This window comes from Nannobrachium achirus (assembly GCF_963921795.1).
Source record: "Nannobrachium achirus genome assembly, chromosome: 13".
In the NCBI taxonomy this organism is placed as follows: domain Eukaryota; kingdom Metazoa; phylum Chordata; class Actinopteri; order Myctophiformes; family Myctophidae; genus Nannobrachium; species Nannobrachium achirus.
This window is the reverse complement of record NC_137833.1, coordinates 8288970-8361058: the sequence shown is the minus strand read 5'-3', so window position 1 is coordinate 8361058 and position 72089 is coordinate 8288970. Positions and strand designations below refer to the sequence as shown.

Sequence of the window (72089 nt, the reverse complement as noted above, 5' to 3'; positions counted from 1 at the left end):
AAAGCCCCTTCGCTCCTCGGTGAGTCAAACCCAAAGGGGTGCAGACCTCCATTCAGAAACATCCCCACTTAGAAACATCGCCATTCAGAAAATAATACCCCCACTGAGGTTAGGGTTAGAGTTTAGGTTAGGGTTAGGTGACACCTCCATTTCTTCTGAATGGCAATGTTTCTGAATAATGGAGATGTGTAACCAAATCAAAGTGTTGTACCTTAATGTTCCTGGATACTGAACACCAACAGTCACAAGTTCAGGTTTTGTAGCAGGTTAGCAAAGGTGATCTCAGTCCACTCACAGTCTTCTCATCCCACGGAGCTAGCCTTACATTAAGACGCCCCAGTGGCTTCCGCATTCTGGCTTTAGGATGGCTGCAGGGAGCGTCTTAACGACTATACAGACAGGTCGGGGGCATGGTCGGCAAAACTGCAATTGCGACTCTACACATGCACAAAAATGCGAAATTTGAAACAAACTTTCAAATTTCAAGGTCTCCCCATAACTCTGACAGTGTACAAATGGAACCAAATGGACCTGTTAGGGTTCATTTGGTTCCATTTGTACACTGTCAGAGTTACAGACTTGTATGGGTCAATTTAGACCCCCATAAAGGAACCCACAGAGTCCCTTGAATCCACTTTGAGAACCACTGCTGTGAAGGACTGAACAGAGCCTTCTGAATATTAACCCCATAAATGCTGGTTTAAATCCATGTTAAACAGAAAACATTAATGTGCTTGAACAAAACAAAAAATAACTCTGAATTAATTAATAACACATAGGAGCTCCATGAATGGTGCATTGCATTTTCTTATTTGACAAAAACAAACAAATCATGCTTTAAAATGTCAACACTTTTAAAACAGCACTATGAATATGAATGCATTTATTGCGACCATAGGTTGCAGTTAACTATGAAAACCGGCACATCTTGTCCGCCTATCCGCATATCTCTGGAGGTCACGCCTGACACTGTGGTTCCCCCAACACATCACTGTGACATCACAGGTCTATGGGTTTGTCGCTCTGACATCATGCTCTGACATCACTGTGATGTCAGGGGAACCACTCTTAACAGAATGGGTTTGCCGCTCTGACATCACACTCTCTGGCTTCACTCACTGTGATGGCACACTAACAGAATCCCTTTTATGCCCATATATGTAGTTCCCTGATGTCATCAATATTAAGCCCATATCATCATACATCACTGGCCAGATGGCCAAGAATTGGCACAACCTCATGTCGCCCTGCAGGCGTCTTACTAGTACTAAGAAAGTAATCCAATTGTATGAGGCTATTTTATTTACATTATTATTTTACCAATTTTAAAACCATCATCTTAAAAAGAGCATTATCTGAACCCACTGATATTCCTGTGAACTTTTGTTTATCGTGTCTTTTCACTGACGACATGGCACAAATATGAATGGGCCACAAAGGTCACATAAATGAACTGTGGGGTCAGGTGGCATAGATCTGTGTTGTTTCATTGTTCACGTGTTAATCTTGTTGTCCACATGATAGAATCAATCACATGGGTCTCAATGACACTGCTGACTGGTTCACTGAGCATCCGTCCGTGAGCAGAAATGAAAACAAACTGGTCTTATTCATAAACCATAACACCATCAATAAGCAGGCATTATGTCCTCATTACAGACACAAGGCAATCAATTATAGAATCAGAGAATGACTGTCTCTGGCTCAGCTGTCCAACTGTCTGCAATGTTTCCCATTGATCTGTTTTTTGTTTCCAACCACAATACCAACATGTGACCAGTTGGTTTTTAATCTTTACTTTTTCGAAAGTTTAAAGTGATTCTCTCAACCTCTCCTTATAGGTGACAAATCAAATTATTTAATCGAATTGATAGTATTCAAATCATGTTCTTCTTGTTTAGATGCTACTTCATGGAATACATGTGGTCACTATTGTCAAAAAAAAGGATACAATATAGCACATACGATATGCCATCTGTGTAATCATTATAGAAAATATTGCCATATCAATTGATAAGGCAATATAATTGTATTTGCTCTCGGTGTAACATAACAAGGAGTCATAAATAAACATGCTTACGATGTAAAACTCCACCATCAATTGCTTTGTATCAGAGTAAACAGACATGTGTAAATCCTTGTAAAAGAGTTCATTCTGATGAGGGCGAGGTGGACAGAATGGACAAACCAAAGATTGCAATTATGAAGATTTATTTTCAATATAGTGTCAAAAATAATGTTCAAACTATATAATGTTTATGTAAAAGGATAAAGTTACATGTGATCAAAGGGTCTAGAGCTAAACAGACTCTAACAGACTCTCCAGCTGCATTGTGAGACCAGACTGAGTGAAATATTCGAACCTGGGCCTCTGCTTGGTGGCACCCACCATCTGTTCACTCTATACATTCACCCTACATCACTAGTGAAAATAAACCTAGAAATACTATTCCAAGATCATACAGATAATGATCAGCATCCACAGGGTAAGTATTATTCAGGCTTTTAGCAACAGATCTATTTTCAGGAAGTAGTAACATTATAGGCCTACAGTTTAAATCAAAAATACACTCTCCTCTGACGCGTGGTATGTTCCAATTGCATTCCCCACAATATAAAATGAGCACTGTGTGCACTCATGTGTGACATTTTTTGTTGTTGAAAATATTAACACATGAGTGGAGTGAAAATAGTGCAGTGAAAATACTCTAGTATTATCAGAACCTCACCAGGAAGAGGATATGGGTGTACAGTAAGTATGTGTGTTCATTTAGCAATAACAATGATGTGCTTTAAACTGTTGTTGGATTAACTCATTCCCTGCCAGGCCCGATAGTCCCGAGATTATTCCAATGTCTTTCCCCGCCAGGCCCGATAGTCCCGAGAATTAAAAAAAAAAAAAAAAAAATCAAAAAACATTTTTTTTCAAAAAAAAATTTTGACCCCAAAAAATGGAGTAGGCATGATAGCAATCGCGAAATTGCATGTTTAACCCCCATAGCAACCCCATCTTTCAAGCATGGCAGCCATTTTGGCAGCCATCTTTGTTAAACATATTGGCTGTTATCTCATGAATGCCTGAACGGATTTCCATTCGGATTTTTTTGTTTGAAAGCTGTGAGCAATGTGGACACACGTGGTGCATTATCTAGGCATGGGTGTGCATGATCCGTGCACACCCAATTACATGGAAGTCTATGGAGACGAATGGCAGGTGGGAGTACGGAGGTATGTTAAAATGGCGGTCAATGTGTTAATAAAGGTGTATGTTTCAACCATCTATTGTACCTGTGTCGATGGTGAAATGAATGGGTGAAATGAATGGGGGCTGCTCTCCATTCCGACATGCTGCCATTCCGACATTGACTTCTTATTGTCGGAGTGGCAGCACTTCCATGGAGGTTAGGGTTAGGGTTAGGGTTAGTGTCGGAATGGAAGCATGTCGGAATGGAGACGTGTAACCGGAATGAATGTGTAAAATGTAACCTGGGTCAAGGTGTGAATCCAAACTCCCTGATCACCCACATGGCTGCATTGTAGCAAACAGGTGTTTGGTGAGGCTGTAACAAAAGGTCATGGAGAATATGTTGCAATAGGGAACGGTGAATATGCTGCAGTATGAAATAATGTTAAATGAGTAGTATGTTAAGATGTATATGATAATTAAACATATAATAAAAGATGTATATGATGAACATAACATAATTAATATTGTGTAATCATGAGAACCAAAACATAATTGAGCATGTGAGGCTATAAAGGTGTGCCCCCAAAATATAGGCCACATTTAACTAATTAAATCGTCATATGAATAAATATAATTAATCTAACACATTTTTAATACTGTAAGAATAATATATAACAATCAGTAACAGTATGCTAACATTTAGTAAAGCATTCAACAAAGAATGATTAAAAAGTAACGGTACAGTATGTAGGCCTATTTTGATTCATTTGATCACTTGAACCTCAGCTAATTTTGAAGGAACATTCACCAAAAATAGCTGATCTACAAGCTTACATGCGCTGCATTTCATGCGTTACACCCATATAGGATAGATCAATAAAGAATCCTTAGTCCAGGAAATCATCTGACAGAAGCTAATCCACAACTCAGCAGCGAAAATATAAATCTCACCAAGCCAAATATATGGGAACAACAATTATGTGGGAACAACTGACAGGAGCACAAGTTGTCCTCCTGTCAGTTGTGAGAGCAGAGAGTGCAACACACAAACATACCTCTGTGGAATGAAAGTGCGCGGCGCCTGCATGTGATCATGGATTACTTTCATTGAGGTGAAAACTGAGGTGCTTTCATGAAACCGACTCATGGATAAACATATCCAGGTTAACTGGCTAAATTAATCTGGTGAGATTCATGGCTAAACCAAGATGAACTCATCCAGGATAGTTGATAAATCCGAGCTTAATCTGCGATCTATGTTTTTTGAAACAGGCCCCTGGTCACAGTGTTAGGACTTTTCTCCTGTATGAGTTCTCTGGTGAATTTTGAGATTGGAATGTGCAGTGAACCGTTTCCCACACTGGTCACAGTGGAAGGGCTGTTCACCTGTATGAGTTATCTGGTGACATTTGAGATTACTGCTCTGGCTGAACCTTTTCCCACACTGGTCACACTGGTAGGGTTTTTCTTCTGTATGAATTATCTGGTGACGTTTGAGATGACTGCTCTGGCTGAACCTTTTCCCACACTGGTCACAGCTGTACGGCTTTTCTCCTGTGTGAATTCTCTGGTGAGCTTTGAGACTACTGTCGCTGGTGAAACCTTTCCCGCACTGTTCACAATGGTAGGGTTTTTCTCCTGTATGAATTCTCTGGTGACTTTTGAGATGACTGCCCTGGCTGAACCTTGTCCCACACTGGTCACATTGGTAGGTCTTCTCTCCTGTGTGAATTCTTTGGTGACATTTGAGATGACATCTTTGGCTGAAGCTTGTCCCACACTGGTCACATTGGTAAGGTTTTTCTCCTGTATGAATTCTTTGGTGACATTTGAGATGACATCTATGGCTGAAGCTTGTCCCACACTGGTCACATTGGTAGGTCTTCTCTCCTGTGTGAGTTCTCAGGTGTTGTTTGAGATGGCTGTTTCTTCTGTAGACATGTTTCTTCAGTGGTAGTTTGGCAGCAAAGACATCTTAGAATGGAGAATGAGGAGAGAGGAGAAAACCATAACATGTATTGAAATAACATGCAAGCTGTGTTGTATTACCAACTAATGTTCTACATTTAGGGCGGCAACAGCAACTGGCAGGCTCAGATTGGCCATTGGAACATTTAGGGTGATTTGGCCTGCCTGGTGAGTGATTTTCCCCGCAACCAGTTGTGATTGAAATGAGTGAAATGAGGATCCTTATAATGCTTATCTTTGAGTATCTATGCTACTCAAACACACTAAGTAACACTGGGAATAAGACTTAACTTGCTGACATTCTGTCATCTGAGTTCAGCAGTACATTGGCAATTTTACAATCCTTATAACTAGGACCAGTACAGTATCTATCTGTGCTACTCAAACACACCAAAAACCAAAACCCCCGCTCTCTCTGTGTCTCTGTCTCTCTCACAAGCACAGGTGAAAAATACCCCATAAGCGGTAAAATATGGTCTAACAGTCCAGACCAGGCTAACTTCACAGCTAAATCTCCATGGTAACTAATGTGTCATTGCTTTGATGAAACAAAGTCATGGATAAACATATCCAGGTTAACTGGCTAAATTAATCTGGTGAGATGACTCAGCTTTCATGAAGCCGATTCATGGCTAAACCAAGATAAATTCATGGACAGGATAGTTAAAATCCCAGCTTAATCTGCTGGGTTTTGTGCTTCTCACCTGTGTGAATTCTCTGGTGAGTGTTGAGATGACCGCTTCGGCTGAACCGTTTCCCACACCGTTCACACTCGTAGGGTTTTTCCCCTGTATGAATTCTCTGGTGATGTTTGAGACTACTGCTATGTCTGAACCGTGTCCCACACTGGTCACAGTGGTAGAGCTTTTCTCCTGTATGAATTCTCTGGTGACTTTTGAGACTACAACTCTGGCTGAAACTTTTCCCACACTGGTCACACTGGTAGGGTTGTTCTCCTGTATGAATTCTTTGGTGAGATTTGAGACTAATTCTATGACTGAACTGTTTCCCACACTGGTCACAATGGTAGGGTTTCTCTCCTGTATGAATTCTTTGGTGAGATTTGAGACTAATTCTATGACTGAACTGTTTCCCACACTGGTCACAATGGTAGGGTTTTTCTCCTGTATGAATTCTCTGGTGACATTTGAGACTACAACTCTGGCTGAAACCTTTCCCACACTGGTCACACTGGTAGGGTTGTTCTCCTGTATGAATTCTTTGGTGAGATTTGAGACTAATTCTATGACTGAACCGTTTCCCACACCGTTCACACTCGTAGGGTTTTTCCCCTGTATGAATTCTCTGGTGATGTTTGAGACTACTGCTATGTCTGAACCGTGTCCCACACTGGTCACAGTGGTAGAGCTTTTCTCCTGTATGAATTCTCTGGTGTCTTTTGAGACTACAACTCTGGCTGAAACCTTTCCCACACTGGTCACACTGGTAGGGTTTCTCTCCTGTATGAATTCTTTGGTGAGATTTGAGACTAATTCTATGACTGAACTGTTTCCCACACTGGTCACATTGGTAGGGTGTCTCTCCTGTATGCATTCTCTGGTGACATTTGAGATGACTGTTCTGGCTGAAGCTTGTCCCACACTGGTCACATTGGTAGGGTTTCTCTCCTGTGTGAGTTCTCTGGTGATGTTTGAGATGGCTGTTTCTTCTGTAGACATGTTTCTTCAGTGGTAGTTTTGCAGCAAAGACATCTTGGAATGGAGAAGAGAAGAAAAACATAAAATGTATTGAAATAACATGCAAGCTGTGTTACCAACTGATAATGTTCTACATTTAGGGCAGCAACAGCAACTGGCAGGCTCAGATTGGCCATTAGCCCTCTTCACGACCTGGCGACCCAGCAAATTTCTCAGCATCGCCCGGGTGCTGACATCAATTTAGAAGGGGAAACGATACAGAAATAGCTGGACTTAAGGCCAACACATCATTATTTCGAACGGTAAAGTAAATTATAATGCTTTGTGCCTTTTACTATCATGTGTTCTTGATCATGCTAGCCGTATTTTATACTTTACTATTCGGAAATTGCATTAAATTTGCAATTTCTGTGTTAACTCTATAGGCTTATAGTAGGATTTTCCCCTTCAAAACGTGACTTCAGCACCCGGGGGATGCTGAGCGGGCGGGTCGTGAATAGGGCTAATTGGAACATTTAGGGTGATTTGGCCTGCCTGGTGAGTGATTTTCCCCGCAACCAGTTGTGATTGAAATGAGTGAAATGAGGATCCTTATAATGCTTATCTTTGAGTATCTATGCTACTCAAACACACTAACACTGGGAATAAGACTTAACTTGCTGACATTCTGTTCAGCAGGACATTGGCAATGATGACTGGAATGTTTTTTAAAACTGTTTAGTTGTGTTACGCCCAGGGCAGTACTGCCAGGGATATATAGGCTGCACTGCAAATGAGGCGGGGATCCTGTAAAGTTTAAAGGACCCCCATCTGAAAATATCTTATTCCAGGGATCCCATAAAAGAAGAGGAGAAGCCGGAGCATAACATACGGTTAATGTGGTAAAATACATGAACTGCCCCAAGGGCACTTAAGAGTTCCACTGCACTGTCTGTTTAGTCTGATGGCCAAGGTCACATTCCACCAACTCTGTATAGTAATGCGCCTCGTTCAACGCGCAATGCATGCACCTGTGTGTGTGTGTGTGTGTGTGTGTGTGTGTGTGTGTGTGTGTGTGTGTGTGTGTGTGTGTGTGTGTGTGTGTGTGTGTGCGTGCGCACACACACACACACACACACACACACACACACACACACACACACACACACACACACACACACACACACAGCTCTTATCTACATTGGAGCCCTCAGCTCTGGCCCCATCTTGCTTGGTTTCCTTGGCAACCCAAGTCATGGTGACATCAAATACTGTAACAATCGAGATTAACCTACTATCTATTTATTGTTTGACATACCAGAAGAAGACACCTAGTGCCTGGGAGGACAAGCACTTTACACCATATCCATACACAGGCTACAAATCAAAACTACTTCATTGATGAATACATATTCATATCAGTAGATCTCTGTAGAAGTAAAAATAGAGGTGGTTAATGTAGCCTATATATGTTTTGTAATGTAATGATTTTAATCTGCAAACTAACCTTTTCAAATAATTGTAGTGGTGCAAAAGTATAATATTTGCCTCTGAGTTGTAGGGGATAGAAGTAAAAGTGTTGAAAATCACAAACCCTCAAGTAAAGAAAAAATAGCTCAAAATTATACTCAAGTTACACAACATGAATAGGACACGTAGTTGGTTAATACCACTGAGCATTGGCGTTACTCCATAGAGTAACTGCAATATTTCTGTATTCATTGAAGATGAAAGCAAACTGTACAGTGACATAAAAACAGCTACAAACCTATTCTGTGTAACTTTATCACAGGCTGCTTCAGCACCGCTGCCTGGTAGATCTCTCGCTGTTCCTCCTCTGACACAGTTGAAAAGCTGGACGACATTTCTCTCTTAAAAACCTGAAATAGTTCATCTTCGGTCCATTTTGAGGGTCGATGTTCAATGCCCCGTTTTACCGTTGGGGATCTGACTTTACTAGCTGACATATTTGTATGGTCTTGAGTTCAGCAGGACGTTGGTAATGATGAGTTGATAAATAGTAGACCTATACTCCTCTTCTCCCCTTCCTGGATGAAAACTCCCAGATCCACACAGAACAGAACAGTGCTTACATAACCAGGACCCTCCCACTCTCCACCAGGCAGCAAGTAAAGGAAGCTCTGCTGGATATGAAGCCAACAATACCATCCATACCAATATAGATGGCCAAGACAGATGGAACCCACCCTAAAGGGCGAGGTCGCTTTTCGCTCTAAGGCGTCTTACTGGTATATATATCCTATATTACCAGTAAGACGCCTAAGGGCGAAAAGCAACCTCGCCTTATTAAAGGGGCGAGATCGTGCCATGTCTTGGCCATTTGACCACTGATGTATATCAGACCAGTTACCCATATATGGATACCCCTGGTACCCTTATATGAAGATCCATCACATATATGGGCTTAATATTGATGACATCAGGGATCTCCACATATGGGCGTAAAAGGGATTTGGTTCCCCTGGCATCACCGAGATCTCCATATCTCCATATATGGGCATACAAGGGATGTGGTTCCCCTGGCATCACAGGGATCTCCATATATGGGCATAAAATGGATTTGGTTCCCCTGACATCACAGTGATGTCAGAAAGTGATGTCAGAGTGTGAGAGTCAATCAACAAAAAAGACAAGCGTTACCCATACATACAGATACGGTCAAGTTGTGACGGTTCTGATACTAAACTGCGACTTATTATCGCAAAAATAGAACCTCTAGTCAAGTATAATGCATTCTATATTAAAATTGTCTAATGGGAAGGCGGATTGGACGTGCGGAACACGGCAACGTCACTCTGACTCAGACATAACCATAAACAATTCGGATATCGTAGGCTATATAGCCTACGGAGATCCGGTTGTCTAGGGCCAAAGATCCGACCCCTATGCCCATAATATACCAGTAAGACTCCCTAATCGGGAGATAAGCGACCGTTGGTCGCTTATCTCCACAAATAGGCCAAAAGTTTGTTTTACCAATTATCAAGACATACGGGCAGTTGACAGTTTGCCATGGTTACTCATTGAAGTTGAATCTCCATATATGGAGATAACCTACGCATCACACTAAGTCTGACCTCACCAGCCCATATTTGGGCATGAGCAACCTATGTCTCCATATATGGAGATATGATGACATCACACAGTCCTCAGCCGATGATGTGGCGTGATGTCATACAATACACAAACGAGCCCTACAGTATAAAGGGGCAATTCTTGCCAGGAAAGAAGCATTTCTTCGACTCAGACCTTATCGCCAGGGTCTCCGAGCCACCCCAACCCCTCAACTACCTGTCTTAGCTGGAATCGCCCCAGCTGAGGTCAGAAGGGAGGGAGCCATGCTGGCCCTTGCCCAGAAGGCAAAGAAGAGTGAATTCCACCTCCTCCACCAGACGGTCACAGAGAGACCGCAGCGTAAGCGCCTCAAATCCCGGCGCCCTTTTGCCACACATGCCCAGGAACTGCTCAGCAATACACCAGCTGACACCAGCAGAGCTTCCTGGGTCAAGGCAAAATGGAAGGAGCAATGGAGAGCAGCAGCACCATCCAGACTCCACCACTACATTGATGATCCGACCGATGTACCTGGCGAACACCTCCCCCGCGGGCAGTGGACAACCCTCAACCGCCTGAGGACAGGTGTGGGACGCTTCGGAGCGTCAATGCAGAGGTGGGGCCTTGTGGACAGCGCTCACTGTGACTGTGGAGACCCCTTACAGACTGTTGACCACATCCTGATCAGTTGCCCCAAACACCGGCCACCGAATGGCGACCTAGGCCTAAAGAACCTGGACAACGAGACACTGGAATGGCTTGCTACAACTGAGCTGAGGATCTAAAGACATACGCAAGAAGAAGAAGCCAGGGTTGGCTTATAGCAGCTGTCGGTAGGACCATATATGGATTCTGTTAGTGTGGATCTCCTAACAGGGCATCATCTGGGATACAATCCCTTTTATGCCCATATATGGAGATCCCTAACATAATCCCTTTCATGCCCATATATGGAGATCCCTAACATAATCCCTTTCATGCCCATATATGGAGATCCCTAACAGCATCCCTTTTATGCCCATATATGGAGATCACTAACAGCTAACAGAATCCCTTTTATGCCCATATATGGAGATCCCTAACAGAATCCCTTTTATGCCCCTTTTATGCCCATATATGGAGATCACTAACAGCTAACAGAATCCCTTTTATGCCCATATATGGAGATCCCTAACAGAATCCCTTTTATGCCCATATATGGAGATCCCTAACAGAATCCCTTTTATGCCCAGTTGGTTGCTAGGGTAAAAAAACATGGTTGCTATGGTAAACAGTTGGTTGCTAGGGTAAACAGTTGGTTGCTAGGGTAAAACCATGGTTGCTAAGGTGGTTGCTAACGTACACTAACAGACCAGCAACAACAGACTGTTGCCACAGCAACGTACACAAAGGTTTGTTTACACATGTGGTGTGATGTCATACTGAAGATATATGACATCACACCGTACACAAACAAAGGTGTGACGTGTGACGTGTGACGGACGGACGGACGGACGGATGGACGGACGGACGGACGGACGGCCGGTGGAGGTTTTCATAGTAAACTGCTCCCTGACGGTCGCAACTAGACTCTAGTAACTAGAGGGTCCTCTTTGTGGCAGATACACACACATACCACACACCACCAATCTGACTGATATGCCCATAAATGGAGAACTCTGTATTTGTCAGTCCATGTCCCTTTATGCCCATATATGGAGATCTCTTATGTCATCAGTATATGCTCATATATGGGCATGCAACCTGGATATCCATATATGGAGATGACAGCATCATCATCTGGATCTCCATATATGGAGCTGCTGACCAACACTGACATCATCAACTCTACATCACCCGGATCTCCAAATATGGTTATATAGCTGACTCATTCTGACATCACCAGGATGACTCCACCAGCTCAGAGGAAGGGTATAAAGAGACTGCACATCTCGTAGCACAGAATAAACCAACACACTTGAGGATCTCCAACAGGACGCACACCTTTGCAGGACTCTACCTTCAAGACCATCCATAGACCTTCAGTAGACGATTACCCTCAAGCACACTCAAACTCCAATTCCCATACGAACCAGGTTATCTGGCCTTACAACCCAAGATACCGCTTTAATAGCTTCCTTCAACCACCCTGAGAATCACACAGGTTTGATATCCCGGTCTAAGAGAAGAGGAGTTGGTCTACCGTTTATCAAGTCATCATTACCAACGTCCTACTGAACTCAAGACGATAAAATGTCAGCAAGTGAAGTCGGATCTCCAACGGAAAAAACTGGCATCGAATATCGATTGAGATTTGAGCCCACTTCGACCACAGATTCTCCATTCCAAGATGTCTCTCCTGCCAAACTACCGCTGAAGAAACATGTCTGCTGCAGCGGAAACAGTGATCTCAAACAACATCACCAAGGAATTCACACAGGAGAGAAAGCCTACCACTGTGATCAGTGTGGGAAAGGGTTCAGCCAAAGCTATAGTCTCAAATGTCACCAAAGAATACATACAGGCGAGAAGCCCTACCTCTGTGACCAGTGTGGGAAAAGGTTCAGCAACAACAGTAATCTCAAACAACATGATAGAGCTCATAGAGGTGAAAAGCCCTACCGATGTGACCAGTGTGGGAAAGGGTTCATCACAGACCCTCATCTAAAACATCACCAGAGGATTCATACAGGGGAAAAGCCCTACCGGTGTGACCAGTGTGGGAATCAGTTCAGACATGTCTATAGTTTGAATTGTCACCAGAGAACACACACAGGTGAGAAGTCCTACCACTGTGACCAGTGTGGGAAAGGATTTTGCACGAGCACTCATCTCAAACAACATGAAAGAACTCATACGGGACAAAAGCCCTACCACTGTGACCAGTGTGGGAAAGGTTTCCGCCAGAGCAGTCATCTCAAAAAACACGAGAAAACTCATTGATGAAAGAGGACCTATCAATGACATAATTATGTATCAATGACAACGGGAGATTTTGAGGGAAAAGCGTCTCTGTAAAGTCTCACCTCTAACAACACCACATCCTAAGTTACTTTGGGCAATGTAGTGGCACAAATCAATGCAACGCACACACACACACACACACACACACACACACACACACACACACACACACACACACACACACACACTGTATCTACTCACTATGACTCAGACATCATAACTCATACATAACAAAAAAACAAAGACAAAAAACAAAGAAAAAAAAGAACGCAACCCGCAAACTAAAGGAGCGTGATGAATATATTATATTTCTAAATACTGAATCTAAAATCTTAAAAACTGCGGGGTAGTCGACGTTAAAATGACCCCAATGTTTGGGGCGCCCGCTGGCCTGGTGGTCAAGGCGCATACTACATACTAGGCTATGATGCCTGCTGGCGTCGCCGGTTCGATTCCCGATCCGGTCGACCTTTGCCACATGTCATTCCCCATCTCTCTCCCCATTTCCTGTCAGTCTACTATCCTATCAAATAAAGGCATTAAAGCCCAAAAACAAATCTTAAAAAAAATAAAATTACCCCAATGTTTGAAAGTATAATAATTAAGTATGAGTGCAAAACATGCATAGCGTTTGTCAATTTGAATGACAGGCATAAATAATAGTGTTATTATGTACTGATGTGCTTGACTTACTTGTGACTGACATCATATCCAGGTGCCAGTGCGCTAGGGTGACCATACGTCCTCTTTTGCCCGGACATGTCCTCTTTTAGGGGGCTGTCCGGCCTGTCCGGGGGGGTTTTATAAATTCCTTCAAATGTCCGGGGTTTCGCGCATATCACAGTTAAAGCACGAGCATTTACAATGCACGTTCAATGGTTCGTTTGGAAACACACTGTGAGAGGCGAGTTTCCACCCCTAACCCCGGAACGTGTATTATTCATACTACTCTCTGCCTGCGCTGCGATCCCTCCCTCGCGTGTATCAAAACAGCGGCGCAGTTCGGCCAGTGGAGACGCCCCTCTCGTTCCCCACTGGCCGAACTGCGCCGCTGTTTTGATACACGCCCCTCCCTCAGCCTGTCTCGCTTTCAGATCAGAGGCAGAGCAGCTCGGCAGTCGGCAGCATCGCTCTGCTAACGCAATTAATGCTGTTTCACTGATGAAATGCACACAAAGTGCCAGTGACCAACAATGAGAAGCAGAGCGTTCTGCCAGCAAAGCTGGTACTCTTCTGTGTCTATTTAGGCATTTACAAATAAAAATTATTCTGCTTCAAGCCCATATCAACACTGCAAAGTAGTCTACAAGACAGTCTGTGCGAGGTGAGAGCTCTTCCGCTAACTAAATTGACAGAATCTTTTGTACAACCTTGTAAAGCAGAACGGCGGTTTGGGTTACCTCTCGTTACAAAGCTGAACGTTCATACAGGAGTCAAAAGGCATACTTTATCAGTGGATCTCATTCTCTAGCCTATAGATTTGTAAAGGGTCCAATTGGAACCCCCTCAAAAATGAATACATAACTAATAACATAATTGAGCTGTAAACTAGTACTATAAATTATTTTGGGAAAAAAAGAAAAGAAAAAAAGATATATATATGTGTGTGTGTGTGTGTGTGTGTGTGTGTGTGTGTGTGTGTGTGTGTGTGTGTGTGTGTGTGTGTGTGTGTGTGTGCGCGCGTGCGTGCGTGCGCGCGTGCGTGCGTGTGTGTGTGTGTCCTCTTTTTGGATTTTCAGAATATGGTCACCCTACAGTGCGCGCCAGTTCATTCATGTTTATCTATCAAACAGGGTCACATCCCCCAAGACTTCAAATTAACAAAAATAATCCCTCTGCACAAAAAAGCAGTAAACTAGACCCTGGCAACTACCGCCCAATTTCAATTCCATCTCTAAAGTAATGTACAAAAGTCTATGAACAGGTTGTTAGATATCCAGAAGAGAATAATTTCATGTATGAGTTCCAATCTGGTTTCAGGGAGTTCCATTCCACAGACACATGCCTCCTCTATTTGAAGGACTGCATCAAACGTGAGGTAGACTCTGGCAAATATTGTGGCAAGGTCATGCTGGACCTCCAGAAGGCATTTAAAATTGTAGATCACTCTATTCCAGGGATGTCAAACATACGGAGATGATTCAATCCGGCCCCAGGCTTGTAGAGCATACATTTCTGAGCATTTAGAAGAAAAAAAAAGTAAGTCTCTAGCCCATTCCTGTCAAGAGTTATGATTGTTTTAAGAATTAACCTAACTAATGCAGGCTAGGTTTCTCCCACCAGCTGGCAGTGATTGAGTTGATTGATTGGAATGTTAAGTGACCAGCTCTCTCTCTCTCTCTCTCTCTGAAGATGACAGCATTGCTAGGAATGGGGTGGGGGGTCTGGCCATGAATAATACCTGAACATACCTACAATATTCGAACTGTACTCAAAGATTACACATATTAGACATGGAAATTAATGTTGTTAAGAAAATAACTTATTTTAAAAATATAATAAGTTTCTATTATTCAGATATTTTCTGAATATGCCATTATTGTTCATTACTTTTATTCTTTTTATTATAAAATACAATACAAATAATTATTGTCCTGCATCAATAATATTTGTTTTAGCCATTTACAAATTATAGCAGAGACTATCAGGAATTGAATTATTCTATTATCAAATGGTTTATTCTTATTGGCACTTCTTAAAGGAGTAGTTCACCCCCAAATGGAGACTCATTCCTAAAACAGAAATTTGATTACAATAAATGCATGCCTATTGATTCCGGATCCGGAATCAATGGGGGAAGTGTACTATTATCACATTTTTGTCTTAGTAATGCGACAAATACAATAAAAATATATTATTGACCTCAAGTCTCCATGGTGTGAGTAATCAAAGAAAAAAAAAGTCATTTTGGGGATGAACTACTCCTTTAAACAAATAGCATCTCTCGTACCTAACTGCAACTGTAATACCAATAATGAAAGTAGCTTACTTAATAATGAACACAATTTGTAAAATGATATACTGCTATACTGCTAGCTAAAGCAGTGGCTGAGACGACAGGAAGAAAAACAGAGCGAACATGTGCGCGAGTGTGCATGCCATCCGATCCACGACTGGTTGTGGCCCTCATCAAGTCGCCTTTCATCCAATGCGGCCCTCACCCCAAAATGAGTTCGACACCCCTGCTCTATTCTGACAAATTAAATCGGTCTTGACAGCACAGCAGTGAGATGAATGCAATCTTACATGGTGGGGAGAGAACAGATGTGGAGGTCAACGGAACCCTGCCCCCCCCCCCCTCCCAGTAAACTGCAGTGTTCCACAAGGAACTCAAACGACATGTCATCTGCTTGTGGCTGCAATCTGTTCCTGTTCACTAATGACTCGTCTCTCCTAGTCTCAGGCAGTGAAAATTGCAGGTCCAAAAGGCCCTAAGCTATGAACTAAATAGGATCTGCACCTGGTTCCTTTTATGCCCAAGTTTGGAGATCCCTGTTGTCATCGGTATATGCCCATATTAGGGTTTTGCGCTTAATGCCACGATGACATGTTGAGGTTAGACAAGACACTCCATATTTGCGTTGAAAAAAATGCTATCTGCTGAAAGGGCATGCGAGGGGCGGATCTGCTGCCTGGTGGAGAGTGGGAGGGTCCAAGTAATGTAAGCAGAGTTTTTATCACGGAAGGGGAGAAGAGGAGTGGGTCTACAGTCTGCTATTTATCAAATCATCATTACCAACGTCCTGCTGAACTCAAGACCATAGAAAATATGTCAGCAAGTAAAGTCGGATCCCCAGCGGGGAAACCTGGCCTCGAATATCGACTCTCAAAATGGACCGAAGATGAACTATCTCAGGTTTTTAGGAGAGAAATGTCGTCCAGCTTTTCAACTGTGTCAGAGGAAGAACAGAGAGAGATCTACCGGGCAGCGGTGCTGAAGCAGCCTGTGATAAAGTTACACAGAATAGGTTTGTAGCTGTTTTTATGTCACTGTACAGTTTGCTTTCATCTTCAATGAATACAGAAATATAGTTACTCTATGGAGTAACGCCAATGCCCAGTGGTATTACTCATGTTCTGTAACTTGAGTATAATTTTGAGCTATTTTTACTTTACTCGAGGGTTTGCGATTTTCAACACTTTTACTTCTATCCCCTACAACTCAGAGGCAAATATTATACTTTTGCACCACTACAATTATTTGAAAAGGTTAGTTTGCAGATTAAAATCATTACATTACAAAACATATATAGGCTACATTAACCACCCCTATTCTTTTTACTTCTACAGAGATCTATACTGATATGAATATGTATTTATCAATGAAACATAGTTTTCATTTGTAGCCTATGTGTGGATATGGTGTAAAGTGCTTGTCCTCCCAGGCACTAAGTGTCTCCTTCTGGTTTGTCAAACAATAAATAGATAGTAGGTTAATCTCGATTGTTACAGTATTTGATGTCACCATGACTTGGGTTGCCAAGGAAACCAAGCAAGATGAGGCCAGAGCTGAGGGCTCCAATGTAGATAAGAGCTGTGTCTGTGTGTGTGTGTGTGTGTGTGTGTGTGTGTGTGTGTGTGTGTGTGTGTGTGTGTGTGTGTGTGTGTGTGCGAACAAATCTTCTCTCTCTCTCACTGACACCGACACACACACACACACACACACACACACACACACACACACACACACACACACACACACACACACACACACACACACACACACACACACACAGGTGCATGCTTTGCGTGTTGAACGAGGCACATTACTATATACAGAGTTGGTGGAATGTGACCTTGGCCATCAGACTAAACAGGACAGTGCAGTGGAACTCTTAAGTGCCCTTGGGGCAGTTCATGTATATTACCACATTAACCCTATGTTATGCTCCGGCTTCTCCTCTTCTTTTATGGGGTCCTTGGAATAAGATATTTTCCAGATGGGGGTCCTTTAAACTTTACAGGATCCCCTGCCTCATTTGCAGTGCAGCCTATATGTCCCTGGCAGTACTCCCCTGGGCGTAAAACAACTAAACAGTTAAAAAAAACATTCCAGTCATCATTGTCAATACGACAGAATGTCAGCAAGTTAAGTCTTATTCCCAGTGTTAGTGTGTTTGAGTAGCATAGATACTCAAAGATAAGCATTATAAGGATCCTCATTTCACTCATTTCAATCACAACTGGCTGCAGGGAAAATCACTCTTCAGGCAGGCCAAATCACCCTAAATGTTCCAATGGCCAATCTGTGGCTGGCAGTTGCTGTTGCTACCCTACATGTAGAACATTATCAGTTGGTAATACAACAAAGCTTGCATGTTATTTCAAAACGTTTTATGTTTTTCTTCTCTCTCCTCATTCTCCATTCTAAGATGTCTTTGCTGCCAAACTACCACTGAAGAAACATGTCTACAGAAGAAACAGCCGTCTCAAACATCACCAGACAATTCACACTGGAGAGAAGACGTACAAGTGTGACCAGTGTGGGACAAGCTTCAGCCATAGATGTCATCTCAAATGTCACCAAAGAATTCATACAGGAGAAAAACCCTACCAATGTGACCAGTGTGGGACAAGGTTCAGCCATAGCTGTAATCTCAAAAGTCACCAGAGAATTCACACAGGAGAAAAGCCCTACAGCTGTGACCAGTGTGGGAAAAGGTTCAGCCATAGCATTAGTCTCAAACATCACCAGAGAATACATAAAAGAGAGAGGCCATATCAGTGTGACCAGTGTGGGACAAGGTTCAGCAACAGCAGTCATCTCAAAAGTCACCAGAGAATTCATACAGGAGAAAAACCCTACCATTGTGAACAGTGCGGGAAAGGTTTCACCAGCGACAGTGGTCTCAAAGTTCACCAGAGAATTCACACTGGAGAAAAGCCCTACCAATGTGACGAGTGTGGGTCAAGGTTCAGCGTATGCAGTAGTCTCAAAAGTCACCAGAGAATTCACACAGGACAAAAGCCTTACCAGTGTGTCCAGTGTGGGGAACGGTTCAGCCAGAGCAGTGCTCTCAAATGTCACCAGAGAATTCACACAGGAGGAAAGCCCTACCATTGTGAACAGTGTGGGAAAGGGTTCACTGTCCGCAGTAATCTAAACATTCACCAGAGAATTCACACAGGAGAAAAGCCCTATCAGTGTGTCCATTGTGGGGAACGGTTCAGCCAGAGCAGTCATCTCAAACGTCACCAGAGAATTCATACAGGAGAAAAACCCTACTACTGTGACCAGTGTGGGAAAGGGTTCAGCCAGAGCATTCATCTCAAATGTCACCGGAGAATTCATACAGGAGAAAAACCCTACCAATGTGACCAGTGTGGATCAGGGTTCACCACAGACTCTAATCTCAAACTTCACCAGAGAACTCATACAGGAGAAAAGCCCCACCGGTGTGTCCATTGTGGGGAACGGTTCAGCTAGAGCAGTCATCTCAAACGTCACCGGAGAATTCATACAGGAGAAAAACCCTACCACTGTGACCAGTGTGGGAAAGGGTTCAGCCAGAGCATTCATCTCAAACAACATGAGAGAACCCATACAGGAGAAAAGCCCTACCGATGTGACCAGTGTGGAACAGGGTTCACCACAGACTCTCATCTCAAACTTCACCAGAGAATTCATACAGGAGAAAAGCCTTACCAGTGTGAACAGTGTGGGACACGTTTCCGTGATGGCCGTAGTCTCAAACTTCACCAGAGAACTCATACAGGAGAAAAGCCATACAACTGTGTCCAGTGTGGGAAAAGGTTCAGCCACAGCAGTAGTCTCAAATGTCACCAGAGAACCCATACAGGAGAAAAACCCTACAGCTGTGACCAGTGTGGGAAACGGTTCACTGCACATTCCAATCTCAGAATTCACCAGAGAACTCATAAAACATAGATCGCAGATTAAGCTCGGATTTATCAACTAACTATCCTGGATGAGTTTATCTTGGTGTAGCCATGGATCTCACCAGATTAATTTAGCCAGTTAACCTGCAGATATGTTTATCCATGAGTCGGTTTCATGAAAGCACCTCAGTTTTCACCTCAATAAAAGTGAAAACAGACGTATAGTTTGTGTGTACTGTTAACTCTCAGCTCTCACAATTGACAGGAGGACAACTTTGTTCGTTCCCACATATTTGGCTGCGGTAATCTGATCCCTGGTCAATCGCTCTATCAACTGCAATTAATTCTAGCAGCGCGATCTTATTTCACACACCCACTGCCAGCACACATCCACAGATCAACGATTTGATGAGCATTACTTTCAGCTTGTCTGGAAAAATGGTCGGGTCGGGAAAAATAAACGAATTAAAGACCAGTTAATTCCCCCAATAACAGGGGGGACATTCAGGACCGTCTGAGCCCCCTCTGGTGCCTACTGTGTGTGCCACATTAGTTACCATGGAACTTTAGTTGTGAAATTAGCCTGGTCCGGACTGTTTAGACCATATTTTACGCTTATAGGCGACTTATTTTGGCCCAGACCGAGTGGTGGAATATTTATACCGGCATGCCACAATCACTGGAAATTAAGCACAGGAATATCTATCAATGAGTCAGTGAGATTTATATTTTCGCTGCTGAGTTGTGGATTAGCTTCTGTCAGATGATTTCCTGGACTAAGGATTCTTTATTGATCTATCCTGAGGAGGATTATGCTTGTAACGCACCCGTTTTGAATGCATGTAAGCTTGTAGATTGGCTATTTTTGGTGAATGTTCCTCCAAAATTTGCTGGGGTTCAAGTGATCAAATGAATCAAAATAGCCCTACATACTCTTACTTTTTAATAATGCATTGTTTATAATAATTTATACTTTACTATATGTTAGCATACTGTTACTGATTGTTATATATTATTCTTACAGTATTAAGAATTTGTTATATTAATTATATTTATTCACATGACATTACATGACATTAATGTGGCCTATATTTTGGGGGCACTTTACCACTGACCTTTATAGCCTCACATGTTCAATTATGTTTTGGTTCTCATGATTACACAATATTAATTATGTTATGTTCATCATATACATCTTTTATGATATGTTTATCATATACATCTTAACATACTACTCATTTAACATTATTTCACACTGCAGCATATTCACCGTTCCTTTTTTGCAACACATTCTCCATGACCTTTTGTTACAGCCTCATGGTCAGCACCAAACACCTGTTTGCTAGAAATTGCTACAATGCAGCCATGAGGGTGATCAGGGAGTTTGGATTCGCACACCCAGGTTACATTTTACACATCCATTTCAACAATTCATTTCACAAATGACACAGGTACAATAGTTGGTTGAAACATACACCTTTATTAATCCACTCACAGTTTAAAGCACATCATTGGTATTGCTAAATCAAATGAACACCCATACTGTACACCCATACCCTCTTCCTGGTGAGGTTCTGAAAATACTGAGTATTTTCACTGCAGTCATGTGTGACTATTTTCAAAATACTCACACATGTGTGCAGACAGTGCTCTTTTTATACTGTGGGGAATGTAATTGGTGAAAAAAGATAGATGCACATCCATGACCCAAGTTGGGCAGGTGCTGAGCGACGAGTAGATACCAGAAAAAAGAAATAAAACGCTAGCACACTGAGGGCTCTACTGAAGAAGAGCAGTTTGCTCGAAACGTCACAACCTGTATTTGGTGCAATGAAAGCATTTTTTTCCGCATGTGAGCCCTCAGTGTGCTAGCGTTTTATTTCTTTTTCAGGGAATGTAATTGGAACATACCTATCAGGGAAATGGAACATACCGGTCAGGGGAATGTGCATTTGGATTGAAAAAGAAAAAAAAATCTAAAAAGAGATGTTGCTAGAAAACAGAATAATGCTTACCCTGTGGATGCTGATAATTATCTGTGTGATTTTGGAATAGTTTTTCTGGGTTTATTTTCACTAGTGATGTAGGCTTGAATGTATAGAGTGAACAGATGGCGGGTGCCACTAAGCAGAGGCCCAGGTTAGAATATTTCACTCACCAACACTCGAATTGGCAACAATCAATGTTTTTCATAAACCATCAAAGGATGAAACCTTATGTGGGTCATACAGACCGCTATCATTACTCAATGTAGACTTTAAAATAATTTCTAAAATGTTGTCGCTAAGACTGGAAACAGTAATAAGCTCACTGATTCATGAGGACCAAACTGGATTCATCCAACAAAGGCAAGGAGCAGATAACATTCGTAGACTCTTTCATATTATTGAACTATCTAAAAATGAAATAGAGCCCAGACTAGTAATGTCAATGGATGCAGAAAAAGCCTTTGATACCGTGGAATGGGACTTTTTATTTAGCACATTACAGTACATGAATTTCGGAGAAACATTTATTAACCATATAAAATTATTGTATAGAGCACCCAAAGCACAGATACTTACTAATGGGATTGTATCAAAACCCTTCCCTCTGGCGAGAGGAAGCAGACAAGGCTGCCCATTATCACCACTACTATTTGCTATCGCTATTGAACCATTGGCAGCTGCTATTAGAGCAAATTCAGAAATTAAAGGGATAAAATTTGGTATGGAGGAAAATAAAGTATCTCTTTATGCTGACGACTTATTACTGTTTATCTCCAAACCAGATCAGTCTCTCCCAGAATTATTTAAAATAATAGAAACATATAGTAACCTATCAGGATATAAACTTAACTACGAAAAAACTGAAGTAATGCCATTAAATAGTCACACTAACATCAACACCCATCAGTTGTTATCATCATTCAAATGGCAACCAAAAGAATTAAAATATTTAGGTATCTCGGTCACAAACGATTTGAATAAAGCATACCAATCTAATTACATTCCACTGCTGGAGAAGGTTAAGGGTGATCTACAGAAATGGAACAATCTACCCATATCATTGATAGGAAGAGTTAATATAATTAAAATGAATGTGCTACCGAAATTCATGTATCTGTTTCAATCAATTCCATTAAAATGTCCCTCCAAAATGTTCAAAGAAATACATAGAATAATTTCAAGGTTCTTATGGGCTGAGAAAAAAATAAGAGTGAAGATATCAACATTGCAAGCACCAACCTCAAAAGGAGGATTAAATGTACCCAATTTCAAAGTATACTATTTGGCATCACAGCTACGAGCCGTCTGGTCCTGGCTTCAAAGAGACAACACACACCCAGTGTGGGTAACTATTGAACAACAAATGGTTAAGCCATTGCCATTGAGCTCAATACCATTCATAGGCTCATTAAAGAATTTGTATAAGATCACAAAAAATCCAATTATTTGCCATACATTTGAGTGTTGGCAAGAAAGCCATAAACTTCTGGGACTAAGACCTGCTTTATATAAGCACACACCCTTGTGGAATAATCCTCTAGTCCCAGATAACATAAGATATGGTATTATTGCCAGCTGGAAGGAGAAAGGAGTCACAGAACTAGCAGATCTTTGTGATAAGGATATATTTGCTGATTTCACTTATATAAAAAACCAGTATCAGATACCCGGAACACATTTTTTTAAATTTTTGCAAATAAGGAGTTGGGTGAAAACTAATATAAATACGAAGTTTCCGATTATACAAGAAACCCCAATTGAAAAGACTATATGGAGTGCAAAAACACAAAAAGGTTTAATTTCAAAACTATACACCGCAATGAATTGTGAAATGAACCATAAATCAGAACAGCATAAACAGAAATGGGAAAATGATATTGGACATGTGTACACTTTGAAAGAATGGGAAGATCTCTCAGAGAGCTCACAAAAAACCCTGGTTAACACTAAACACAGACTCATACAATATAAGATACTCCACCGGGTGTACTATACCCCTCAGAGGATGCATCGATTTAGCCCCAATACACCACCTACATGTCCAAGATGTCGCTCAGAGAGTGGGGACCTTATACACATGTTCTGGAAATGCACACACTTGAATAACTTTTGGAATAATATTTATAAATATACATCAGAAATACTACAAAAAGAAATTCGTCCAGACCCCCGAATATCCGTACTGGGAGATGTAGAGATGCTCAAGGAATTGTGTAAAGACGAGAGGAAATCGATACTCTTAATTATGACTGCAGCAAAAAGATGTATACTAACCAAGTGGAAAGATAAACAACCCCCTACACTTAAACAATGGTGGAGAGAATTATTGTCATACTCCACCTCAGAAAAAATCATGTATAACATAAAAGGGAAACCAATGAAATATGATAGGATATGGGGAAAAATCATTAACAATATAAGAAATATTGAGGGGAAGATATCACATACTTAAAAAAAACTGTGGGAGAGAAATTAAAAGAATTGAAATTGAAAAAAAAAAAAAAAAAAAAAAAAAGATAAAAAAAAAAAGGAACAAAAAAGAATACATACACATAGTACATGTGAGTATCGATTGCCTCTCAATACTATTATTTTCAATACTATTATTTTTGTTAATGTTATTGTTGTTGTTATTATTATTATTATTTTCTTTTCTTTTATTTTTTTTTTCTTGTTATTATTGAAATGGTTTTGTCCTTCCCCTGTGGGAATACTTTTAGTAAGCCTAATGGAAAATGAAGGAAAAGAGAGAGAAAAAAAAAAAAGAAAAGAGAGAAGAATAAATAAATTATGTAACCATAACTTAAGAATCAAGACAGAGAGAGGAATGTGTTTGCATGGGTGGGTAGGGAACTGGGGATAGGAAATGTTTTTATGGTATTGTATGTTGTATGTTGGAAAATCAAATAAAAAGTTTATTAAAAAAAAAAAAAAAAAGAATATTTCACTCAGTCTTGTCTCAGACATGAGAGAACATGGTCACAATGCTATACTGGAGAGTCTGTTAGAGTCTGTTTAGCTCTAGACCCTTTGATCACATGTAACGTTATCCTTTTACATTTTATGAATAACATATTTTGAAACACTATTTTGAACATTATTTTTGACACTATATTGAACATAAATCTGCGTAATTGCAATCTTTGGTTTGTCCATTCTGTCCACCTCGTCCCTCATCAGAATTAACTCTTTTAAAGGGATTTACACATGTCTGTTTACTGTGATACAAAGCAATTGATGGTGGAGTTTTGCATCGTGATCATGTTTAATTATGACTCCTTGTTACGCTATACTGAGAGCAAATCCAATTTGTATCAACTTAGCAGTCCATATGGCCATATTTTACTGATTACACCAATAGCATATCCAATATTGCTGTAAATTTAGGGTGGATTTTCAACAGTATCTGTACAGTTTTTTCACAAAATTGTAAAATACTGTTTAATTGTTGTCCCTTTCCTGTTAAGTAACAGTGTATGCTGTCATTAAAGTAACAGGAGTATAAATGGTAATTTAGCAGTACAATAGGCCTACTGTTAAAATAGTCAACCCTTTCCAGTAAATTAACAGTTTATTGATTGATTGATTGATTGAAGACTTTATTAGAAGTTTGCATAGGAAAAGGTACAGTTTCATGACGGTACAGTTCACTGGTACAAGGTCTACTAAAAGGAGATCGATGAAAAGACTAAGCTTATTTCCACAGGAAACCATTTAAGTATCTCATAACATTGAATGACAGACGAATAGAACACAGCACTATGCAGTAGTTATGTAAGGAAAAATAAATAAATATATGCCGTTATTTTCACCTGTGCAAAGCATGCTGGGACAGCATGCAAGGGACAGCATACAAAGCATGCTGGGTAAAGCATTTCCAGGGGAAATGTTAAGCTTTTGGGAGCTAGAAATGCTAAATGTGTCATATCCACGTGTCTGCCAAGGCAAGCTGACTGACATAATGTCAGAATTTGATTTGTCAGTATTTGTGCGTCAACTGTAATCTGAAGTGCTAGGGCGCTAGGTTAGGGTTGAGCTCCATCACACTTCTTACAAATTGAAAGCAGAATACAGAACTTTAATTAGTGAGTCCTACCATACTTTTCTAAATTCTATAAATATTAGTCCATAATATGATTCTATACAGGTTTTAGCCTAAACTAATCATCAAAATGCCCACTGTTGGCAATGGAGTGCTATCTTTGGAATGGCACTAATGACACATCTCTCCTAGTCTCAGGCAGTGAAAATTGCAGGTCCAAAAGGCCCTAAGCTATGGACAAAAATAGGATCTGCACCTGGTTCCTTTTATGCCCAAGTTTGGAGATCCCTGTTGTCATCTGTATATGCCCATATTAGGGTTTTGCGCTAGTTAATGCCACGATGACATGTTGAGGTTAGGCAAGACACTCCATATTTGGACGTTGAAAAAAATGCTATCTGCTGAAAGGGCAGTGAGGGGCGGATCTGCTGCCTGGTGGAGAGTGGGAGGGTCCTGGTTATGTAAGCGGAGCTTTTTTCACGGAAGGGGAGAAGAGGAGTAGGTCTACATTCTGCTATTTATCAAATCATCATTACCAACGTCCTGCTGAACTCAAGACCATAAAAAATATGTCAGCAAGTAAAGTCGGATCCCCAGCGGGAAAACCTGGCCTCGAATATCGACTCTCAAAATGGACCGAAGATGAACTATCTCAGGTTTTTAAGAGAGAAATGTCGTCCAGCTTTTCAGCTGTGTCAGAGGAGGAACAGAGAGAGATCTACCAGGCAGCGGTGCTGAAGCAGCCTGTGATAAAGTTACACAGAATAGGTTTGTAGCTGTTTTTATGTCACTGTACAGTTTGTTTTCATCTTCAATGAATACAGAATTATTGTAGTTACTCTATGGAGTAACGCCAACGCCCAGTGGTATTACTCATGTTCTGTAACTTGAGTATAATTTTGAGCTATTTTTACTTTACTCGAGGGTTTGTGATTTTCAACACTTTTACTTCTATCCCCTACAACTCAGAGGCAAATATTATACTTTTGCACCACTACAATTATTTGAAAAGGTTAGTTTGCAGATTAAAATCATTACATTACAAAACATATATAGGCTACATTAACCACCCCTATTTTTTTTACTTCTACAGAGATCTATATGAATATGTATTTATCAATGAAACATAGTTTTCATTTGTAGCCTATGTGTGGATATGGTGTAAAGTGCTTGTCCTCCCAGGCACTAAGTGTCTCCTTCTGGTATGTCAAACAATAAATAGATAGTAGGTTAATCTCGATTGTTACAGTATTTGATGTCACCATGACTTGGGTTGCCAAGGAAACCAAGCTAGATGAGGCCAGAGCTGAGGGCTGTGTGTGTGTGTGTGTGTGCGAACAAATCTTCTCTCTCTCTCTCTCTCACTGACACCGACACCCACACCGACACCCACACCCACCCACCCACACACACACACACACACACACACACACACAGGTGCATGCTTTGCGCGTTGAACGAGGCGCATTACTATACAGACCTTGGCTATCAGACTAAACAGGACAGTGCAGTGGAACTCTTAAGTGCCCTTGGGGCAGTTCATGTATTTTACCACATTAACCGTATGTTATGCTTCGGCTTCTCCTCTTCTTTTATGGGGTCCCTGGAATAAAATATTTTCAGATGGGGTTCCTTTAAACTTTACAGGATCTCCTGCCTCATTTGCAGTGCAGCCTATATATCCCTGGCAGTACTCCCCTGGGCGTAACACAACTAAACAGTTTTAAAAAACATTCCAGTCATCATTGTCAATGTCCTGCTGAACTCAAGACGACAGAATGTCAGCAAGTTAAGTCTTATTCCCAGTGTTAGTGTGTTTGAGTAGCATAGATACTCAAAGATATTATAAGGATCCTCATTTCACTCATTTCAATCACAACTGGCTGCAGGGAAAATCACTCTTCAGGCAGGCCAAATCACCCTAAATGTTCCAATGGCCAATCTGTGGCTGGCAGTTGCTGTTGCTGCCCTAAATGTATAACATTATCAGGTGGTAATACAACAAAGCTTGCATGTTATTTCAAAACGTTTTATGTTTTTCTTCTCTCTCTTCATTCTCCATTCTAAGATGTCTTTGCTGCCAAACTACCACTGAAGAAACATGTCTACAGAAGAAACAGCCATCTCAAACATCACCAGAGAACTCACACAGGAGAGAAACCCTACCAGTGTGACCAGTGTGGGACAAGCTTCAGCCATAGATGTCATCTCAAATGTCACCAGAGAATTCATACAGGAGAAAGACCCTACCAATGTGACCAGTGTGGGACAAGGTTCAGCCAGAGCAGTGGTCTAAAATATCACCAAAGAATGCATACAGGAGAAAAACCCTACCAATGTGTCCATTGTGGGACAAGGTTCAGCCAGAGCTGTAATCTCAAATGTCACCAGAGAATTCACACAGGAGAAAAGCCCTACAGCTGTGACCAGTGTGGGAAAAGGTTCAGCCATAGCATTAGTCTCAAACATCACCAGAGAATACATAAAGGAGAGAGGCCATATCAGTGTGACCTGTGTGGGACAAGGTTCAGGAAGAGCAGTCATCTCAAACGTCACCAGAGAATTCATACAGGAGAAAAACCCCACCATTGTGAACAGTGCGGGAAAGGTTTCACCAGCGACAGCAGTCTCAAAGTTCACCAGAGAATTCACACTGGAGAAAAGCCCTACCAATGTGACGAGTGTGGGTCAAGGTTCAGCGTACGCAGTAATCTCAAATGTCACCAGAGAATTCACACAGGACAAAAGCCCTACCAGTGTGTCCAGTGTGGGGAACGGTTCAGCCAGAGCAGTACTCGCAAATGTCACCAGAGACTTCACACAGGACAAAAGCCCTACCAGTGTGAACAGCGTGGGACACGTTTCAGTGATAGCTGTAGTCTCAAACTTCACCAGAGAACTCATACAGGTGAACTGCCCTTCCTCTGTGACCAGTGTGGGAAACGGTTCACTGCACATTCCAATCTCAAACTTCACCAGAGAACTCATACAGGAGAAAAGCCCTACCAGTGTGACCAGTGTGGGAAAAGGTTCAGCCAGAGCAGTAATCTCAAATGTCACCAGAGGATTCATACAGGAGAAAAACCCTACAGCTGTGACCAGTGTGGGAAACGGTTCACTGCACATTCCAATCTCATAATTCACCGGAGAATTCATAAAGGATGAGAAGCCCTACTACTTTGACCAGAACCTGTTTCACAAAACATAGATCGCAGATTAAGCTCGGATTTATCCTGGATTAGTTCATCTTGGTTTAGCCATGGATCTCACCAAATTAATTTAGCCAGTTAACCTAGATATGTTTATCCATGAGTCGGTTTCATGAAAGCACCTCAGTTTTCACCTCAATAAAAGTAATACATGATCACATGCAGGCACCGTGCACTTCCACAGACGTATAGTTTGTGTGTACTGTTAACTCTCAGCTCTCACAACTGACAGGAGGACAACTTTGTTCTTTCCCACATATTTGGGGCTGCGGTAATCTGATCCCTGGTCAATTGCTCTATCAACTGCAATTAATTCTGGCAGCGCAAGCTTATTTCACACACCCACTGCCAGCAGACATCCACAGATCAACGATTTAATGAGTATTAGTTTCAGCTTGTCTGGAAAAATGGTCGGGTCAGGAAAAATAAATGAATTAAAGACCAGTTAATTCCCCCAATAGCAGGGGGGACATTCAGGACCGTCTGAGCCCCCTCTGGGGTCCAACCTATGTTCCCCAGGTTCTATGTTCCCCAGGTTCTATGTTCCCCAGGTTCTATGTTCCCCAGGTTCTATGTTCCCCATTTTCCACTATAAAAAAGGTTCTATATTCCCCTCTTACCCAAAAAAGGTTCTATGTTCCAGAGGTTCTATGTTCCCCACCTACTTTCACAAAGAAAAGGTTCTATGTTCCCCGTTTACCTAAAAAAAGGTTCTATATTCCCCGCTCATACAAAAATGCAAGAAACAATTACAAATACTATATAGTGGGACAGGGCACCGGGGGGCACTAGGGAAATCTGGGCACCATATTTTTGGGATGACTGGGCATTTGGACAAGTGGGCACCTAGTCGAGTGGGCACTTATAGGGGTGGAGACATCTGTTCATTATAGGGACATGTGGGCACCTGGACAACTGGGCACCTGAATTAGGATTTGTGTTTTTTAACTTAACACTGCTTTGTTGTTGGTAAGTGATATTTAACCCAATGTTATTTAAACCCCCATTTTCTTATTTGCTTTATAAATAAAGCACATGAAAACTGCAGATGATGGCTAATGTTGATCATGGCTCTATTGAAAAGGATATACCGAAGGCTAATTGCCCAGGTCCCACCATTACCAGGGCCCACCATTACCGGAGCCCACCATTACTTGCATTTTTAGTTTGCGCAGACCATTTCTTGCATTTTTTGTGAGCGGGGAACATAGAACCTTTATTTGGTTTAGTGGGGAACATAAGACCTTTTTTTGAGGGGCGGGGTGGGGAACATAGAACCTGGGGAACATAGAACCTTTTTTGTGAGGAAGTGGGGAACATAGAACCTGGGGAACAGGTACGGTCCCCCCCCTCTCATGCCTATGTGCCACATTAGTTACCATGGAACTTTAGTTGTGAAATTAGCCTGGTCCGGACTGTTAGACCATATTTTACGCTTTTAGGCGACTTATTTTGGCCCAGACCGAGTGGTGGAATATTTATAACGGCATGCCACAATATCACTGGAAATTAAGCACAGGAATATCTATCAATGAGTCATTATACTGCAACAGTGAGATTTATATTCTCACTGCTGAGTTGTGGATTAGCTTCTGTCAGATGATTTCCTGGACTAAGGATTCTTTATTGATCTATCCTGTGGAGGATATGCTTGTAACGCACCCGTTTCGAATACATGTAAGCTTGTAGATCGGCTATTTTTGGTGAATGTTCCTTCAAAATTAGCTGGGGTTCAAGTGATCAAATAAATCAAAATAGCCCTACATACTCTTACTTTTTAATAATGCATTGTTTATAATAATTAATACTTTACTATATGTTAGCATACTGTTACTGATTGTTATATATTATTCTTACAGTATTAAGAATTTGTTATATTACAGTATTTTCTGGACTATAAGGCGCACCTGACTATAAGGCGCACTGTCAATGAATGGTCTATTTTCAAACTGTTTTCATATATAAGGCGCACCTGACTATAAGGCGCACATAATAGACGCTACCGTTGCGTTATGCATCAAACAGATGGAGCTGTGCTAAAGGGAATGTCAATGTCAATGATTGATCCATATATAAGGCGCACTGGACTATAAGGCGCACTGTAGTTTTTTGATAAAATTAAAGGTTTTTAAGTGCGCCTTATAGTCCGGAAAATACGGTAATTTTATTTATTCACATGACATGACATGACATTATGAAGTTAAATGTGGCCTATATTTTGGGAGCACTTTACCACTGACCTTTATAGCCTCACATGCTCAATTATGTTTTGGTTATCATGATTGATTACACAATATTAATTATGTTATGTTCATCATATACATCTTTTATGATATGTTTATCATATAAATCCTAACATACTACTCATTTAACATTATTTCATACTGCAGCATATTCACCGTTCCCTTCTTTTATCAGTGCAACATAATTCACCATGATCTTTTGTTACAGCACCAAACATCTGTTTGCTACAATGCAGCCATGAGGGTGATCAGGGAGTTTGGATTCGCACACCCAGGTTACATTTTACACATTCATTTCAACAATTCATTTCACAAATGACACAGGTAGTAGGTACAATAGTTGGTTGAAACACACACCTGTATTAATCCAATGACAGTTTAAAGCACATCATTGGTATTGCTAAATGAACACACATACTGTACACCCATATCCTCTTCCTGGTGAGGTTCTGATTTTCTTTCTTTTTTTTTTTCACTGCAGTCATGTGTGACTATTTTCTAAATACTCACACATGAGTGCAGACAGTGCTCCTTTTGTACTGTGGGGGATGTAATTGGTGAAAAAAGAGAGATGACATGCACATCCATGACCCAAGTTGGGCAGGTGCTGAGCGACGAGTATATACTAGAATAAATAAATAAAACGCTAGCACACTGAGGGCTCTACTGAAGAAGAGCAGTGTGCTCGAAACGTTTGCTGGCAATAAAAGCATTTTTTCCCTTATGTGAGCCCTCAGTGTGCTAGTGTTTTATTTCTTTTTCAGGGAATGCAATTGGAACATACCTGTCAGGGGAATGGAACATACCTGTCAGAGGAATGTGCATTTGGATTGAATAATGTTTTCTAAAAATAGATGTGTTGCTAAAAAACAGAATAATGCTTACCCTGTGGATGCTGTGTGATTTTGGAATAGTTTTTCTGGGTGAATGTATAGAGTGAACAGATGGCAGGTGCCACTAAGCAGACACTTGTAGAAATGGAATGAAAACCTACCGTTTTCTTCATTTTCCTGGGCCTTTTTTCTCATGCCCTGATTCTATTTTTTTTTTTTTTTAATAATTTTATCCCATGAGTTTGCAACCCATTTTCACCCAGTGCCAATTGCCTATGTAATCCTGGGCTCTGCTCTCCCTCTGCCACGCCTGGGGAGACAACAGACTGACCTCATGCTTCCTTCAATGCATGAGTAGTCCAAGTAGTTTCTTTTCACCTGACAGGGGGGATTTCCCCGGGATGGACGTAGCGCGTGGAAGGAATACGTTATTCCAACCAGTTCCTTTCCCCTCCATCAAGCGCCCCGGCTGGCCAGGGGGAGGCATTATTGAGACCAGTATTACTGCATGTTTTTGTGAGGGTATCAACCCTAGGAGACACAGGGAGAACATGCAAACTCCACACAGAAAGGCCCTATCGCGGACCCCACCTAGGGTGTGGGCGCTGATGATGCGGAGGGAGAAACACGCCCCCAGCACCCACAGTGTCCCCCGGCGGGAATCGAACGCAGGACCTTCTAGCTGTGAGGCAAAGCGCTAACCACTGCGCTAGTTTTTTAATTGACCCTTTAGCCTAGCGGCGTCCCATGTAATTGTTTGGTGGCCTTGGTGTGTTTAGGAGCGGTGCTAGGCGCTCCAATATGTGACTTTCTGTGTATGTCCATGTGTGTGTAGTCATGTGTTCATGTCCATGAGTGTACACATTCTGGGCTTGTAGATCTGCTATTTTCAAAGGATTTGCATACATTTGAAAACTTAACATGGGACATTCTGCATAATGATTACTTTTACTGTTGGTACTTTAAGTACATTTTGATACCAATACTCTTGTACTTTTACTCAAGTACATTTAGAATTCCGGAACTTTGCTTGAAACAGAGTATTTCTACATTGATACTTTTACTTAAGTAAGAAATGTGTGTACTTTTTCCACAAAGTGTGTAGTTCTTTGACTGGTGATATTTGAAGAAGTATAGGCTAATGATGGCCTAGCATGGACACATTAATATCACTTTAATAATGTATTTATTTCTTCATTATTTTTTCAATGTCCGATTGGTGTGGTTTCCATGCTATCCACCTGTTTCTGCGAGAATTTACTGCAGCATTATCTGCGGGACACTTCCGGTTAACAGCAGACATACAAGCTCACGTCGCGTCGCAGATGCAAACGTTGTGAGCTTGTAGATCACTCTCGGCTGCGGCGCCGGAAGCTGCCTGCACATTCTGTGCAATGCACGATGGGATGTTGTAAAGTTGTGGATAGGCTAAGGACAGATGGAGAAATGTACATTATTTAAGCAGTATTACACAAGAGGGTGTGCGTAATCGATAACTTTGTCAATATCATCACGCCTGCGTTGCACAAGTTCTGTATTCAAAATGTATTTTGTAAATGCATTTTATTCAAAAGGACTGACCAAAACTATCAATATTTTCTGTCAAAATACACACTACTAAATTGTAAAAAAATAAAAAATAAATAAGAAAACCTTTGTTTGACATTATTCTTCAGAAAACTTCCTGGATCTGCGTTTTTCGGGCCGAATATCGGAGTGAATTTCGGAGCGCGCAAATAAAAAATCAACCTCACGATATGTCAGTCACGTTTGCACACTGCCGCCCGTTTCGCGCACCACTCGGTCCCTCTATCTCTCTCTCTCTCTTCTTGCCCTGAAAATCGCATTTCGCAACAAAAAACGCAGCAGTGTGCAAAGACCTTTACTCGGATGAAAGCCTGGAAAAAAAAGATGCGTCCGTTGTTTTCAACGCCTCCAAGTACAGATCTAGGATCAGATTTACCTTTTTTTTTCAATCCATATTTGTGAAAAGCTAAAAACGGATCCCGAATCAGCAGAATCCCGGATTTATTTTTTATTTTTTGGTACATTCATTCACCGTTTTGTGAAATACGGTGAAATTATGGTACATTTGGGCGCCACTTTTTAACCACTGTGCCACTCCAGTGCTTTCCCAGGTTTTCTGAACAGTTTCACTTTCAATGGAGAATAAACATCACAGTTTGCCAGTCATGAGGTTGTTTATTTTGGTTCATATCAAAAATAAAACATCTCCGTCTCAATCAATTCAACTCCGTCTCACACAATCACATTCAGCGTAACGTTACCATGGTTACAACCAGTGGTGTATAAAGTAACTAAGTACATTTACTTAAGTACAATTTTGAGGTATTTGTACTTGACTATTTCCAATTTCCAATACTTTTACTTATACTCCACTACATCTGAGATCCAAATATTGTACTTTTACTCCACTACATTTATTTGAAAACTTGAGTTACTAGTTACTTATATAATATAATATATATATATATATATATATATATATATATACATATACATATACATATAATATATATATATATATATATATATATATATGTATATTATACATTTTTACCGTGAGGCTATTTGAAAATAGCCAATCTACAAGCTCACAACGCGTTGTAGATCTGCTATTTTCAAACATTTTGTACTTTTACTTTTGGTACATTAAGTAGTTATGGATGCCAATACTTTTATACTTTTACTCACGAACATTTTGAATTTCCGTAGGGTACTTCTGCTTGTACCATGAGTATTTCTACATTTGCCGTATGGGTACTTTTACTTAAGTAAAACCTTTGAGTACTTTTTCCACCACCGGTTAAGACGTGCTGTTATCACATGTACAATAAGACAACTTTCACAGAAAGCAGACATTTTTGCTCAGATGTCATTCATTTCCCCAGGAAACACACTACTGGTATTTTAACCCAGTGACTCAAAGCTGTGAAAACTGCAAAATAAAAGATCAGATGTGCCGTCTGTTTAGAGCAGGGGTTTTCAAAGTGGGTGACGGGGCACCCTGGGGTGCCGTGGCGGCAGTCCAGGGGTGCCGCGAGATCATTTGATAATATTTGGAATTTATTTGGACACTTGAAGAAATATTTAGTATCATTTTAAACTTGAAGTACAAAGTTATTTTCAGTCAGTTCTAACCAAAATGGTTATTATCTCAACGTTTTCCTCGCAAAATAATCACTAAAATATCGTCACTGTCAGAGTGTCAGGCAGAAACCTCTGTCGCACAAAACTAGTGAAAACAGCAGATCTACAAGCACACAACGCCTCGCATTGCGAGGCGTTGTGTGCTTGTAGATCGGCTGTTTTCACTAGTTTAGATACATTTTATAGATGATAAATACAAAACGAACGGTTTTGGACATACAAGGTTTCCACCCGACAACGACGATATGCTATAAATATAAGGTGCTGGGAGTGAAAATTATAATGTATGGGTGCCTCGGATTAAAAGAATATTCATGGGGTGCCCTGAGACAAAAAAGTTTGGGAACCCCTGGTTTAGACAGCAACAGCGTTACACACCCCACGGAGGTTAGGGTTAGGGTTAGGTTTGGTTGTCGAAAAGATCCTATGTCAAAATGATGACACGCTAGAGTTCTCAAATTCTGCCCGAATCCGACCATAACCAAACCCGACCCGATATTTAGGGTAGGGTAGGGCCTAAAATGTATGCTAACTAGTCGGGCCGGGTAGGGCCTCATAGGCTCAATGAAAAAAGAAAAAATATATTTTTATACTTTTATTACCATTACTCTGTGATAGAGTAATGAGAACCCGACCCCACATTTAGGGTAGGGTAGGGCCTAAAATGTGTGCTAACTAGTCGGGCCAGGTAGGGCCTCGGGCCGACCCAGTTAGGGCCCAGTTAGGGTCGGGCCTTAATTGCCAGGCCCGTTGAGAATTCTATGACACTCTCTCAAGTGGAAAGCTTTCTCAAGTGGAACGCTCAGCCTCATGACACAAACCGTTTAACGTCTAATTGATCGTTTAAAATGCATTTATTTATTTATTATTATTTTTTTTTTTGACAAACAGATGAGAGCTTCCTTCCTCGGCACTCAGGAGGTGTAGTTCCAGACTCCACTTCCTCTTCCCCTGAGGAGTTCAACCAATCAGAAGAAGGAGTTTTTTGTTTGTTTGTTTGTTTTAGTGAAGAGTTTTTTTTAAGACTATTTGCTCTTCCTTGGTCGTGGATCAGATGCCCACTCTGATGTAAGAGGTCCACCTCTGGGCGGGGCTTAGCTTGGCTCCACCCATCTTAAAGTAGACCAGCTGTCGACCTGCAGAGCAGCAGAGACGAGAGTCAGTGAAGTAGAAGAAATGAAGTTACTATTTACACCTAAATGTATCCACAAGTTTCCGCGGGAGTTTACTGGAGACTATCAGGACCAAACTTCCGGGTTTAACAGCAGACATACAAGCTCACGTCGCGTCGCAGATGCAACCCGTTGTGAGCTTGTAAATCGGCGGCGGAAGATCGATGCAGACGTTTGAGCAATGCACTATGGGGCGTAGGAAACTCGTGGATAGACTTAATGGAGTTACTATTTACACCTAAATGTATAGACACAATGAAGTTACTATTTACACCTAAATGTATAGACACAATGAAGTTACTATTTACACCTAAATGTATAGACACAATGGGGTCCACCCTATGTTCCCCAGGTTCTATGTTCCCCACTTATCCCCCAAAAAAGGTTATATGTTCCCCAGGTTCTATGTTCCCCACCCACCCTCCCCACAAAAAGGTTCTACTGTATGTTAAAAAAATATATGTTCCCCACTCAAATGCAGATAATGGTGGGGCATCTTGCCCAGGTGCCCAGATGTCTCCACCCCTAAGTGCCCACTCATCTATGTGCCCCCTCGTCCACATGCCCACATGTCCCTATTGCCCAGATGTCCAGGTGCCCACTCGTCCAGATGCCCAGACATAACAAAAGTATGGTGTCCAGATGTCCCTAGTGCCCCCTGTCCCTCTAGTATTTGTAATCTCTCCCCATTAGTGGGTGTTTTGAGTTGTTATTAATAATTATAAAGGAATGTTTCCTGCATTTTTGGATAAGTGGGGAACATAGAACCTATTGTAAGTTGAGCGGGGAACATAGAACCTTTTTTGTGGGGGTAAGTGGGGAACATAGAACCTGGGGAACATAGGACCTGGGGAACATAGGTACGGTCCCGACAAAATTAAGTAACTATTTACACCTAAATGTATAGACAAAATAAAGTTACTATTTACACCTAAATGTATAGACAAAATAAATGTCACTATTTATTCCTTTGACAACAGCCAATTAATTATTCAACAGTCTACCTGGCCATTGCCAGGTAGACTGAGTCAACGTTCGTCATCACGCGTTACCTTTTTGTTTAGGGGCAGGAATTGATTTGTCATAACACTCTAACTCAGTTCTCTCAGATCTTTTTGTAATTGTAATTGAAACAAGCCACAGGCTTTGTTGGGTGTATCCTTTTAGTTGTGAACTGTACTGTCATGAAAACTGTATCTTTCCCAATGCAAACCTCTAATAAAGTCTTCAATCAATCAATCAATTATTCTTTGTGAGATCTTTCTCCTGATTGGATAAAGTCGGTATCCAACAGGAAAAGCATTTTGTAGAGAGAGAGAGAGAGAGAGAGAGAGAGAGAGAGAGAGAGAGAGAGAGAGAGAGAGAGAGAAAGGCTTGTGTTACTGAACAAACACTCTCTCTAGTACTATTATTACAATACTTAACCCTAACCCAATGAGTACTATCATCACAATACTAATCGTAACAGAATAAGAATCACTTACTCTGAATAATATATTATTTTGACAAATTACTCTCTATATAGACGAGGGGGGGGGGGGACCTGAGGTGTCAGCTGACCTGTCCAGGTGCTCTCATTGGTCAGGACGAAGGCGCGGCAGTGGGCGTGGCTGTCGCAGATGAGCCCCGCCTCCCGCAGGCTGATGACGGACAGCTGGCAGGCGTCATGGCGGTAGGAGGGCCAGCACCTGTAGTCGTCTCCCTGGATGGCCTGGCCTGGGACCGGCCTGTAGGCTGCAGCACAGGGAATGTTAGAGAGGCAGGGGCTGACATGTCTAACAAGGCCTTTTGGTGGAAGTATTGAAAATAGCAGACCTTCAAGCTCACAACGCGTCGCAGCGCGATGCGTTGTGAGCTTGGAGGTCGGCTATTTTCTGTGCTTGACACCACACTGAACTAATAGTCAGGAGAAATTAGCAGCATACCTGTGAAATCTGGGAATAAATTCCTTACCAAACAATGTCTTCACCAATGTGTTCGTAAAGGTGTCTAGTAACATATCTAACAAAGATTGAAATTCAATTCATCCCTAGCAAAATGTTTGACAGCTAGGGTAATTCTGGGTCTCATTCACTTACTATACTTCAGACATCACAAGTCTCCCGGATGTTGCGGGAGTCTCCCGGAAATCAGCGTCTCCTCCCGGACACCCGCGAGTGGCACCAAACCTCCCGGAAATCCCGGCCGCTCCCGCAAATGCTTGCCATATCCGTCTGGATCCGGTTGAAAAAGGCGGATCTGCGACCTGCGATGTGTTCTAATCCGGTTCTAATTCGTCATCGAACTGTCAATCTGGCAAATGCATAATTGTAATTCGCTGTGGGAGATGTGGGTGTCTAAAAGTGACCAATCACTGGTCTGAGATGGAGACTGGGTTCTCCTCTCGAGAGTCGAGAATAGTCGAGTCGAGAATATAATCAGCTCGTAACAGTAAACAGACAGGTTTTTGACAGGTCTTGCTTAATATTAATGAAATAACAGTACATTACAGCTGTTGGTTCTTTTTCGCTGGACATACAACTGGATAAGCTGCGTCAGCCTGTGCGACGCATGGCAGCCTGTGTCTCACTGTGAGAGTGACATTACCTTCTCCCAAATAGGTAAGAAAGATATCATTCTATAAATTAACCCGATTATATTAAGCCTAAATGCTTCCGCCGCCGTGCAGAACCGTTTTTAACAGTTTTTAACCATTTTTAACCGTAGAAAAATGAGTAAAAATCGATAAAAAAAACCCTGTGCTGCGCGCGCGTGCACAGGGGACCTCCCGGAAATGGTGATCGCCAACTTGGGATGTCTGTATACTTACTCCCAAAAATATGCTTTAAGTGGGATGTGAGGGGTCTAACTAGGTGTTTTTAATTATTCTGAATCCATTGCAAGCAAAAACATTCCTTGGGCCGAAATGGACCCCATACAACTGTCAAAAGTGATGACTCATCACTAAACCACAGTTTTTCGGGTCTGTTTTTAGCCCAATGAACCCCTCACATTCCACTTAAAGCATATTTGTGGGAGTATTTTTTTTCCCCTTATAGTACAGTGTATAGTATGTGAATGAGACCCAGAATTATCCTAGCTGTCAAACATTTTGCTAGGGATGTTGAATTTCAGTTTTTGTTAGATATGTTACTAGACACCTTTACGAACATATTGGTGAAGAAATTGTTTGGTAAGGAATTTATTCCCAGGTTTTATTAATATCCCCTGACTATAAGCATAATCAAGTGAATACTGGAGATGTGGCATAACGGCATGGAGTTCTACACAGAGAGGACTGTTCTTTCAACATAAGATGCTGCATTCAAGTTCAGGAGAGTTTGGACAAGGCAATTCTCTTGGATGCTGCCTTCAGGAATGGCATGGAAAGAGGGGGCATTTGCATTTCTTTCACCACTGACAGCCAGGTGTAACAGAGTTAGAAATATCCCTGTATTCATTTCTATAAAATCGACGCGCTTGCCTTTCAACATATTGTAACTTATAGTTCTAAAGCCACCTGGTGGACAAACAGCGCAGCTGCATGCAGTGTCCCTTTGTGCACCCCGTAGTTCACCTCAGCAGAGGAAGTGAATTCCAGGGACGTGCTGGCCATTGGGAAAACCAGGACAACTCCCGAACGGCCGGTTCATTCCCGGCCGGTCCAGGCCGGCCATTAGGAAACAATTAAAAATAAAATGTCGGCCTTCGTTCCATTTTGGGGGCTCGGCGGCCAACAAAGTAAATCGTCACTGTCGGGCAGAAACCTCGTATCTCCAAGTTTCAAATGTATACACTTTTTCATCATACAAGGCCGTTGCACAAAAGTAGTGAAAACAGCGGTGCGAGGCGTTGTGTGCTTGTAGATCGGCTGTTGTCACTAGTTTAAATCATTTTTAAAATGATGAATACAAAACAAGCGGTTTTGGACATACAAGGTTTCCACCCGACAACGACGAAATATAACTCATGTACAGTAATTGGCCCACTGGCTTGTCACTTGTCATGATCTGAAATGGCAAATCTTTGAGTAGCAGCAGCGCTATAGAGAGAGATCTCTCTCTCTATAGCGCGCAATGAGGGCCTCTCCAACTCTTTTTCCCGGGCTGAATCAGAGGCCCAGCACATCCCTGGTGAATTCCATGCTGCAGGTAGGATGCATGACAACTCTGTTGACTCTGTTACAAACATTAAATACATATTTTGGGGTTTTATATTAATCATCTTCTCTCTGTGTTACAGATGTGTGTACTGTATGCTGCTGCTGTGCTGCAGATGACCACTAGGTGTCTCATCTATGTTCATACCAGGTAGGCTTTGTTCAATGTGAGATTCACATAATGTGTGCTAGCTGCAAATTGCAACACTAGATTTTGGGTTGCAATACCTCCCATAGGGATTCAATGCATCAGAACGTAAAAAAAAAAAAAAAAAATCAACCTCACCAATATTGCGGCTCTATGGAAAGCTTGAATTATGCTCTTTCTATCTGCAAAGTGTTCAGAAAAATCCACCATAGACGTTATGAGCTATACTTTGTGAAAGAAATCCGAGCAGACATGTGTTTTGTGTTGAACTTTGGGAAGCGCTTGTCTTCCATATAGGCTACCGCAACGTCCCGCTGCCTGCTGCATTATGTGACATTTAGTACCAGCTGGTACACAGGACCGTTGCGTGACTTCCCACAAGCGCTTCCAAACTCCAAGAAAAAATAATCGCCTGAACTGAATTTCTTGACAGAAAGTAGCTCATAACATGTCTACGGTGGATTTTTTCTGAAACAAAACACTTTGCAGATAGAAAGAGCATAATTCAAGCTTTCCATAGAGCCGCAATATTGGTGAGTTTGACGTTGTTTAATACAATCAGATAGCAAAAAAACTTGCATTGAATCCCTATGGGAGGTATTGCAACCCTAGATTCATAAGATTAAAAAAATAAAATCTAGTGTTGCAATTTGCAGCTAATTGTTTACATGTCATTATCTTCTATGGGTGTTTAGTATTTTGTACTCCATTTTGTGCAATGTTGCTCCAACTGCTTTCAATGGAAGCAAATACATCGAAACATTATCTAAACAAGAAAAACATACCTGTTCAGTAAAAACTTTATGAAAAAAAAAAAAAAAAAACAGAAAAACAGGTATCTAAATTACATGGAACGCTGTACGGACTTGTAGATCTGCTCTTTTAGGCTTCTGGTTAAAAGTGGCATTGAAATACTGTAAATGGCATTAATGAAATCACTGTCGCTAAAACCTTGTCCTCAGTAGAGAGATACTATCGTGTGTGCGTGCGTGCCCGTGCGTGCACCTGCAGTGTGTGTGTGTGTGTGTGTGTGTGTGTGTGTGTGTGTGTGTGTGTGTGTGTGTGCGGTTGTCCAGATAAAGGCTGTTGAGGAGAGTGTGTGTGTGTGCGTGTGTGTGCGTGTGTGTGCGTGTGTGCGTGCGTGCGTGCGTGCGTGCGTGCGTGCGTGCGTGCGTGTGTGTGTGTGTGTGCACGCGCGTGTGCGTGTACCTGCAGTGTGTGTGTGTGTGTGTGTGTGTGTGTGTGTGTGTGTGTGTGTGTGTGTGTGTGTGTGTGTGTGTGTGTGTGTGTGTGCGTGTACCTGCAGTGTGTGTGTGGTTGTCCAGATAAAGGCCGTTGGTGTAGCTGTGCAGAACTCTGTCCATATGTTCCAGGGTCTGGTCCACACCCCACAGCAGCTCACCTGAAAAACACATCACTATTAGATAGATAGATAGATCTATAGATCTATAGATCTATAGATCTATAGATAGATAGATAGATAAATAGATAGATAGATAGATAGACAAACACACATCACTATGTTAGATAGATGGATAGATAGATAGATAGATAGATAGTCAGATAGATGGATAGATGGATAGATGGATAGATACACAAATACACACAAAACCAGCGATATGATATATAGATATATATGTTATATACTATGTTAGACAGACAGATGGATAAAAGAATAGCTGTCAGGACGCGATGGGTGGAGTGGGGGTGAAGTGAAGGTCCCGAAACAACCGTTCGCGTGGCTCGCGCCGCCTCATTCGGATGGTTCGCGCGTGGTCTCGTGGTCTTTATTTATTGAAATTTTATTGAAAAGTTTTCCGGCACAGGAAAAGTTCCTCTTCGCCAGACTAATAAAAAAATTAAATACAATTCTTTAAAAAAGAATTGTATTCATACATTATACATATTCTTTTATATAATAAAATAACCATTGTTTTCTATGGGACGGGATCACTATTGCGTGCGCGTGGACGTGCGATGGAAACGAATCGCGGATTTCACCAGTGCCACAGTGATAGCCGGACCGAAGGTGAGCCCATGCCAGCTTTACTGTATATACAGTATATTTCGCACGACATCCCGGTATGGGCACTCCGGACATCTTTTAATATTTCGCCAGACATCGCGGGATGGGCACTAAATGAGTTAATTGTTGGAGCTCGGACCACTTCCTCTGACAATTCCTTCAAACCTGGAATTCATTTAGTAGCCCTTCTCTGAATCTTCTAAATGTTCTCTATGTATTTGCATTCACTTTGTGTGTAAACGTGCCGCTCGATCCATCCAGGTGGAATAAAAGTGCAGTGCGACCGTGTCCTAACACAGTGTTGATTTTGTCGACTAAAACTATGACGAAAAATGTTTGTCGACTGTGTTTTTTTCACTGCCGAAAAGTAAATAAAAACTAAATAAAAACTAAGCTGTGATGACTAAAACTAAGACTAAATATATTGACAATTTCGTCAACAAAATACAAACTAGACTAAAACGTTAAGAGAGGGACTAGAGGAGAAGAGAGTCATTTTATGTTTGGTTGCTCTCAGGTGTAGATCGGCTATTTTCAGCACGCCAAGTGTAAAATCAGTCATTACGATGCCATCAAGGCCTGCCAAAATACATTTTACAATAAAATTAGACTAAAACTAAAACTTTTCAGGTGACTAAATTATGACTAAAACTAAATGACATTTTATTCAAAAGACTATGACTAAAACTAAATCAAAATTTGCTGTCAAAAACAACACTAGTCCTAACAGTGTGTTTCTACGTTGCAGTATTCATACTTTTACTGAAGTTAAAAAATCGAACCTCTGTTCGAAGTGGAGCTGTGTGTGTGTGTGTGTGTGTGTGTGTGTGTGTGTGTGTGTGTGTGTGTGTGTGTGTGTGTGTGTGAACTGAGCGGTGGTCGTGGGGGGGGGGGGGGGCCTGTGTGTGTGGGGTGGGGGTGTGTGTGTGTGTGTGTGTATTGCAGTTGATGCTCAGGGCAGGCTAGACTCAACAGCACCTCTCTGGTCACCCAGGGTAGTCAGGCTACACCAGAGGCTACATACAGACAGACAGACAGACAGACAGACAGTCAGACCCACCCACCCACAGACACACACGGCCACGTATAGGGAGCTTGTGTTCCACACAGCTCCAAAAACAATGTGAGTGCATTTTTTCCACCACCGAACAGAACTGCCTTTCATTTTTTTCACCAGTTATAACAAGGGGTTTGTGTTCTATTGGCAATACAGCATGGCTGCTATGTTCACTTTGACTACAGTGGCCTATTCTCATCCAGCACTGATGCCTTGTGCATGTGTACCGGTGCGCACGTGTGTGCGTGTGCGTGCGCGCGTGTGCACGCGCATGTGTGTGTGTGGTTTTGGAGACGCACACAGAGAGGAGGAGAGTTATCTGACTCACTGAGACTGATAAGATCTCAACCACACACACACACACACACACACACACACACACGCACACGCACACACACACACACACACACACACACACACACACACACTGTTCATGTGATGTTGTGATGACATACCATCGCTGATCGACTGATACAGAGACTGTGTGTGTGTGTGTGTGTGTGTGTGTGTGTGTGTGTGTGTGTGTGTGTGTGTGTGTGTGTGTGTGTGTGTGCGTGTGCGTGTCTTGGAACCAGAGCCATCCTTCCTGATGGTTCTTGTCTTGTTGTTCTTGTTGGGTTGTGACTCTGAAGCGCTCATCAGTGGTTAAAGCTTTTCTACGTGACTAAGATTCAAACCTTCAAACCTTCTATTGGTGCTTTAACTATCAAAAAATAGAAGATCTACAAGCGCACATTTTGTGCAAGTCTTTGAATATCTTTGTCCCGATTCTTCTTCTAAATCAGTGGTTCTCAAACCTTTTCATGTCAAGGACCAGGGGCGTCAATTGGGTATGGCAGGGGTATGCAGCTACCATACCCTGCATCCAGGGGGGAGAATAAAAGTTACTTTTAAATATAAATCCATGAATGTCTCTTTGTCTATCTGTGCTGGTTATTATGTTGTTAAATTACAGTAAAATAACTACAAATGCAAAATTTAACAAAATGGTCACTTTAACAAGGTATTATAATTATATATAGGTCAATTATGGTTAATTGTGGCACATTTACTAACATGCCAAGTTTAGCTGCACTTGAACAACCCTTCCAGGCTGCCATATCCAGCCCATGTATCATGCCTGTTGCTAAGGTATGGCAACATGACACGCGCGTGCAAGACACCAGTCATGTTGCCATACCTTAGCTTTTTCTGAACTGCCACTCTCAAGGACCCGCCAACATGACATGTTGGCGGGTATACCATCGGGTATACCATCTCAAAATATATTGTTCCAGGGACCACCCAGAAGCAAACATTTGAGTTACAAATGTTTGCTTTTAAAAAGATATATTCAAAGACTTGCAAAAGATATCATGATTTTTCAAAAATAGCAGATCTACAAGCTCGCATTGAGCTTGTATATCTGCTATTTCTCAATATTTAAAGTGTTAAATGATTCTAGGCCTAGATAGTGGTTAAATGTAAAAATGCACTGACTGGTTGCATTGACAATGTTGTCCAGCAGGGGTCTCAGTCCTGGCGGAGCGCTGTGAGGCAGCAGGTAGGTGAAGAAGAACCTGCAAACACAGCAAATACATCACATGACACTGTTAGAAAACGACAAACATGTCACTGTCAGGAAGAAAACTACAAACATGTCACTGTCAGGATAAAACTACAAACATGTCACTGTCAGGATAAAACTACAAACATGTCAATGTCAGGAAGAAAACTACAAACATGTCACTGTTAGAAAACTACAAACATGTCACTGTTAGAAAACTACAAACATGTCACTGTTAGAAACCTACAAACATGTCACTGTTAGAAAACTACAAACATGTCAATGTTAGAAAACTACAAACATGACACTGTTAGAAAACTACACACATGACACTGTCAGGAAGAAAACTACAAACATCACACTGTCAGGAAGAAAACTACAAACATGTCAATATCAGGAAGAAAACTACAAACATGTCACTGTCAGGGAGAAAACTACAAACATGTCACTGTCAGGAAGAAAACTACAAACATGTCACTGTCAGGAAGAAAACTACAAACATGTCACTGTCAGGAAGAAAACTACAAACATGTCACTGTCAGAAAACTACGCATTGTGAGCTTGTAGATCTGCTATTTTCAAAATATTTTAATACATTTGAAAACTTTAATTAGGACACTATGCCTAATGAGTACTTTTACTTTTGGTACTTTAAGTACATTTTGATACCCATACTTTTGTACTTTTACTCAAATACATTGTTGATTCTGGTCTTTTACTCTTTTCCACCACTGTGCGCGTGCACGCACGCACGCACACACACACACACACACACACACACACACACACACACACACACACACACACACACACACACACACACACACACACACACACACACACACACACACCTGTAAGCGTTGTAGAGGTTCCTCTTCTCGTTGATGGCCTCACAGCGCCCCCTGGTGCACGGGAGGCTGAAGTTCCTGGCGGGGAACTCCAGGCGGCACGCCGCCGCCGGGGATTGTGGGTAGCAGAGGGGCGTGTCCGCCGTGGCGTCGTCCAGGTCGCTGACCTTAAGCACCGCCCCCACCAGGACGAACTGCCGCGGCCGGAAGTCCAGCAGCGCCACGGAGCCCAGGGGAGAGTGGGCCAGGTGGTGCAGCAGCCTCACCAGGCCCATGCACATCTATTAGATACAATACAATACATAGAGAGTGAGCCCTGTGGTGCAGCAGCCTCACCAGGCCCATGCACATCTATTAGATACAATACAATACATAGAGAGTGAGCCATGTGGTGCAGCAGCCTCACCAGGCCCATGCACATCTATAGATACAATACAACACATAGAGAGTGAGCCCTGTGGTGCAGCGGATACAACACATACGGTATGAGCCCTGTGGTGCAGCAGCCTCACCAGGCCCATACACATCTATAGATACAATACAACACATATAGAGTGGTCCCTGTGGTGCAGCGGATACAACGTATACAGTATGAGCCCTGGCTGTGGTGCAGCACCCTCACCAGGCCCTCCCACATCTATAGATACAATATAGATGTGGTTCAGCAGATACAACACATACAGAGTGAGCCCTGTGGTGCAGCTGCCTCTCCAGGCCCCTCCCACAGGGGAGGGGTGTTTGACAGAAGCCTGGCTGGTGATTGGCTCATCCTCCCTGTGGCTCCGCCCATGATTTCATACCATCAACATACCATATTTATTTCCAGTTGAAAACAAGGTAAAAACATGTCAGCCTAGTGGATTGTGAACGATGAACGCGACATGAAGAACGCCAGGCTGAGTTCTGGTTCGGGTGGATCTTGTCTCAGATGTGTGGAATGGAAATGTTTCTTTCCTTTGATGTTTCCTACAAGCACTTTGTGATTCATGCCTGGATGGTTCCGTGGCGGCAGGCGGTGACTTAAACAAAGCCTTGTTAATGGATGACATAATTATGTCACATAAACGACTTTTAGGAGACGTCACACTTCATCTCATACTGTAGCTGCTCTCTTAAACAACTTTTATCAACAAGGGTTCATATTTTAGAGAAAAGAAAGAAATTGTGTTAAAATGTTTTCATTTACTGCTTTCGTGTTAGCCATTTTAACTATTTTGATTTCAGTGTTTGGGGACATGCGTACGAGTGGCTAAATATGTATTTTTACACACAATGGATTCTATTTTTGTCCATGCTAAACCCTAACCCTAAACTTCTATGCCTAAGTGTTTTATAGGGTTGGACCTAAACTCATGCCCTTGAGCGCAGGAATTATTCTGGGTTCAAATTGTTTCCGCTTTGGTAATTCCAGCCAAAATGTAATCTGTCTGATGACTACAAGATGACGCAGGTTGTTTCTGATGACTACAACATGACGTAGGCTGTTTCTGATGACTACAACATGACGTAGGCTGTTTCTGATGACTACAACATGACGTAGGCTGTTTCTGATGACTACAACATGACGTAGGTTTCTGATGACTACAACATGACGCAGGTTGTTTCTGATGACTACAACATGACGTAGGCTGTTTCTGATGACTACAACATGACGTAGGTTGTTTCTGATGACTACAACATGACGCAGGCTGTTTCTGATGACTACAACATGACGTAGGCTGTTTCTGATGACTACAACATGACGCAGGCTGTTTCTGATGACTACAACATGACGTAGGATGTTTCTGATGACTACAACATGACGTAGGTTGTTTCTGATGACTACAACATGACATAGGTTGTTTCTGATGACTACAACATGACGCAGGCTGTTTCTGATGACTACAACATGACGTAGGCTGTTTCTGATGACTACAACATGACGTAGGTTGTTTCTGATGACTACAACATGACGTAGGCTGTTTCTGATGACTACAACATGACGTAGGCTGTTTCTGATGACTACAACATGACGTAGGCTGTTTCTGATGACTACAACATGACGTAAGCTGTTTCTGATGACTACAACATGACGTAGGTTGTTTCTGATGACTACAACATGACGTAGGCTGTTTCTGATGACTACAACATGACGTAAGCTGTTTCTGATGACTACAACATGACGTAGGTTGTTTCTGATGACTACAACATGACGTAGGTTGTTTCTGATGACTACAACATGACGTAGGCTGTTTCTGATGACTACAACATGACGTAGGGTTGTTTCTGATGACTGCAACATGACGCAGGTTGTTTCTGATGACTACAACATGACGCAGGTTGTTTCTGATGACTACAACATGACACAGGTTGTTTCTGATGACTGCAACATGACGCAGGTTGTTTCTGATGACTACAACATGACGTAGGCTGTTTCTGATGACTACAACATGACGTAGTCTGTTTCTGATGACTACAACATGACGTAGGTTGTTTCTGATGACTACAACATGACGTAGGCTGTTTCTGATGACTACAACATGACACAGGTTGTTTCTGATGACTACAACATGACGTAGGTTGTTTCTGATGACTACAACATGACGTAGGTTGTTTCTGATGACTACAACATGACGTAGGCTGTTTCTGATGACTACAACATGACGTAGGGTTGTTTCTGATGACTGCAACATGACGCAGGTTGTTTCTGATGACTACAACATGACGCAGGTTGTTTCTGATGACTACAACATGACACAGGTTGTTTCTGATGACTGCAACATGACGCAGGTTGTTTCTGATGACTACAACATGACGTAGGCTGTTTCTGATGACTACAACATGACGTAGTCTGTTTCTGATGACTACAACATGACGTAGGTTGTTTCTGATGACTACAACATGACGTAGGCTGTTTCTGATGACTACAACATGACGTAGTCTGTTTCTGATGACTACAACATGACGTAGGTTGTTTCTGATGACTACAACATGACGTAGGCTGTTTCTGATGACTACAACATGACACAGGTTGTTTCCGCTCCCGACCGGATCAAAAACCCAAAATGCTACAGATCCCAGGCTATTATGATGATGGTTGGCTTGGCTTTTTTTGTATCCTTTGGGACCGTGGTGCCCTACGCACAGTCCATGCCGTGAGTGGCCCTGGAGACGTGCGTGCGTGCTTGTTTGTGTACATATGCAGGGGTGTCACACCAAATTTTATTTTATTTTTGAAGTCTTTGAATATTTCAAGTTTTAGATTATTATTTTTTTAAACCTATGTTTCTATGTCAGTGGTGCTCAAACTTTTTCATGTGAAGGACCCCCAATATGATATGTATTTGGCCACGGACCCCCATCTCAAAATATTTAGTTCCAGGGACCCCCCCCAGAAGCAAAGTTTTTGCTACAAATGTTTGCCTAAAAAATACATATATTCAAAGATTTGCACACATTTTCACAACTTTTCAAAAATAGCTAAAGTATAAAATTATCCAGGCCCCTCCACCTTGGGCCCTATAGTAACTCAGTCCCACTTTCTCCCCCTTGTGACGCCCCTGCGTACGCTCGCATGCACGCACGCGCGTGCGTGTGTGTGTGTGCGTGTGTGTGCGTGTGTGTGCGTCTGTGTGTGTGTGTGCGTCTGTGTGTGTGTGTGCGTGCATCACCTTGAAGCGGGTCTCCCATGGAGACTGCAGGAGGGTGATCATGTCCAGAGGGGTTCCCAGCTCCGTCACCGCTGTCACCGTCTGTCCCAGCACCCCGTTGGACTGGTAACACACACCATGCAGCTGCACGCACACACACACGCACGCACGCACACACACACACACACACGCACGCACGCACGCACGCACGCACGCACGCACGCACGCGCACACACACATGATCAAGAAAAGAAAACAACCAAAATCAAAATGAATACAAGAATACGTTTGAGAGTGAGAGAGAGTGAACCAAGACAAATTCCTATCAACTATGTTGACACGGCAATTAAGTTATTGAATCTCCAATCTTCAATCTTGTATTGTTATACTGATTATAGTGAAAAGTAGACACTTCTTTAATTACATATGTGCACGCACACAGTTTACAGTTTACAGTTTAGGTATTTAGCAGACACTTTTAAACAAGAATAGCAAATGCAAATGAATATCTATCTAGAAAAAAACAATATAATCAGTATAGAAAAAAAAAGTTTTCTAAAAAACCTAAAAACAAACACAGCACACGCGCGCACACACACGCACGCACGCACGCACGCACGCACACACACACACACACACACACACACACACTTATCATTGTGTGTGATCAGCTGGAATCCATCTTGTTCACACGAACATGCACAAGGTCAAAGGTCAACCCCAATGCCCTCTGGGAGGAAGAGAATGTGTGTTTATGTCAGTGTATAAACACATACACGCACACAAACACACGCACGTGTGCGCGCGCGCACACACGCACACTTAGGAACAAAGTTACAAGGTAGTTCAGTATAGCCATTAAGCTGTTAGTAATACAATCCTATGTAATAGTTAATCGTTAAACCTGTAGCAATTAAAAGGTAGTTTTATGTAATGGTTTGTCATTGAACTATGTGCAGTTACAGTTTATCATTAATTAAAAGGTAGTTTTATGTAATGGTTTGTCATTGAACTATGTGCAGTTACAGTTTATCATTAATTAAAAGGCAGTTCTATGTAATGCATTGGTTTGTCATTAAGCTATGTGTACTAAACAATTAGTAATAAAAGATAATTAAATTAAGGTCATTAAACTGTCTCCAGTCCAACTCTTCTCTTGTTTTACTCTGCAAAAAGTTTACACTGTCTATGTCCTTAGATTAGATTAGATTAGATTAGATTAGATTAAATTAGATTAGATTAGATTAGATTAGATTAGTAAAACACCCTAAAGGCAAGGGCAACGTTGGGGTGATGTGTAGTTAACTCACTCTCAGTACGTTGGGGTGATGTGTAACTCACTCTCAGTACGTTGGGGTGATGTGTAGTTCATATATAACTCACTCTTAGGGTGATGTGTAGTTCATATAACTCACTCTCAGTACATTGGGGTGCTGTGTAGTTCATATATAACACACTCTCAGTACGTTGGGGTGCTGTGTAGTTCATATATAACACACTCTCAGTACGTTGGGGTGCTGTGTAGTTCATATATAACTCACCCTCAGTACGTTGGGGTGCTGTGTAGTTCATATATAACTCACCCTCAGTACGTTGGGGTGATGTGTAGTTCATATATAACTCACTCTCAGTCGTTGGGGTGCTGTGTAGTTCATATATAACTCACTCTCAGTACGTTGGGGTGCTGTGTAGTTCATATATAACTCACCCTCAGTACGTTGGGGTGATGTGTAGTTCATATATAACTCACTCTCAGTCGTTGGGGTGATGTGTAGTTCATATATAACTCACCCTCAGTACGTTGGGGTGATGTGTAGTTCATATATAACTCACTCTCAGTACATTGGGGTGATGTGTAGTTCATATATAACTCACTCTCAGTCGTTGGGGTGCTGTGTAGTTCATATATAACTCACTCTCAGTACGTTGGGGTGATGTGTAGTTCATATATAACTCACCCTCAGTACGTTGGGGTGCTGTGTAGTTCATATATAACTCACCCTCAGGGTGATGTGTAGTTCATATATAACTCACTCTCAGTACGTTGGGGTGATGTGTAACTCACTCTCAGTACGTTGGGGTGATGTGTAGTTCATATATAACTCACTCTCAGTATGTTGGGGTGCTGTGTAGTTCATATATAACTCACTCTCAGGGTGATGTGTAGTTCATATATAACTCACTCTCAGTACGTTGGGGTGATGTGTAGTTCATATATAACTCACCCTCAGTACGTTGGGGTGCTGTGTAGTTCATATATAACTCACCCTCAGGGTGATGTGTAGTTCATATATAACTCACTCTCAGTACATTGGGGTGATGTGTAGTTAACTCACTCTCAGTACGTTGGGGTGATGTGTAACTTACTCTCAGTACGTTGGGGTGATGTGTAGTTAACTCACTCTCAGTACGTTGGGGTGATGTGTAACTCACTCTCAGTACGTTGGGGTGATGTGTAACTCACCCTCAGTACGTTGGGGTGATGTGTAGTTAACTCACTCTCAGTACGTTGGGGTGATGTGTAGTTAACTCACTCTCAGTACATTGGGGTGCTGTGTAGTTCATATATAACTCACTCTCAGGGTGATGTGTAGTTCATATATAACTCACTCTCAGGGTGATGTGTAGTTCATATATAACTCACTCTCAGTACGTTGGGGTGATGTGTAGTTAACTCACTCTCAGTACGTTGGGGTGCTGCAGCCGCTCCATCAGACTCGTCTCCTTGATGATCTTGAGGGAGGCCAGGCGGTGGCAGGCCGCCTCCGACCCGGAGCCGAACCTCCGCACGCAGTTCTGCATGTCGTGGCCGCCGCGGTCCACGCTTTTCAGCGCCACCGGCACCGCGGTGGTACCGTTCACCGTCGCCATCATGGCAACAGCGCGGTGCACCGCCTTGGTGTAGCCAGAGCCCAGGTAGCGCGCCGCGGTCAGGTCCACCTCCAGCCCGCCGCAGTCTGTCGCCGGTGTCGCCGGTGTCCCAGTTAGGGCTGTCACGATTAGGACATGTTACATGACGATTAATTGTCACTCAAATAATTGCGATCATTCAATTTAATTGTGTTTTTGTCGTTGACAATTACATTTCTGTTTGGCTTTTAGGCTTTGAAGTTGCACATGGCAGATATGACACGTGAATACACAAAGAAATTACTGACATATTTGACAACTTTACACTTCAAAAAGAACATTGATAGTGGAAATAGACGATCTACAAGCTCACAACGCGTCGCATCGCGACGCGTTGTGAGCTTGTAGATTGGCTATTTCCACTATTCTTTACTTTAATAAAATATGTTAACATTTTTCAACAAGGAAACAATTATGATTATGTCAAGTAATCGCGATAATGTCAAATAATCGCGATTAGAAGATTATTATGTAATAATTGTGACAGCCCTAGTCCCGGTTATTATAACGCTATTCATTATCCTACCGTGACTGAATGCGTCTCGATCCCCGGGATTCACCCTCCTCCTCCGCTGATGTCGCTCCGCCGATAATCGGACCGAAACGGACTCCGCTTCGAATCGAGTGCCGCCGGCGCCGCCCTCGGTCCTCCCTCCTCCTTGACCTCCTCCGCCCCCTCCGACGGTTCGGTTATTACTGGGTTCGGAGGATGGATATTCCGCAGGAGGGGATCGGTGATGAAAGCGAGGGTTCCGGCGGTGATGGCGGTCCCTCAGATCCATGAGCCTCCTCTGCCTCTCCTGCGGCAGCAGCAGCAGCAGCAGCAGGTCGTCGTCGTCCGTAGAGTCCCGCTCCTGGTCCGGCCGCGTAACGCTGCTGCTACGGTCCCGGTATGAATGAATGAATGAATGAATGTTTATTTCAAACATTTAAAAGGATCCCTGGCTAATACGACAAATATGCCTTAATACATTATAACTGTCCTCTATAACTACAATGTAAAATTAAAAACACCTTAAACATTGTATTTCTTCTAGAAATATCTAATCTTTCACTCAATAGGAGAAATGCCTGTCGCAAGTTGATGATGTCATAGATGTCATGTGTTAATTTTATGGCATGCATGTGCAAAAAACACACATTTGAAATATTGATTTGATGCTCATATTAACCATAGGAAGTATTACATTTGTTTTTATTTGCACATGCATGCCATAAATTCCATAGGTATTGATCACAAATTACATTTATGTCATCATCAACTTGCGACGGGCATTTCCCCTATTGAGTGAAAGATTAGCTAGAAGAAATAAAATAATAAAGGTGTTTTTAATTTTACATTGTATTTATTGAGGACAATTATTATGTATTAAAGCATATTTGTCGTATTAGCCAGGGATCCCTTTAATGGATGATTTTTTCCCCCTCTAAAACATGATAATCAGTCATTATGTATAGTAGTCTAGTAGGATTCACCTCGAAAACATGGGCTGCAGATTGTTGTAGTGTTGGTTGTTTGGTTTCTATTCTGAATGTTTTGAAGGTTTACACAGGGCTCTACTCATCCGGTATGGGTCAGGCTCAGATTCTGAGCCTGGGACAACTTCCTGGCCAGGAATATCATAGTTTTGATCATAGTTCTTCTCGCCCCCCTAGTGGCTAAAAGGATTAGGTATTATGATTATACTTTTTTTCCAAAAAAGTGTACAGAAAGAGTTAAAAATAGGTTTTTATGTGGCCACACCCACCAGTTCATTAAGTATGCCTGGTTGTCATGGTGGGTGGTGACCCAGCTGAAGTTAGCCACACCCACAGTGTTGGGTGAATGGTAATTAGGGGAGGGGTTGAATCTATGATGTAATTGTATCTGTGTTTTTGGACCGGCACTTTTGACCCACAAGGTGGCAGCCAAAAAAAAAAAAAATAGAAAGGGAATACATAATTGCTCATAACAACCACACCAGGGGGTCTAATGAAGTACTGTCAACCTCCTAGACACATGAAAACCAGAAAAAGTACAAAACTATGGCACCACCTCTTTAAAGGACAACTTTCTTTATTTATTTATTTTTACAACAAGGGTTCATATTTTAGATCAGGGGTCTTCGACGTTTTCAGGCCAAGGACCCCTTAGCTGAGAGAGAGATGAAGCAGGGACCCCCTCTAGATGTTGTATAAAATTGTGTTGCAGATTTTCATCGATGTCATAGATAGATTCATAGACTATGACAGCACTGTCATCAGTCTATGTTGGATTTGTTAATGTGTTTTTTCAGACATTTAATCGCTTGAATTGACGATACTTTGTAAACTTCACCTATCACTCGGTACTTGGTCTGCTCTTTTTTTTTTTCCTCTACACCAAACCTATTTGCCAAATATACAAGCTCTCAAAGCCTTGCGCTGCAAGGCTTTGGGAGCTTGTACATCGGCTATTTTCGGCAATCAGCTGGGCGCTGCAAGGCGTTGAGAGCTTGTAGATCTGCTATTTGGATGTGAGGGTTCAAGTTCTTAATCTAAAAGAATGATCACATCCTATTTGGCGGCCCCCCTGTAGTAACTCTGAGGACCCCCTAGGGGTTCCAGACCTCCTGTTGAAGAAAACCGGAGCCATAGAAAAAGTACCGCAAGGAAAAGCTGAAAGAGAAATGTAGTCATTAGAGAGAAGAAAAGATGAAAATGTTTTCATTTACTTCGTTCTATCGTTTTAGTGATTTTAACTATTTTGATTTGCATGCATGCCCCAACCTGGGTGGGGGCATGCATGCAAGTGGAAAAATATGTCTTTTTAGACACAATAAGCCCATTCCCAAGATGCACCGCAATCTTTGGGCAGATGTGACTTATGGGGGCTGGTGTAAATAGTAACAGAGACATTTCCGACGTATTGTGTCTAAAAAGACATAATTTAGCCACTTGTACGCATGAAATCACTGAAATCAAAATACTAAAATCGCTAAAATGAAAACATTTTAACACTAATCTTTTCTTTTCTCTAATTACAATCTAAAATATGAACCCTTGCTGTAAAAAAAAAAAAAAGTTGTCCTTTAAAAGACAGAAGTAGAATATATAATAATACGCAACAATAATAATGCATAAACATTAAATACAATTTCAATTAAGTAAAAAAAACAACAAAAGCAAAACACAAAATAATGCACACTAATATTAGACAATAATAAAATAATTATAATAAAATATTTTTACATTTTACATCTGTTTTCTATATCAAAGAGCTTCATAACAGGTTGACTGAACAGTGCTGAACCAAACCGTTACCTACTATACACACTATTATAGGGGTGTAACGATACATTTTAATAGCGATTCGATACATATCACGATACATTGTTGGCGATACGATCGATACATGGACGATATTGGTTCATTCATGGTGATACGATACGATTCGATTCAATGATTTAAAATCGATATAGTAAGTATTTAGCAAAGAAATTAAATCTGTGTGAAAGGTGTGGATAGATGCAGGTTTTTAAGGGAAACATGTATTATTATGGATATAAATAAGTAAACACACAGTGATTATCTGCCAAATACATGGACATTGTATATTGACAAACCTGCACCTTGACATGAACCCACTGAGATTACACACATTTATCCATAGACCAGTGTAGCTATATGGAATGGAAAAATAATTAAACCCCTCCTTTTCATTTTTTCTTCTTAAAAATGCTAAATACAATTTACAAGTAGGTAGTATCGATACAATCGATTATTTGCACAGCCGATTCGATACGAATACGATACAAAATAAAACGATAGCTGTTTTCATTTCGATATAGGTCTAGGCTACTAGTTAAAAACGATATTACGATACAGTTACTATATCGTTACACCCCTACACTATTACTAGGCCTATACCATGTAGCCTATACTACTCACCCTGGCCGGTTATCGGCGCTGCTGCTGCGGTACCGGAGAACCTCATCGTAGCGAGCCTGGATCTGCAGCCGCAGCTCGGCCAGCCGGGCAGCGGCGGCAGCGGCGCCGGGCTTCGGTCGGTCCGGAGGAGAAGCGGACTTCCAAGCTTCTTCTTCGGACAGACGCCCTCCATAGAAGCGGACCCCCTGCGGACCCCCGCGGACCCCCGGTTCGAACGCCGGGATGTAGAGCACGTTCATCAGGGTGCCGAGGAGGAAGGAGACGCAGAACCCCGCGGCCAGAAGCAGCTTGTTGTTCCTCCTTCTCATCATCAGAACCAGCATTATGATTATGATCAATAAATAATAAGATATTAATCAATATTAATGTCTGTGCGTCTCCTGCCCGATGGAATACATCATCATATAGATAAATGATCCGATATTCTCATACCTTCCGATAATAGCGGTATATTTACATACCGGTATATTCTAATATCTTCTGGTCTTTGTGATGATGGAGCAGAAAAACATATGCAGAGGAGAAGAAAGGAAAGGAAGGAAAAAAGAAAGAAAGAAAGAAAGAAAGAAAGAAAGAAAGAAAGAAAGAAAGAAAGAACTAACTTTCTTTCAGTCACAGATCGTCTCGTGCTGCCGTCATGTTCTGCTTATCCAGACCTTTAGGTTTGATCCGTGCGTGGCGTGCAGCGGCGCGTGCATGTCTCTCTCTCTCTCTCTCTCTCTCTCTCTCTCTCTCTCTCTCTCTCTCTCTCCCCCGTCTCTCATCATGTGATCAGTGTGTAGGTTTATGATTGGTCAGCTCTGCCCTCGGGTCATAGTCATTTTTTTTTTAAGACCACATTACCCAGAGTGCAATTTGAAAAGAAAAGGGAAAAAAAATGGGGCCAATAAACCGCTCCCTGCGAGAGACAGACAGAGGGGGGGGGGGTTGAAATATGGAATAAAAACAGGCGGTAGTCAGACTTAATCAACTGGACAGAAACCAGAGAGAGAGAGAGAGAGAGAGAGAGAGAGGGAGGGGGGGAGAGAGAGAGAGAGAGGGAGGGAGGGGGGGGGGGGGGGGGAGAGAGAGAGAGGGAGGGAGGGAGGGAGGGGGGGGGGGGGGGGGGGGGGTGAGAGAGAGAGAGAGGGAGAGAGAGAGAGAGAGGAATCTGGCAGAATATTTCTCTTCTCCACTGACTGACTTCATAAACAGACTCTCCTTTCAGCAGCATATGTCTCTCTCTCTCTCTCTCTCTCTCTCTCTCTCTCTCTCTCTCTCTCTCTCTCTCTCTCTCTCTCTTCTCTCTCTCTCTCTCTCTCTCTCTCTCTCTCTTCTCTCTCTCTTTTCACTTTCTCCTCTCATCTGTCTCCAGGGGCGTCACAAGGGGTAGGAAAGTGGGACTGAGTTACCAGGGCCCAAGGTGGAGGGGCCCTAGTAACCTTAGCTATTGAAAAATAGCAGATATACAAGCTCACAGCGCGGCACCGAGTGCCGCGCTGCGAGCTTGTAGATCTGCTATTTTTGAAAAGTCGTGAAAATGTGCGCAAATCTTTGAATATATGTATTTTTTAAGTGAACATTTGTAACTCAAATTTAGCTTCTGGGGGGGTCCCTGGAACTAAATATTTTGAGATGGGGGGTCCTTCACATGAAAAAGTTTGAGCATCACTGACATTTTCACGATTTTTCAAAAATAGCAGATCTACAAGCTCGCAGCGCGGCACTCGGTGCCGCGCTGTGAGCTTGTATATAGGGTTGTTCGATGTGGCCTAAAAATAAAATCTCGATTTATTTCTCAGAAAAGTCGATTTTCGTTTCCGATTTCGATTTTTTGGTAAAAGAATAATACATTGTTTCAACTATGTTGTTTTCATTAAAAAAATGCAAGGACATGATTTTTTTTTATTATTGTTTTATTTTTATTTATTTTTATATAGCCAAATAGCAAAATCTAATGTGGTGAGCCCTGCCCAGTCTGCACGTGCATCAAAGAAATTACACATCAGAGATAAAGTAGTATTAATTTGGTGTCGGACCTTGTCGTCCTGCTTTAGGAGGACCGGGCTGTGCACTTTTTGCCCCGTGCAAGGCTCCAATGAGTAAGAATTACCCTGAATTAAAGTGAAAATCGATTTTACAATTTCTTATTTTTTAAATCGTCCAAAGGAAAAAAATCCCGATTTCGATTAAAAATCGATTAATCGGAAAACCCTACTTGTATATCTGCTATTTTTCAATAGTTATGGGGGGCCCGCAGTGAATCCTTGTACCCAGGGCCCAGAATTTGGTGTGACACCCCTGTCTGTCTCCCCCCCATTTCCTCCCACTCTCTAACATACATGTACAATAATGGCGTCTGTGTGTGTGTGTGTGTGTGTGTGTGTGTGTGTGCGCGCGTGCGTGCGTGCGTGCATGCGTGCGTGCGTGCGTGCGTGCGTGTGTGTGTGTGTGCGCGTGCGTGCGTGCGTGCGCGCGTGTGCATGCTAGTTACTGAACTACTGACTGGCTTGCATTCAGTGAGGTCAAAAAGTCATCTTTCCGCCTATATGCAGAATGAGTGACCCTTTAGCCCCGCCCCCTCAGGAGGACCCCCTCTGCTTTATTGTTTTTAAGCTGTGTATTTATTTAATAGTATCAGTGGTTCTCAACATGTGGGCCGGGACCCCCAGGGGGGTCCCTAAATTATTGTGGTGGTCTCCAGATGATTAACTTTATGTGCAACATTGTTTTCTCACTCAACAGTAAACAGAGGGTATCTGCACTTTTCTAAAGTGACAATTTAAGGACTTTTTAATACCTCTAAATGACAAATTAAACATTGGCCAAATTGTCAAATATTAGAGGCAGAAATTGTGAAAATAGCAGATCTACATGCTCACAACGCCTCGCAATCTGCTATTTTCACAATAGAACCGTGTTATGCAAAATATAATGCCTCAACTCTTAGTGCTCGTCAGGGTGGGGGTCCCCAGTTAAAATATTATTATTTTGGCGGTCGCAGCCTGAAAAGGTTGAGAACCACTGCTTTATAGCACTTTCAAAACAATCCAGTAAAGTAACTAAGTACATTTACTTAGGGACTGTACAATATTGAGATATTATTTGCCCATATAAAAACCCCAGGACAAAAATCCACTCCTCCGAGACAGTTTGCCCTCCTGGCCTCCAAGCTGTGGAATAAACTCCCTGTCGCACTTAGAACAACGGACTCACTCGCTAGCTTTCACTGTGGACTGAAGATTCACCTTTTCAGACTCCACCTAAACCCATAGCACTACTGAAACACTCAATGACCATACATGAAGCTAGTTAGCATTTGTTTTTTAGGTTTATTAGAACCTTTTTTCTTTACTGATTATATTGTTTTTTAGATTGATTTTATTATATTGTATTATATTGTATTATTATATTGTATTGATTATATTGTTTTTTAGATTGATATTCATATGCATTTGTTATATTGTTGTTGATGTACTGACATATTATCTTGTTTATTATAGACAGTGATGTGTATTACCTGCTTATTGTAAAGTCGCTTTGGATTAAAAGTGTCTGCTAAATGCCTAAACTGTAAACTGTAAACTGATAGTAGCAGCCGTTTGTAGGTGACTTTTCAGACCGATTTTGAAGGAGGTTAGGGATTTACACTCCTTAAAGGCAGTGACTGCTCTCCATTCCGTGTATGTGTATCCACTCCGACAGTGACTTCTTATTGTCAATTTTAAGAATGTCACAGACATTGTTAAAATGTGGACTATACAGAGATGATTAGCATTGGTCCAAGCATCTTGGACCATGCTAATGTTCTCTGTGTTGTCCCAATTTTAGCTATACCGGTATATCATCATTCTGCAGAATCTGCACATACTGTATATTTAAATACTATAATATACAGTAAGTTACTGAGAAACTTTGGAAAGGAATACAGTAAGTTACTGAGAAACATTTAACAATAATACAGTAAGTTACTGAAAAACTTTGAACAGGAATACAGTAAGTTACTGGAAAAAACTTTGAGCAGGAATGCAGTATTTAACTGTAATATACTGTAATTCCAAATACAGTAAGAGAGAGCCAAAAAGCAGTAGATAGATAAAACACGTGCTGCCAGTACTTTACTGTAAATCTGCAGTGAAAAGACCAGTATTTAGTCAGGTACATGGGTATCTTGGAGGTGTAGTGTATCTTGTACACCATATTTAGTCAGGTACATGGGTATCTTGGAGGTGTAGTGTATCTTGTGCACCATATTTAGTCAGGTACATGGGTATCTTGGAGGTGTAGTGTATCTTGTACACCAGTATTTAGTCAGGTACATGGGTATCTTGGTCCCTATTGAACAGATGTTACTGTACATAACATTACATTAAACAAACAGGACAAGACAAGACAAGACAAGACATTCATCCATACAGACCGAGAGACCAGGCAGTATCTCTCCCAGAGCTGGCCACTCCCACCCTCCAGTTCAACCTCAAATTAGCAGAATTCATATATGTAGGCATACCCTTTAAAACATGAGAACAGAACTAAGGAACTATACGGAACAGAGCAAGAGCATAATAGTATTGATAATACAGCCAACATCATCATCCACCGTTAGAATAAATACATTTACATTAATTACACTTTACATTATTGTGATAGTAATTTTAATTGGAAGCATTAGAAGCAAAAATGGCTTCTCTGAACATGTTTAGGGAGGTGATTGATCTGAGAGAGCTCGGTGGGTTATTCCAGTCTGAAGGGGCTTTGAATTTAAATCTTATACACCAGGCCCATTGCAAGATGCTGTGCTCTGTCAGCTACCGTGAGAGAGGCTGTGAGGTAGGCTTTGGCTTTACAACACCCCTCCTTAGCGTATGGTGTGGAGGGCTCTGTCAATCTGTCTGGGACCACATGCTTCGGCCCTAAATAGGCTTTAGCACATATTTGATGGTGCTGAGTGCAAACTGCCACCAAGATCAGGAGAGGAAATCTCTGGTGGATTAATGGAGTTAACTTCCTTGACTGCCCTGAAAAACAGAGATTTACGCGTTTACTACCACAACTCCCTTACCTTTTAACGTGGCTGTGTGTGTGCGTGATGAACATGTTCATCCAACCTCAACACACTCAATACACTTCAACTTTATTTATGTTGGTTTGTTTACTGTTGAGTGAGAAAAACACATTAAGCTAATCATCTGGGGACCCCAGAAAAATAATGTGGGGTACATTATTGTGCTTATCAAAAGCTCATCAAAAGTCCAGTTCCATTGCCGATATTATGTCAAAAATAAAACGGCGTAATGGCAAATAAAACATTGCTTTCTATTACAATAACAGTTGTACAAGTCAAGTTATTGATGTGATTTGGTTGTACAATTCACAGATGAACGTTGAGGGTGTCTGCACATTTTCTTAAGTGACAATTTAAGGACTTTTTAATACCTCTAAAGTGACGAATTAAACATTGGCCAAATTGTCAAATATTAGAGGCAGACATTTTGAAAATTGCAGATCTACATGCTCACAGTTGCGAGGCGTTGTGAGCTTGTAGATCTGCTATTTTCCACACGCTGGGACTTTAAGATCTCTCTGTGAGAGAGCTTTCTCAACTGACCCATGCCAAAAAATCTGTGGACAAAATGATATTAGCAGAAATAAACTGTCTAGGACAGGGGTCTTCAACAGGGGGTCCGGGAACCCTAGGGGGTCCTCAGAGTTACTACAGGGGGTCCCCCAAATCTTCCAATCCTTTTTATATAACAACTTGAACCCTAGTGTCCATATTTTGAGAACTGTAACCAAAAATAGCAGATCTACAAGCTCACAACGCCTCGCGCTGCGAGGCGTTGTGAGCTTGTAGATCGGCTATTTTCGGCAAAGAGGTTTGGTGCAGAGGGGAAAAAGAGCAGACTAAGTACAGAGTAAAAGGTCAAGTTTATTAGGTAATGATGGCTTGAGTGGTTAAATATCTGAAAACACAAATTGACATGAATCCAAAATACACTGATGATTGTGCCGTCAAACGATGAAACTATATGGAATCTATGATAAGGTAGTGGGGGTCCCTGCTTCATCTCTCTCTCTCAACTAAGGGGTCCTTGGCCTGAAAACGTTGAAGACCCCTGGTCTAGGACTTTAACTGATTTATTTCGATTAATTAATTACAGAAAATTAACGCTACTTCACGCTGGGCAGAATATGTCTTCCGGTTGGTTCTAACGAAGTGATGGAAGTGTGGAACGGAAGCTTGTCATGCGGTCTGTTCTCCCGTTCCCATTCATACTGCTTGCTCCTCACATTCCCCTGACTACCATGACTCATTGAACATTTAGTCCCCCCAGGAATCCACGGAGAAAAAGTCTTGATTCCGCGGAGAACAATCTTTATTCTGCGGAATTCTGCGGAGAGCAATTATTGATTCCGCAGACATTAAAAAAACACCCTAAAATCACCAGTTATCAAGCAAAAAATTATATAGTTCTAACAATCAAGTAAAACCCTTCATGATATAGCTACAATTAATTGTAATTAGTGGTTATAATAATAATAATAATCATTTTTGAGAATAAAAATCTAATATTAAATCTATTCTTTTTTTAATTGTTATTGTTTTTTATATAATTACTTTCTGTTGCAAAGACTATATTGTCATCCAAACCATGCCCATAGTAACGACATTTTAGAGGATAGCCTACTGTACCTACTACCTAGTATGGGTGTAATATTTATTTATTCTCTTCTGCATTAGCATTGTTATTGCCAGGACCATAGAGGCATAGCCATAGAGGAACTATAGTTCAGGACACAGTTTCTGTCAGGAATGTGGGTGGGACCGGACCATCCAGTGTCAGTGCAACTAGCAGGAGGGAAGCTAAGCTATTCCCCCAGGCTCTGTATGAGGTGGCCAGTGGCCACCTCATACAGAACATACAGTACATACAGTACAAATCATTTTATAATAATAGTAATAACTACTCCTGCCGCTCTGCCGCCACTCGCGACTGTTATTCCGCGGACGTCAGAAAAGTCCGCGAATGGCCGAGAAATTCGCGCGTGGTTGGCCAATTCCGAAATAAATTCTGTGATGGCGGAATTGCGAATTCCTGGGGGGACTAAACATTGAACCCTGACTGGACTTTGGGTATCAAATATATGCTGAATGCTAAATATCAATTGTATGCATGTGTGTTTTCCCCCAATACATCCTACTCGCAATGCAAGTCTCTTGAGATTTGTTTAGTGTTTGTCACAATGTAATTATCCTCCAATCTTCACCTCCTTCTGCAATAACTGGTCCAATTGACACCGCGGCCATCTTGGATCAATCACATGACCACTTGGGGTGGCAACGTAGCCAATCAGAAGCTTCCGTGGGCGGGTCTTGCCTTACCCAACAGCTTCTGACATGTGGTCATGTGATTGATCCAAGATGGCCGCGGTGTGAAGAAGCCATATATATTATACTTTTATTTACAAAGCATATGCTACACTATCACATTGGCAGCTCCCTGTATTAAGTCTGAGGACCCCCTAGGGCAGGGGTTCCCAAACCTTTTTGTCTCAGGGCACCCTATAAATATATTTTTAATCCGAGGCACTTATAGAATATCGTCGTTGTCGGGTGGAAACCTTGTATGTCCAAAACCTTTTTTTTTGTATTTATCATCTATAGAATGTACTAAACTAGTGAAAACAGCAGATCTACAAGCACACAACGCCTCGCATTGCGAGGCGTTTTCACTAGTTTTGTGCGACAGAGGTTTCTGCCTGACAGTGACGACATTTTAGTGATTATGTTGCGAGGAAAACATTAATAGCCATTTTGGTTAGAACTGACTGAAAATAACTTTGTACTTCAAGTTTAAAATGATACTAAAGTGTCCAAATAAATTCCAAATGTTATCAAATTATCTCGCGGCACCCCTGGACTGCCGTCACGGCACCCCATGACTGCCGTCGCGGCACCCCAGGGTGCCCCGTCACCCACTTTGAAAACCCCTGCCCTATGGGTTCAACACTGATACGTATGGGCCAAGGCCACGGGGGGTGGAGCAGAGAGATAACAGGACCTGGTGAGGTGCCAGAACCTCCACAAAACGAGGAGGATAATGTAACGCTTGGAGAGCAGCAAGAGCGATCTCTTCTTGCTTCCCCGACCCGGAGTCGCGTCCCCTCTCGTCCTCCCGTCTCCACCATGGGGACGCGACCCGGGGTCGGGGACGCAAGAAGAGATGGCCCTCCCTCCTGGAGAGGGGGGAAGGTTATTGAGGGTGGGATGGGGTGTTGGTGAAGGTATTTAATCGTCCTTGGCGTGCTCAGAGATCCCGGCAGTGACCAGAGCGGCGCGATACTGGGACAGCTGAATCCGTACGCTCTTCACGAAGCCCTTGGACAGCGGAAAGAGGGGGAAACCGATATCTGGGTACGCGTGCTCGGGAACGACACTAGAGGCACCCTTTCTCCGCTTCTCGGCGGACTCGTGGAGCTCCAACCAGCTCTCCAGACGGTGAGCGAGCCTCCAGCCGCTCGTAGAGAAGTGCTCCTGGATCTCCTGGCTGAAGACCTGGACGGGGGCCTGCAGAAGTCTGGTCATAGACTGGACCATCTTGATCAGGGCCATCTCGTTATAGAAGCGACTGTTCTCGTTGCCCTCCTGCAGGCCTCGGTCACTGTCACAGCCCGGCTCGTTGTAGTAGGGCTCGTCGACCAGGATCAGGCCTTGTATGGAGATGAGAACCTGCATGAGGTTGGACCTGCTGGTCCATCTCTCGGTGCTGTGGCCAGACCAGGTGCCCAGCAGACTAACGCAGACCATGCCATCGTCGTAGAGGTTGGGGTTGAGGCGACCGCTGCACTGGGACAGGTAGTGGAAGAGAGGCGGCGCCGCGGGGTAGGTGCTGGGCAGCTGGATGTCAAACAGGAACAGGCCGTCCTCGTAGGGCGTGCGGGTCGGACCTTTGATCAGGGCAGAGAATATGTCCATGCGATCCTCGAAGGTCTTGACTGCGATGCCTTCAGGCAGAGAGCTGGACAACAGAGCCATCTCTTTCCTCACCGTGCTGAAGAACATCTTCTGCCCTGCCGGCTGGAAGCCCGTCTTCTTGAAAGTGTGCGTGTCCGGTGCACACTCCAGCACGGAGAACACCTCTCCCTTTGCACTGGCGGAGGCGACTCCGGGCGTTTTCTCTCGCTTCTCCGGCATGTTGGGCGCGATGCCCACCACGCTGGAGAACGTGGCACAAAGAGCCTGGCACAGAGAAGGTGGCGCAGAGCTTGGCACAGAGGATGCGGCTTCGACGGAGGCGGAAGAAGCGCCAGTCCCCGGTTTCTCGACCGCCACGCTGCCCTCTTCTGGTGGCCAGTCGTCTTCGTCCTTGGTGTCGCTGTCGTTCTCGGTGTCAGTCTCGTCCTCAGTGTCGGTCTCGTCCATCTCCTCGAGTATGTCCTGCATGTTGTATATGTGCTGTGGTAGGACAACAGTCCTGGAGGAGTCATTCCAAGTCACCTCCACTTTGCCACTCTCGTCCACTCCGCACACCTCACCTACCGCTGGCGTCTCACTGTCACAGTCATTGGTCTGTCCATTCCGACAAGTCTGCGCTCTGATGACAATGTCATCCATATCAAAGCTGAAGTGCGGGTGGGCCGCGACGTCGTAGGTGCTCACGTCCTCCTCCTCGCCTATCACCTCCACGTCCTCACCGGACGCGTCGGGTTTGATCCATCGGACCGTGCAAGTCCTGCCCTTGTGATCCCCGGACTGGATCACACCGTACACCGCTGGGTCCGGGGAGGCGCCGGGACGCGTGTCAACGACAAAGTCCCCGGGAAACAAATCCCCGTCTGAGAGGTGCTCGACGGGGAAGAGGTCCTTGGATCGGATCCCCTTCTCCAGCCGACCGTCCTTCCACATCACGTCCGCTGACGTCTTGGTGGACACCACCTCCACTGCCACCCGATCTCCAGGATTCAACTCGTACACTTCAGTCCTCTTCTCTTTCTTCTGCTTTTTCTTCAGGCCGCGGCTGGACAGAGGGACGCTCTTCTCGCGGCCGGTTCCCAGACCACCGCCCTGAGAGGAGGAGATGGCAGAGCTGGCCAAGGAGGAGGTTCTCAGAGAGCTGTCGTCCGTGTCCTCTGCATCGTCATAGTCTACATCCACAGTCACCGTCTTCCCCGGATCGTTCGCACCGAGTATTCTCTTCACCTGCCTGGCCACCGGGTGTTCAGGAAAGATAGGACCGTCTTTGGGTCCTTTGCAGGTGACACCCGTGGACTCTCTCTTAGCGGGGAGTGTGTAGAGCGCCCTCTCTCCCATATACCTCTGGGTGTGTTCATGGCGCCCCAGCGGTCTTACCCTGCAGAGGTTCTCCTGTGTTATGGTGCAGGGAGGGAGGTCGACGCCGTCTGAACTGGCGGGGAAGAAGCCGCTGGTGTCGACCCACGTCACCTTCATCTCGACCACCTTGACCTCTTCAACCACTGCCCTGAGCTTACCTGTCTTTCGGAGCACAGGTTTGACCCCCGACAGCCACTGTGCTTTGGACAGGACATTTGCGGGAACCGTCAGGACCTGACCCGGGTGGAAATAGTCCCCCCCGGCGAAGAACCCGCCCCAGTCACTGGCATGGGGATAGACATCACGCAGCTGCTCGTCATCCTCAACGCTCAAGGAGCACTTGACTCCGTCCGAGAGCTCAAGGATGATGCGACAGGTCAGGTCGTTAACTGTCCCCAGCCAGGCGTCATCGTAGGCCACGTAGTCGCCATACACAAAAGACCAGATGGGATGGAGCTCCTTGCCGTTGACCGGGTGCAGCACGTGGTTGGTCCCGAGGAGTTTCACAACGCACTCTGTGTCAATGTTGGTCACAAAGCCACTCTGGTTGTCATCGGAATTTATTTGTTGCACAATGTCGCCAAGGCCGACAGATCGATCTTCGAGATTCAGCTTTGTCTCTTCGATGTCTTGCTCCCCTCCGTCAGGGTACCAAACGACCCGCACAAAACCCTTCTCAACGGGCCGACGCCGATTGTCCTCGTTTGATTCGCCACCGCCTTTTTCTCCACTGTCATCGAGGTCCGAGTCTGAATCCGAAGAGAAATCGTCCTCGCCGTGGATCGTTTTCACGAGGGCGAAATGAACAGCTTTTCGCCGACGCCCCGAGACCAGGTCGTCGGAGCAAAGCAGCCGATGAGAGCCGTCGGCGGCCGCGGGAGAGAGTGCCGCCGCGGGCAGAGGTTCAGACAGCGGGCTGTCTATGAGAGAGAGAGCTGAGGTCAGGAACGTTGCCATGGTATCTGCACACTCGGCCATATCGCTGCTGGTGCCCGGAAGACAAAGCCTGCAGCGTCCAATAAGATGAGTTTATAAGCCAGTCTGGAGACATGCAGAACTCAATATTTGGGAAAGTCTGATGTCATCAACTCCAGATCGGTACTTGGAAGTCGTTCTGATGTCATCAGTGTTGGGCAAATTGCTTTAAAAAAGTAATTAATTATAGTTACTAGTTACTTCTACAAAAAGGTAACTGAGTTAGTAACTGAATTACTCTATTGTAAAAGTAACTAATTACTAGGAAAGTAATTAGGAAACTATTTGTGTAAAAACGTTGTAATATGTCAAAGAATTTGGAATTTTTTTGGGAGCAGGTTTCACAAGCCAGGTGCACAGAGTAGAACAGCATACACATAATAACCTTTGCCATGACTGAGGGAGAAATAAACTTCAACTTCAATAATATGTTTTGCACTTCAATATAATATTTATTGCACCTCAACGCAGAGCAACTGGTAGATAACAACAGTAAAGCAGGCGTATAATTGCCTACACCAGTGGTTCTCCAACTTTTTGTACCTCAAAAGTCCAGTTTTCTCAATATGTTGACATAAAAGTAACCTATTTTCCATTAAGTGACAGTTGTGCTGGTCAAAATTCTTCCTTAATTTGGTTTAAAGCTTACATAGCAACACGTTCACATACATTTGTCAAATATAAATAAAAACACTGGACTGGAATACACTACAGTGCTTATAGTGTAAATTAAAGAAAAACTGTCTTAGTTTCAACTTCAGACAAGACAACTGTTATGGTACTGGTAGACATACCTACTTCAAGTATTTTCTTTGAGCAAAAGTGAACAATTAAACAACAAGGTGCTTTTAACACGAGTGTAACTTAAAGACACATTGGGCCTCATTCATCAAGCACTTAAGACCAAAAATACGATCATATTTTGTTCTTACCGGCATTTAGGATGATTCTCAAGTTGGGGGTCAAATTCATCATTGTATTTTGGTCTTGGATTTGTGCTGGAAATACGATGGAAAATACACCACCTCCGACCATGGTGTAAATCTTTGCTTATATTTAGGATGCTTTTTTCGGTCGGGAAATAAGCCATCAGCCCACGGTGTATATTTAGAATGCTTTTTTCTTTATGCTAAATCAATTTTAAATTGTGCCAAACATCAAATAAAATATTTATTAGTCCATTCTGCCCAACATGTGCCAACACATGTATTTAAAAAATAAAATAATATGTCAATTGTCAAACAATTACATATTCAGTCGTGGATTAGCTGCCACTGAGTTTGTAACCAAATGGACCCGCCAATGGGGGACCACTCACTCACCGCATGATGACTGCCCGCACTCGTCCATTTGGTTTCATTTTAAAGAGGTAGGATCTATAAAGGCCCAAGGGTCTGTTTGGCAAGAGACCACCAGAAAACCCCAGCACATCACTGTGGTCCCTGGACCACTGAGACCCACTGCACTACCTAGGCCTACTATATTTGCCACTAGCCTATATTCTTACCTCTGATGAAGCAGCGTTTCACTTCGTGGATATTTCCACATAATTGTTTTGTGTATTATTCCGTGATGGATTGAACCTTGTAAACCACTTTATTCTATTACATCCCACTAAGCACGCCGTCTAAAAGTGGTCTAATAGTGGTATAGATTTGAAAGTTTTTTAGTTGTCTAAACTTAGACTAGACGACTAATAGACTTCTAATAGTCGTCTAAATATAGACCGTCTACATTTAGACGACTATTAGAAGTCTATTAGTCGTCTAGTCTAAGTTTAGACTGCTAAAAAACTTTCAAATCTATACCACTATTAGACCACTTTTAGACGGCGTGCTTAGTGGGATTCTATACATTAGAGCATTACGTTCAGCATCCATTTTGAAATCTGCGGGATCAGAACAGTTGTAGGTCTATTTCATATCCTATGTTTCCTTTTTTTCCTCTGTTTTTTGACGAGACAAGTTGACACCTTCTCCGTCTGCCGGCGAGAAGGTGGGGGGCGTCGCAACCCTCCACTGATTAGGCTTTAATTTATAATAGACTAGGCTACTGTAGGCCTATTTGATCACATCAACACATAACGACACAAAAGCAAAATAAGTATTACCTTCGGTCTGATAAGGATACATGTGGCTTTACAGGACAGTGTTGACATATTAATCCAAAAAAAGAATTTCCCCTCAGTATATACATATAGGATAAATAATCAATAAAGCTTGCAACCTGCTGGTCTGGTCCATATCGGAAAGCAGTGCATGTCACAGCTCATACTGTATATTCCTTCAACATTATCTTTTTGGCAATGTTCAGTAGAAAAGGATTATAATATCCATCCCATGTTTATTATTTTGTGATTGAGGACTAATTGTAGCCTTGTAAATGTGCCGATCTATAGAGAAGAAAAAATAGGCAGCCTATTCTTTTTTTTTCTTTCTTTCTCCCTCTCTCTTTTTTTCTTTTTCCTTTTTTTTTTTTTTTGACAAGACAATTAAGTTCAACAGCATAGCCAAGTTTAAGTTGTGATTCATTTCTAGTAGCCTATGGTGTGAATAGGTTCCCAGATCATAAAGTGCTTAGTCATGCTCCCTACCATATATGGTCCTGCCATAAGTACTATGGAAGCTGCTCTCTCGTTTTTACCCTTGTTTTTGCACTTAAATTTACGTCCAAATTCATCATGACAAACACCTGTGGATAAGCACAAAATGGGATATACACACTGCTTGATGAATTTGACTGACGTTTGGACTTACTGAAATTTAAGATGACATTTAAGGAAAAAAATACACCCTATTTACGACCAGATTGATGAATGAGGCCCAAAGTGTCTCAGAACTTAAGACAACTGGTCTAGTAGTTTTCCCTTTGTGAACAAAAGTATACAATATAAGGTGCATTTAGTACACACAGCAACTGGTAGAGAACATAACAACAGTAAAACAATAATAGCCTACAGTGCTTTTAACACTGAATTGTAAATTAAATAAAACAAACACAAATCTTACAACTTCAGACAACTGGTCTGGTAGACATACATACTGCAGCCTAGTTTTTCAGCCCTTCATGAACAAAGGTACAGTTTTAACACTAGTGTAAATTAAAGACACAAAGTGGCTCAGAACTTAAGACAACTGGTCTAGTAGTTTTTCCTTTGTGAACTAAAGTATACAATATAAGGTGCATTTAGTGCACACACAGCAACTGGTAGAGAACATAACAGTAAAACAATAATAGCCTACAGTGCTTTTAACACCGAATTGTAAATTAAATAAAACAAACAAAAATCTTACAGATTACAACTTCAACTGGTCTGGTAGACATACATACTGCAGCCTAGTTTTTCACCCCTTCATGAACACAAGTACAGTTAAAACAAAATGAGGTACATTTAAAGTACAGTACTGAAAAGTTAAGATCCAACTTTAGCTTCAGAACATTCATCTATACATCCACACACACCCTTGGTATGCATTCCTTCACCTATCCAGCCAACCCAGTGATCTAACCATCCTACTTAAACCAGTGGTTGTACCTGAGAAGCAGAAGCTTTTCAAACTTCTGGTCAGAAAGCCTGTTCCTCTTTGGAGTGAAGACCAGCTTTCCCAGGCTAAACAGTCGCTCTACAGGAGCACTGGACGGAGTGGCTGCATTGTATTTGAGTGAAATGTGCTTTATCAGTGGAAATCTATTGAGAGTGTCCATCCCTTGTGTCCCTGATTTGAAATAATCCGCGATTTGGCATTCAGCAGTATAAGTGGTGTCAGCCTCCTCCTCCTCCTCCTCCTCAAAGTCAAAGAACGCATCCTCTTTGGCTGTGTTGTCAGTGCTGCGGTTGTGTGTGCTGGTACCTGGTAGCTGCGGGACTTCATGTTGGACTTTCCGGCACTCTGCCAACAGACTTGCCTTGGCCTTGTCCTTCCTGTCCTGTGTCTCCAGCCAGCGTAGTTTAAACCTGGGCAGGGTCACAGCAGCCAAGATGGCACTCTCGCTTTCCAGCACCACCGCATATCTGGATTTGATTGCCTGAAATCAAACATGATGCAAGTGACATTATTATACTGACTAACACACACACACACACACACACACACACACACACACACACACACACACACACACACGATGCAAGTGACATTATTATACTGACTAACACACACACACACACACACACACACACACACACACACACACACACACACACACACACACACACGATGCAAGTGACATTATTATACTGACTAACACACACACACACACACACACACACACACACACACACA

At 42.4% G+C, this 72089-nt stretch overlaps 2 protein-coding genes across 2 annotated transcripts; both read right to left on the bottom strand.

Moving 5' to 3' along the window:
- Positions 1 to 36186: 36186 nt before the first annotated feature.
- On the bottom strand, positions 36187 to 56827 carry LOC308296784 (extracellular tyrosine-protein kinase PKDCC-like; the record flags this gene model as incomplete). Its single annotated transcript, XM_080740110.1, has 9 exons — positions 36187 to 36272; positions 37869 to 38042; positions 41895 to 41996; positions 45157 to 45236; positions 46075 to 46352; positions 49722 to 49823; positions 52380 to 52690; positions 53137 to 53489; positions 56520 to 56827. 9 exons carry the CDS (start codon positions 56825 to 56827, stop codon positions 36187 to 36189), a joined length of 1794 nt encoding a protein of 597 aa, XP_080596236.1.
- Positions 56828 to 64788: 7961 nt separating this feature from the next.
- Positions 64789 to 67788, bottom strand: LOC308296783 ((E3-independent) E2 ubiquitin-conjugating enzyme-like; the record flags this gene model as incomplete). Its single annotated transcript, XM_080740109.1, has 1 exon — positions 64789 to 67788. The coding sequence occupies one exon, from the start codon at positions 67786 to 67788 to the stop codon at positions 64789 to 64791; it is 3000 nt and encodes a 999-aa protein (XP_080596235.1).
- Positions 67789 to 72089: the final 4301 nt, after the last annotated feature.